We start from the raw sequence: 57841 nt of genomic DNA on the forward strand, positions 1-57841 counted from the left end.
CAGTGCAACATAACAGTGCAGTGCAACAGTAAACTCTCTGGTATAATTCGGTAGTATGTAGCTCTATGTGTGTAGCAGTATGCTAGGTTAGCTGATAAGTAGTTTTAGTTTAGTTTCAAAGTTTGTAGTAAAACAATCATAACTGTGTAATTTTAATTATGCTACCTCATCTGTCATCATGATGCCGGTGAATCATTTCAGTCGCTTTGTACGTTACGTCATTGTTTTGGCCGATGCTCGCTCGCTCATGTCCCTAAAGAGTGTGTGCACGAGTGCGAGCACGAGCAACAGGTAGCTGGCTGCAGTTCACTTAACGGCCACAGGTGTCATTAATAACAAGGGTTTCTGAATCTTACATACTGCACCTTTAAATCTCCTGGAAATTTTTTTTTTTTTTTTTCATTTGTTTTTCAGATGTGCTCCAGTTCATACAGTGTAAAGACACACTAGGCTACTAATATAAACTTATTCTGTGCATTGTGTACTTTGTGTCAAATCACATTCATTTTATCCATCAACAGTGCATGGTCACTTTAATTGAGCACCAGTGGCGTAGTAAAAATAGACTCGGAGCTGAAACCCCCGCTGCACTGCAGCTCACGCTATGCTCAAGCTACATTTATCTCACCTTCCAAATGATTTTTATAAAATCGATGTGCTAAACATCCGAGCCCTCTCTGCGCAAAACTCAGTGGTGAGATTAACAACACTCAACACATGCAACAACAGCATCGGTGGTCATCAAGCTATCCATGGTCCAGTTTCGGACTGGAGCGCACATGTTTAAGCTTGTCTGGGCATAGTTCAGCTACACTCTTTTCCAAAACAAGAACCAGCAACTTTTAGGTGAGCGCATTTTATCTCATCTTATTCAAATGTATTTATGCAAATTGTTTATCTGCTGGGTGCAGTCAAAACTACAGACTTAAAGCTGTTACAGGAGTAATTCAAAAAAGATAAATCGACGATGAAAACCGAAGCTTCAAAGAAAATACACAAAAAAAGATTGCATTTTATTCTCAATTCTTTTCTGTAGTTCTCGTAAAAAGATTATGTGAAGTGTCACTGAACTTGCCTATGTATAAATCCTGACAGTGTTTAGTGTTCACAATCCTGAACATCATCAAATCAATCTGTTCCTTGTTTCTTTTGATTATTTATTATCTGCACAATTATAAAGCTCTTGTGTGCAAATTCATGAGGTATTAAATTAATAGTGAAAAATGGGAAAAAGGATGTGTCTCATATCTTCTGTGTGCAATGTGTGATTTAGATCAAAATTTAGATGCATGTTTAGTCTTGAGGGCTAATCACATGGATGTGACTATTTTGGGTCACCGTCGTAGCGCCACCACCTGGCTGCAGGATTTGTGGCCCTTACAACAGACTTTAAAATAGCCCCCTTATATTTACCCAAATTGCTTAAATTTTTTAGAATAATGTCAAATGCATGTGTCCACCTTGCATTGTTTTCCAAAAGCCACCAGGTGGAAATGGACCGGTTGTGCTTGGGCCCATAATCGCTGCTTGCAGCTATATTTATTTTTGCAATTCTGTTCGGTGACGCTAGTAGAACAGAAATTACAAGCTTCAGCTTTAAATACAATTTAAGCTGTCCCAACATCATCTACCGACATCATCTGTGGCACAGTCAATAATTTCGACTTGTCCCACACTTAAAAAAAAAAGGAAAGATAGCAAAAGTTTGAAATTTTGTTAAATTGTTCTGTTAAGACACATTCACAATTCTTTTGAAAGCCAAACTACCAAAATGGCTTACTTAGGTAGAATCACAGTGTGACATCTTTTTTCCTGGAAAAACATAAGTTGCTTAACCAGTCCCACTGCATAGTTTCAACTCATCTGGGTGGTTAATAGTAGTTTCATTAAATTATATAGTATACAAAAATGGGTAAACAGTTTGCACATTTTCTGATGTTCATCTTTGCTTTACAGCAGGGATGGGCAACTGGCAGCCGCGGGCCGTATATGGCCCTCTGTATCATTGAATACAGCCTGTCTGACAAGACTGAAGATTGATTTTATTTATTTGAAACAGAGATTACACAAATACACCATTGATCAAGTGATCAAAGAGGCGTACAGTATGAGAGATACATATATCAGAGCTGCTTTCCTCATAGATGTAAAGGGTAAATAAAATACAAGGGTAAAAGGCATCAAAAGTTTTTATGTAATCCATGACAGTGTGGGAATCACCAAAGACATCTAATGCTGTTTCGCTCATGCTTTTGAAAAACAAAAAAAGTTGTTATAAGAGGGAGAAACTTTTTCGAAATGCGTGAATGAGATGCCTGACTGATTGCTGAAAAGTCTTGCGAATAGAGAGAATGTTCTCTGACGCACGGGACTGTTCGGTCCGTGCGTGTATGTTGTGGTGCTGAAATGTTTTGTATTAATGCACTGAAATGTTATGTTCTTGTATCCAGTATTGTTATTGATGATAATATTTAGATTGTAACTAATACCTATAAGCTGTTTTATGAGGTGGGATTGAAAATGTTGTCTGTTCATTTGTGTGTTTGTCTGTTGCAAATGTAGACAATGCAAATGAGATACATTTTCTTGAAAATGTAAGTCTGAAGTATATTGCTTGTCAATTGAACATGAATTTGTACTTGTAAACGGCATGTTTTAGTAAAAACACAAGTTAGAAAATAATTATATTAGTTTTTATAAATATTGTTATATAAAAATGTTAATATAGGTAATAAAATCTTTAAAAGAACACTGCATTAGTTGTGCATAGATTACCCACAATAATGAGGAAATTGAGTAAGGTGGTGAAATCATTGTTAGAGTGCGAATTTGTAATCCAGCCCCTTTGGTAGAATGGAGATAAAAAAAAATGTTAGCTCTCACCCCCTTCAAAGTTGCCCATCCCTGCTCTACAGGAACTAAACGGCAGATGGAAAAAAATCTGATTTACGATTTTTCTTGCACTAATATGTATTGACACTACTATTGTCATACTGATTTTGGCAGATATGAGCAGGCATCCTCCTCACAAACATATGGCTACTTACCATAATACACAGAAATTCACAGAGGTATTAAATTCAATAACACCAATCAAAGACTCAAAGCACTTTATGATGTCTGCGTTTATTGACCATCGAGTGCGTGGTGTCATTAGATTCATCAGCATAATCAACAGGGACAGTTTTCAGCCACTTTACTGTGCCTACTGCAGCATTGAACATGACTGTGAAACTGTTGAGGCCAAAGTCCAGATACACAATGGCCACTTTGGTTTCCTCTTTCATGTCTCAGATGTGATTTGTGAGTACACACTTGCAAAGTGCAACATATCTCAACTAATGGTTCAACTAAAATTGAATGCAGGATCTGCCTATCAAAAATCGAGTGAGAAGAGAGTCTTTCAAGTTCAACATCACGGGTTGCATCTCCACCCTTTTTGGCAACTAGAACAATGTACTGCAATTTGCTCAAACTGTAGAAATATACAAGCTTTTGGGCATACAGCAAGTGGTAATCTGTAACACTAGTTGTGGACCAGACCTGGAAAAACTTTTAAAGCAATATGAGAGAGAGGCAATACTGGAGATTGTTTCATGGCCTATCGACCAATTTCTTAACCCATCCTCAGGCTGGAACTTCAATGAACACAAGGGTGATCTCCACTATTTCGGACAGCTGACAACACTCAATAAGTGCATTTACAGGCATATGTATATCAATCCAAGTATGTTCTACTGAATGACATTGATGAGATCATAATGCCTTACAAGCATGTCAATTTACCTTTTCTTATGGAGGACGTCCAGTCTGCACACCCCACTGTAGGTGTGTTCCTTATTGAGAAACACATGTTCCCTCAGTTTGAGGACAGTGGAAAGTACAAATGGCCAGAATGGAATGGTGTTTCTGGCATCAATATCATGGAGCACATTTACAGAAAACCTTATAGAAAGAATGTTTTAAATCCCACAAAGATGATAGTTGACCCAAGGAAGGTGGAGCAAACTTCAGTGCATTCCTCTTTGAAATACTTGAGGTTTTTACTGTGTACCGTTTCATGTGTGTAGAATTGTACATGTAAGAGACCCACTGCAGAGGCATCACACAAAAGAGGAACTGATTATGGACACAAGAGTGTGGGACTTGATAGAGAATGTTGACAAGACTTTGAAACTTTCAGGTTTACTGTGGTTTCCCAGATGACATGGTTTTATTATAATGTAATTATGCAAATGTGAACGATATTGACATCTGAATTTGACTTGAAATAAAAAATTATGCCTTTTGAGAAATATCATCTTAGCCAAGATAGGGACAAAACTGATATGTTGTTTTTTAACAAGGTAAAGTGAGAACCAGTCAAGTAAGTCAAAGAGAAGGGGTAAAAAAGAACATGGTGCTAGCAATGCCAAGGTCATTGATTCAATTCCCAGGGAACGCACAGCCTGAGATACTTTGAAATGCATACACTGAAAGCTTTCAAAGGTGCTTTGGATAAAAGGGTATGCCACATATTGCATGTTGCATAACAGCAGTCACAAGTATTTATATTGCAGTGCTTGTATCTCAAATTAAATGATTTATGAACACACCAACTGTCTCTCAGTATGGAGTAGATCAATAGTGTGTGGACATGGCACAGGTTAACAAATAAAGGAGCACAACTGGTGACTAAACTAAGCGATGACTGCAGAGCCTTGATCCACATCCAGTGTCATCAGATTACATGCCTTTATCTTTGGCAATTTTCATTAATCTCTATGTAGCGGAGCATTAACATTTCTTAAACCCTGTTTTACCAAAGTCATAATTAGTTACTATACCATAAGCCTACGCAGTCATTTTGTCAGATTACATGGAACCAAATGCACTGCATGGAACCAAATTTTGGCAAGCCTCCTATCCAACCATTTATTTTAAGAAAATAAACATTTGTGAACAAATTTGGCTACTACGTCCACATTTATTTATGCAGTACAAATGACTGATGTATGTCAATAACCTGTAACACTTTTACCTCATCTCGTTCAAACCCCCCTTTTTCTTCCCATTTAGACACCATTTTCATTCAAATCTCAGCCACAAGCCATTCATCATTCTGTATTTTTCAACAGCAAGCATCCCTATAATGCATGGCTGGTGGAGTCTTACAGTGAGATTCATTGACAAAAATGAGATACAAGTGCTCAGGCTATATGAATGTGCATTGTATTTTGTTAGATTTGATAAGATGTATAGGTTAGGCTGAATTAAACACACATACACATTTTTAAATGTTAGTGGATGAATGCCGTCACAGCCATGTAACTACATGTCATTTTGATAACGAGACTTGTCCTGTGTGGCTTCAGTGCTATTTTCTAGTCAAATGAAATTTGCTTTTGTGCTTTGTTCTGGTCCTTTCCAATTAGTGCTAACACAGCTGCAAATGTTATAAATAGTTTTTAAAAAACACAGTGAAAATATTGAAACATGGCAGTGGCTATTCAGACAGCATTGAGTTTCCTAGAATGCTATTATACTACAGTAAACAGGTCTAATTAAAGCAATGATTATAGCTTTCAACACTGAAGGCTCTTGAAGGGGAAGTTCATCCAAAAAATAAAACATCTGTCATTATCTCTTGTTGTTCCAAACTGGCATGACTGTCTTTCTTCTATGGAACACAAAAGTGTTATGCAGAAAGTTAGCCTCAGTCCCCATTCACTTTCATTGCATCTTTTTCCATTCTATGAAAGTACATTTTTGGATAAACCATACCTTTAATTATAAATCTTGACAGAAAGCTTGATCAATAGCCAGGGTATTCACATACATATTTATGCATTTGGCAGATGCATTTATCCAAAGCGACTTCTACCTTATCTCCAGAAGTTATGGTTATTCGTTTGAATTATGTTTGGCATTTACAATTTATATAAATATGACCATATATACTGCTATATTTTTAATGTTCAAGAAAGCAATCCATGGTTGCCAATCAAGTCTATGATAGCGTAAAAGTCACAGATGTAACTAGGATTGCCAAGATTTTGCCAAGAAAAAATAAGATTCGAGAGTTTTGTTGTCTGACATCACTTGACATTATGCCTTCAATGGACCCTTTTCACAGACTGTGATGACACGTTTCCGCATTATTTAGCAGAATAATCAAGCAAAACATTTTTATTTTTGCTATTTTTAAATTATTCTTATTAAAATTATTAGTGTAAATTGATAACATTGTACTTTGTATTACAGTATATAACACTGGAATTATTATTATTATTTTTTTTTTTAACTAGCTACCACAATTGCGAAGAGGTTTGTAATACACGTGCTGAGAGGGTTACAATGAATTTGAGTGGGTTACCCTATATTTTTTTTTTTTTTTTTTTTTTTATGATTTAATTTCTTAAATTCAGCCCAAATACGGTTCCTTACCTGCTAATATGGTTGGCAACCCTAAATGCCAAACTGACCAAAATTCAACCAACATGCAGGGCATCTTTTTCAAATTAAATATTAATTTTAAAAATGTCCCAGAATTACAATTTGTTGTGACTCATTAAATATATATATATATATATATATATATATAATATATTATGTGCATTAACACGCGTGGACCTCATTATTTGACATACAAATCACAATAATGGTGACAAACAAAGACAACATATTAAGTATGAGTTCTGAATAATCACAAAATGACAAATAACTGCCAGTTACAACAAATACAATAACAGCAACTTATATAAAATCTGCAAATTGTAAAGCTATGAGCAGTACACAGACATTTGCATAATTTATTCCCACTGCCATGGGTGCCTGCAGGATTTCATCTGAAGGTACGCACAGAAATCTGCCTTGTACAACCTTATATCTAGGGGAGCCCGGGGGCATGCTCCCCAGAATTGTTTTGCAAAAATACCAAAGCATTCAATTCTGGTGACTTTGAGAAAGCATTTTTTTTTAGTAGCATTCATGTAACTATTGGCTAAAGCATTTCTTCCAGTAACCATTCAGAACAGACGTGTTCTTGTGCTAAAAAAGCAAAAAGTTACCTCTCAAAAAGACAGCCTCTTCTCTCAGTTGATTGTAGGTAAATTTCCACTGTATTCAGCACTGTTTGTTCTCTGTATTCGTAAATATCCCGATGTTGTTTTAGGTGCGAGAAACCGCTCCAGATGATTCCATGAGAGAGTGCTCTGAACGAATTGTACTGAATCACGAATCGATTATATATATATATATATATATATATATATATATATATATATATATATATATATATATATATATATATAAATTTTTTTTTTTTTTTTTTTTTTTTACACTTGCGAGTAATTGACATGAAATTTTAAGCATTGTCATCAGTGTCCTGCTGTGTTACACTTTCATCATCTAACTATTTTAAATAACATTTTATGATCTTGTATAGCTATATATACACATATATTCTATATTATTATACTTGTTGTTTCCACAACCTCATATTAACTAAGACAATAGTTTATTTGCACTTCTAGAAAAAAGTTGAAAGGTGATTGAGATCTTAAAAACTTTGAAGAAATGCTAACTTGTCACAGCACCTAAAATACACACTTTCCATTGTACTTTCATGTACATTTTAACCTAACATCTGTATGTTGGGAAAAAAGTTGGACATGTTATCTAGTCTAAGCTATAAAATACTTATTATAGTCCTTTCTCTAAAAAATCCACTCATCACATTTACAGTGGTTTTATATGTTTTAAAGTTATGAGAATGTTTTCACTGGTGGGGCCCGTTGTCATGACTAGCAGTCAATAGAAATGTCTTTTCTTTTTCCTTTCTTTTTTCAACACAAAAATGTTAAATTGAGACGAAAAATGAAATCAATAAGCCAGTGTGTTATGGTGTGGTGTGTTGCGGGCCGGGTTTGGTGGGCCGCTCTGGCCCAGAAAGTCCAAGGCCACTTTTTAGTCCCAGTCCACCCCTGACTACCAATAAGCCTTTAGATCAATGCTAGGTTTAAGATCAGTGAGAGACAAAATTCAGTCAAGTGTGTCCAAACTTTTGACTGGTATACAATATGGAAGTACATGGATACAATGGACTACTATTTTATATAATTTGCACAATTTCACCTATAATTTCCAATATTAACCAATGATCCGGGTAGATGAATACATTTATCATTGTGAATGTTTCCTTGGATGTGTATAAAGAATGAATGCATAATATGCAGCGCTGCTGGAAATAGTTTTAAGTTTACAAACTAAACAGGGTTAAGTTTAATATAAGTTCAATATTTGTTAATTATTCACTTACGGTGCAAAAGCGACCCTCTGAAAAGTCCTCACACTGTGCTAAAACATCAATGGCATCCAAGTGTTCAATCCAACTGCCTTACATGTTCTGTCTTAAACACTTATGTTAAAAAATATATATTAACACATTCTAAAGATTGTAAATTGTATGTATAACTTACAGTGTTGGGTAACGTTACTTTTAAAGTAACTCATTAGAATATTGCGTTACGCCTTAAAAAATTAAATTAAATTAATTAAAATAAATTATTTTTATGCAAAGTAAAGCAATACTTTACTTTTACATTACATTTTTCTCACAGTCACTTTCTCTTCTGCTATGCTATGCATTTCATACAAATAAGCCATGTATTGCATACAAGAGACATTACAGATCATGCTAGCTACTGTACAACACTCATGTCAAAACAACATAGTAAACAGATATTTAGAAAGTAGGTCTTCACGTCATATTTATAATAAAGAATCAATAACATGAATATGAATGATTTGTTTTCCATCAACATGGCAGTCAACATGAATAATGAAGAATAACCACTGTCTTACCTAAAGCAGCAAAGTCCAACACTTGAACCTGCATCATACATGTCATCATATGCGGTGCCCATCGACAATGCCAGAGTCAACTTGAGATGTTCTTCAGCAGTCAGAATAAAATTTAGTGGGGAATGCCAGTATAACATGTTCAAGGAATAAGTCTGATGAATAAATGAATATTTTTCACTTAAGTCATCTCAGTGCACGCTTATTTGAGTTGATCCACGGTGCGTACAGACGCCACAACTTCAAAGGTGCATGTTGATACAACGTGAATGGTATCGTTATTAATGCTACCGAAATGTCATAAAAACGGTTTGTTTCATGTATCAAACTACTTGTTTGTTATAAAACAAAAATGTAGAATCTTTTTAGAAACCGAGACATTTTCTCTGCGTACACAATCGATGTAGAACGTTGCCCGGCGCCACTGATCCAGAGTCTTTTCTCATCCCATTCTCCCAGTTATGAGGAGCTGTATTATGGAGTAGTTCGGCTGCATATGTCAGTGAATTGAGTGAGTATTTCACCCTGTGTATCATGTCGTGGCCAATGGAAGACTAGTCTTATAATCCCTCTGCGCGTTTACTGATTTTTTAATGCAGTGTGTATTAACACATGAATCAACCGTGTTTCACTCAACTGAATGTTGACGTCATATTACTCTAAAACGCGAGTTGACTGACAGGCGATATCTGTATCTAAAAGGTAATTGGCTCTTTTACCTGCAAGGCAGGACTTCCTTTCTACATCCATTGACTGTTGGGTGCTAGAGCTTCTTGGTTGGGCTTTCCAATTTCTTCCATTCATTTAAATATAAGTGACTCGTCTCTCTGCTATACAGGTGCATCTCAATAAATTAGAATGTTGTGGAAAAGTTCATTTATTTCAGTAATTCAACTCAAATTGTGAAACTCGTGTATTAAATAAATTCAATGCACACAGACTGAAGTAGTTTAAGTCTTTGGTTCTTTTAATTGTGATGATTTTGGCTCACATTTAACAAAAACCCACCAATTCACTATCTCAAAAAATTAGAATACATCATAAGACCAATAAAAAAAAATTTTTTTAGTGAATTGTTGGCCTTCTGGAAAGTATGTTCATTTACTGTATATGTACTCAATACTTGGTAGGGGCTCCTTTTGCTTTAATTACTGCCTCAATTCGGCGTGGCATGGAGGTGATCAGTTTGTGGCACTGCTGTGGTGGTATGGAAGCCCAGGTTTCTTTGACAGTGGCCTTCAGCTCATCTGCATTTTTTGGTCTCTTGTTTCTCATTTTCCTGTTGACAATACCCCATAGATTCTCTATGGGGTTCAGGTCTGGTGAGTTTGCTTGCCAGTCAAGCACACCAACACCATGGTCATTTAACCAACTTTTGGTGCTTTTGGCAGTGTGGGCAGGTGCCAAATCCTGCTGGAAAATGAAATCAGCATCTTTAAAAAGCTGGTCAGCAGAAGGAAGCATGAAGTGCTCCAAAATTTCTTGGTAAACGGGTGCAGTGACTTTGGTTTTCAAAAAACACAATGGACCAACACCAGCAGATGACATTGCACCCCAAATCATCACAGGCTGTGGAAACTTAACACTGGACTTCAAGCAACTTGGGCTATGAGCTTCTCCACCCTTCCTCCAGACTCTAGGACCTTGGTTTCCAAATGAAATACAAAACTTGCTCTCATCTGAAAAGAGGATTTTGGACCACTGGGCAACAGTCCAGTTCTTCTCCTTAGCCCAGGTAAGATGCCTCTGATGTTGTCTGTGGTTCAGGAGTGGCTTAACAAGAGGAATACGACAACTGTAGCCAAATTCCTTGACACGTCTGTGTGTGGTGGCTCTTGATGCCTTGACCCCAGCCTCAGTCCATTCCTTGTGAAGTTCACCCAAATTCATGAATCGATTTTGCTTGACAATCCTCATAAGGCTGCGGTTCTCTCGGTTGGTTGTGCATCTTTTTCTTCCACACTTTTTCCTTCCACTCAACTTTCTGTTAACTTGCTTGGATACAGCACTCTGTGAACAGCCAGCTTCTTTGGCAATGAATGTTTGTGGCTTACCCTCCTTGTGAAGGGTGTCAATGATTGTCTTCTGGACAACTGTCAGATCAGCAGTCTTCCCCATGATTGTGTAGCCTAGTGAACCAAACTGAGAGACCATTTTGAAGGCTCAGGAAACCTTTGCAGGTGTTTTGAGTTGATTATTTGATTGGCATGTCACCATATTCTAATTTTTTGAGATAGTGAATTGGTGGGTTTTTGTTAAATGTGAGCCAAAGTCATCACAATTAAAAGAACCAAAGACTTAAACTACTTCAGTCTGTGTGCATTGAATTTATTTAATACACGAGTTTCACAATTTGAGTTGAATTACTGAAATAAATGAACTTTTCCACGACATTCTAATTATTGAGATGCACCTGTATAGTCTCTGGCCTCATATTCTATAGCACTGCAATGCCCATTATGCACTATGTGTCCTCCCCGTAGGAGAAACCGAATGTCAAACGAATAACAATAACTTCTGGAGATAAGTTAGAAGTCAGCATTAGTTTCAGCCCACATAATATCAGATATTACACTTATTCTGCGGTGTCTGATGAATGCATTTAATAAAATGAGATACTTGCTCCAATCTTGCAAATAAAACTGTTCCCAAAGCAGGGAGAGGTCATTCAGCTGCTCCATCATGACGAGGGAGCTCCCTCATGATAATGCGCATTACATAGTGAATGGAAATGCGCAACAATTCGTATTTTCTTTAGTCTAATTTTTAGAAATGTGCTTAAAAAAATTTGAAACATTTTGGATGGAATCCCTGCAGATATAATAATGATAAAAATTATTAAAAAAAATACATTAAAAACAATCTTATTGGTCACATATAATTACTATGCATGCAACTTTTCTAAACTCAGTAATTGAAATAGATACATACATTTAAAAATGCACTTGTTACACTGGACCATTTAAAATGAACTAGTGAATTTAAAAATGTGCTTAAAAACCTTAAAAGAATCTTAAAGGAAATCGTGACCATTTACAAGACCTGTACATGCTGATTATAGCCTACAGCTTAAATTCTAACCTAAAATCTTGATGTGCAGCCTATCATTCATTTTACCCAAAGAATTTACTGCATTAGTCTTTCTAAAGAACAGCATGGCAACATGGCTTAAAGTTTGTGTGTAAAATCAGAATGTTAGTGTGTATTGACTAACTGAAACTTTTGTCATGAGCCTATTTGTTTATATATTTTACAATTTTTACTCAAATTTGGTGAATCTTTGGTTGTCTTTAAAAAAAAAAAAAAATGCATGGCCACAAATATTAAAACAGCTAATTATGTTTTATATGTGTACAGGGGACATTTAAGTTATTATACAGTTGCCCCCCTACAAGCACACCCAGACCCACACTCGCCCCCCAGAAAAAAATTGTCTAGAACCGCCCCTGCTCCCTAGCATGCTCTACAGCCAATCATCGTATCTCAATTTGTCAGGCTGAAGAGCTGCAGGTCTTGCAAAATTGACAAGGATTCATGCCATACTTCACACTGCATCTTAGAGTAGCGACTGTAGGCAAAACTTTCTATTATGAACTAAGCCATCCACCCAAAGATCTTACACATTCTCGCTTGCCTTAAAAAGATTGGGGGACCAACACCAAGCTTTGATTCATAGTCCAAATATAAGTGGGAAGGGTAAACAGTAACAAAAATTGATCAGCTTTCTAATTAAAATCGACCTCTTACCCTTATCCACCTCCCACTTCCTGGAGCACACAATGTTTGTTTTCTTGACATTTGAGGCTAGGACTGAGCAAGCCTATTGGCTGTTCAGGATTTCAATAATTGCTGGGCTTCTGTTAGACTCACTGTTTAAAACAAAAGTTTCTTTAAACTGGAGAATGATAGATGATAATTTGTTTAAGTGAAGTGCATGATAGTAGTCACCACCAATGAGGAACCAAAGAAATCAAATTGGATCTGTGCATTTCAGAAATGTCCAGGTAATCAGTACTACTTTGTAGTATTTACTTAAGAGTTCACAGCTCACTGCTGAATATAGTAGTCCCTTTGTGGTGTTGTTCAGTTTCTTAATTTTCAAATGACACAGTTTTTGTGAGATGACCGTGCAAATGGGACCTATCTGCCACTTGCATTGTTTTCATATCAGGGTCCTGTGAGGCCTTGCATATTAAAACATGTTACACATTTGAAATACTCTTAGCTTTTCTATGCACAACATCAATATCTCATTCTGTTCGCATGAATAGTCATGACAGTTGTGTGCATAATGTTTGTTTGTTTTTTTGGTATCAGAGTAGTCCAGACACTCGATGGGAGCGATGTCTCAATTTGAATGCATTGAATAAATTATATTTAGACATATAAAGAGCCTTTCAGCAATAAAGAGAGTGCTTTGGGTCCATATGAATAAACAAATGTCATGGACCAATATAAATAATTCTACACCTCCATAGTCCAATCAATGGCTTGATTATGAGTACATCGTATAAAGGAAAACAAAGGAATTACAGTTTATTGAGTAGAAGGTTTGTGATTAGCTGTAACTACAGGACTATCTGATTCTGAACAGTAGTTGTAATATATGAGGAGCTCTCTGTGTCAGACAAGAATCTTATTACTGAAAGTGGAAACAATTTTTCAAAAAATATACACATTGTAAAATGATTCCCAAATTAAAAGCGGTTCCCAGTACTTGACCGAACAAACATACATCATGCCATTGACATACACTGATGTACTAAAAACTCCTCCATTGCAAACCAACAAAAGTAGAGCTCCCCCTTCATCAATGAGTCTGACTTTTGTGACACACTTAAGTTTAAAAATAGCTGGCAGACTTGCACAATCCATCTGAAACTCCTCAGGGCACAAGAATCAGCCCTTCCTCAAACAGCCTGGTAATAGGGTTGCCACCCGTCCCGTATTTAAAGATAAAATGATGCGTCCCGTATTGAATCCCGGGAGGCGATTTGTACCGTATTTAAGCTGGTCAGATGGCGCCACGGTGAAATCGTTCCAGATCGCCGATTTAACATTGATAGAACTTGGTGGGTAAGGGACCGTCTGAAACGTCCACACATTGTGCTAAAACGTGCTAATACTGTGGAAGTTTTCAGACGGTAAGGGACCGTCTGAAAAGTCCACAAATGGTGGTAAAACTGGAGTTTTTTTCTATATAAACAAGTACATGTATGTATGTATGTATGTATGTATGTATGTATAAACCATCCAAAATGTATACATAAATAAGATAAAGAAGACAAATAATAGAAACAATGAAAATAAATGTATTTTTAACATATAAATGATGTCATGGGTCAGGAAAGTTCTCATTTTAGCATATAAGAAAGGATATACAATTTTTTATTAATAACGCATATTAACTCAATGCATAAAGATACTTTTAAGTGTCCCTTATTTTAAAACTTAAAAAGTGGCAACACTAGTTTCTATAGATCTTAAAATATGAACCCAAGAATGCAAATAAATGTTGTTGTTTTTTTTATTAATGTAGGCCAAGCATGGGCGTTGACACTTAGCATGCTGTTATCTCACCATGGATCCACGTGTTGATGGCTTGCTCCACACTGTGGCCACAGTAAGAAACAGCTTCTCGATTAAACTGGTTGGAAGTGCAGAGTATGTTTGTCCTCAGGGGTCCAAAATTAACATTCGATGAGCGTCGAACGAGAGGAAACATCGCCAGTTGGCTGGTAACTTCATTAGGAACTGCAGCATCACTTGGTTAAAGTCTGTTGTGAGAATAATACAATGATCCCCCCTCACTGACGTAAGAGACAAACGCTATTCCAATGTCACGTGTGTTTTAACTTTTTCCTCAGTGGAAAATGTACCATCAGAAGTTTATCTAGCATGCCTATGGGGCTTTTTTTTTTTTTTATCTCTCCAGAACTCCATGTGGCGACACTTGTGGAATGTTCCTCTCAGCGATGGACCAAGACAAAAATATATAAGGAGCAAAAATCACAATGTATGCTCACAGTTAAGGTCATAGATATGAAGCTAAATAATAATAACAATGAAATAAGTTGTCATATGGACTGATTTTTTTTTTTTATCTACTATTATTTTTATTATTATAATTATTACTTATTTAGTAGAATAATGTATATGTTTTGGGCTCTGGTTGTCCTGTTACATCATTATCTACATTTGCATATTAGTAATTATAATGGTGAAATCTACATTTTCTCCATATGTGATTGATTGGTAATGACCTTAGATGGCTATATGACCTCCATGATATGGACTGTCACTTTGTAACATGGGCTGTAGTGTGTAGTTCCCCCAAAATTAAAATTATGCCATATTTACTCGCCCACATGTCATTCAAAACCTGCATGGCTTTCTTTCCTCTGCTGAACAAAAAGTTAGGCTACATATTTTGAAAAATCTTCAGGGAGGTATTTTTCATACAATGAGATTTCCAGACCCTTTCAGATCAATTCCATACAAAACACTTGCATTTTAAAACTACGATTTTAAAAAACATTCTAAAGAGAAAGGGTTAACGAAAGTAAGAGAAAGCCATTGCATATTCATTTGTTAGACTTTATTGAATATGTACACATATTTTAGCATAGTCATTTTACACCATTATTAAGCTACATCAAAGATCACATCAAAGTTGCATCTCGTTGTGTCATACTACACACTTTTTTAACAATATTTTCATTTTTATAGGATTTAAGACTATAATTCCATATATTTATGATTAATTTTATATCTTCCTTTCTTTATACAATTGGCAGGCAATAACAGATGACAAAATTCACTGATATTAAAACAGTCAGAACAGGATAAACCTATTAAGCAATTATGACACATTTTAATACATTTTCTTTAAAAGGAGACAGTTCCTTGCTCTATGAAAAGAAAGTAACAATGTAAACATGAAAATTAATAAAAACCAATGTCCAAATACACAACTAATTATGAAGTAAAAACCTCAGGCATGGGTTCCTTAAGTACTGCAACATTCAAATGAATTATTGAAAAACATTTAATTTGCCTCCAGACTTGATTGCATCAGTGATAAAGTTATTTATTAAGCATTCATTAAAGCCATCATTTAACACACAGACCTATCCCAGTTTGTAAAAACATGAACCACATTAGAGCACTGAAAGTTTGCCTGAGCCACAATAATATAATGTTGGATCATCTAGATTACAACATACAGTGGGTAAACCAATCAAAGCACTTATGATCATAACAATGAACACACTGAAGATGACTTTTAACTGCAAATGTATCATAAAATATGTCAAATAAAGAACACAGACCTTTCTGGTAGGCTTAGTTTACAACAAAGATATTGCACAACCTAAATCACATATGAACAAAGTAAAATCCTGTCACAGACAAACCCACAATATGTCAGCAATGATCACCCAATGATCAAATTAATTGCAGGACATTTGCATCAGTTGTTGAGTTAAGATCTGTGCAACACTTCTATTTGGTTTTGACAGTTTACGGTACAACATTACATTATACAGATATATATACACGTTAACGCACCATTTGTCACGAAAGAATCACTGTGAATACACAACAGACTGGTGAGCGGGAAGCGGATGGGTTTCGGATTGGGATACTTTGAATGGCTAAATATATTGCCAGTGTTGGGACTGTTTTATCCTCACTTGTGGAAGACACTGCCACACTACTGGTCCAGTTTTATAATCCTGCGGTTTGGTGAGGCGTTGTAGGAGCAATTAGTTTAAGGATCCACATTGTGTAACTGGACACACTTGGACATACTAGAAGCAGTTTAATCTAAAAACCAACGTGTGACAGGCATCACTTTAAAATAAGAAATTTTAAACTGTGACAACTGCTGATGGTATCCTTGGCTTTGTATTTTGGCTTTGCATTTTCATAAGGCCAATGTGTGATGAACAAACAGCTCCAAACACCCACATGTTCTCCTGTGCTCATCAACATTCAGGCATACCAAATAGCTGTGAAAAGCTTAAAATGCCTTCCCCAATGCATGTAAAACATTCTTGATAATACAAACCTTCCTGAGCTTTCACTCATCTCATATGTTCTCAAGTGTTACAGTACTGGTGTGCAAACATGTTCATGCAGCAAACAAATACATTACACAAAACCAGCTAACATTTATCTCCCTTTATTGGCCTTCACAACAGCAGATCAGTAACTCTCTACAGTATGGATTGGAAAACCTGATCTGATCAATGACAGTAGGTCATTTTGTCTTTCTCTCCAGGACATCCCTGAGACATATGCGATTGCTCGAAAACCAATATCTGAAAACCTTATGCCTCTCTGGCAAAGGCATATTAAACATATTTAAGGGCGTACGATTGTGAGTCATTTGTTTGTTCAGGAAAAGGGACATTAGGGAAGCAGTGACAGCTTGCTCACAGAAAAAAAGAAACAACATTTTCACTACGACTAACTTTTCTAATTGCAACAGTTACTAAAGCAAGACCACCCACATTGTGCGACTACATTCTCTTAAGTAACATGCAGTTTGAACAGTATCGCAAGTGGATACAGCCACAGGGTTAGTTTGACGATGGAAGCTTGTGCAAATTTAAACAACATCACAATGGGTCATCATTGTAGAATCCAAACTGAGCTCAAACATAAACAATAAATCATTTGGTTATATTACAATGTGGTGCATTTATAAAACCGTTAGATGGTGCTCCTTATTGTAACAGAACATGCTTCAAACAATTAGCAGACATATCGTATATCTGAGAAAAGTGTGAGGGTGTATGACTCTACAATAAGTGTCCACCAAAACTTTGAAGCTATCATTTCAAAAAGAATCTAGGATAATCAGTGAAGTTCATAATAGGAGCTTGGAATGAATCCACAAATAGGCAAGTATTAGCATGTGTGTTAAGTGTGTGCAGGTTCAGTAATTGTGTAGGTAGTGTAAAAGGTTGAGTGGGAGTGTTTGTGTGTATGTGTGTGTGTTATTGTGTTTTCACACCTCCCTCCTTTCAACTGGACACAAAAAACACAGGGAATGTTTTTAATGGTTGCAAATGTAATTGTGTTATATTATATTGTGTTATATCTCACTCAATATTGCAATCTTTAAGCAGTGTAGGCAGTGTTTTATCGATGTCGCATTGCAAATTGATGTGCACAAATCTGACATGTACACATACAGTATGCACACCACAATGTGCAATATAATTGGTCCTTTTTGCACAGAGTGTATATGACACAAGTTGTCTCTATGCTTTTCATAAAGACTGAGTAAGAGTCTAAACATAAACATGATGACATCTGTTTCAACATCTACTGCATGTACTGTGTGTGTGTGTGTGCGTATGTGTGTGTGTGTGTGTGTGTGTGTGTGTGTGTGTGTGTGTGTGTGGTTTTATTCCACGGAGAAGAGGCTTGCAAAGGATTTCCGAAGGTTGCGGATGGTCTCGGCCTTGGCTTCGTCCTGGCTAGGACTTTGGTGCTGGGCGGCCGGCGTTTCTGGAATGTTGAATGTATTGGTAAGAGACTGGGATTTGCTACAAAGAGAAGAATTGGCAATAGAGGAGAGGAAGAGGCTATTAAGGTCATGCAGCAAACCCATGGAGATGGCTTTATAAAGGTATGGCAGAAAAAAATAAATGAGAGAGAGAGAAAGAATGAAATTCATGTGCTTTCTTTTATGTAATTCATTTAAGCAACCATGACTCAAGTGCAATGATTACATCAGCCTTAATAGGAAATGGCATCTCTGGATGTAGAGACATGCAGTTTATTCTGCATCATTGTTCATTTTAGGCCACTATTCCTAAATAGAGAACCAGGTGCACAGGCACATTGCATTAATACAGACAGAATCTGTACATACAGGCAAGTACTGTTCTTTTGTATGGAAGAAACTGCATTATACTAGATTAATCACTGTAGAACTGTATTGAGGAATAGTGAGAATATAAGATGATCACATTCATACTTGCTCATAACTACTTGACAGTGAAAACAGACAAGAGTGCACATTTCCATTAAGAAAAATGCAATTTCCACAATCAAGTGCATGAATGGTTTGGATGTAAGACTGCAGGGAAGCCTTCTTTGGAATGCAAAATACCAGATCATCATCTAGTGTGGATACTTCTGTATCTCCTTTGTTTTAAATATGTTTCTGCCTATATGTGTATAAGCCACATTCATAATTATTGTCACCATTATTGTCAAACATTGTCATTGTTATTATCAAAATCTATATTTTTGGTAAATGCTTCTGAATGAATTCTACTGGAAATCAGCCAAATCAATATATACAGGATATTAGGGATAGCTCACCCAAAAATTAATATTCTCTCATTATTAGCTCACCCTCATGCCAGATGTGTATGACTTTCTTTCTACTTTAGAACACAAATTAAGATTTCTACAAGAATATTTCAGCTCTGTACGTCCATACAATGCAAGTGAATGGTGCCAAAATTGTAACGCTCCAAAAATCACATAAAGGCAGCATAAAAGTAATCCATATGACTCCAGTGATCACTGTTTAAAGAATCCATATCTTCAGAAGTGATATAATAGGTGTGGGTGAGAAGATGTTCAATATTTAAGTCAATTTTTGCTAGAAATTCTTCTCCCTGCCCAGTAGGGGGCAATTTGCATGTAGAGCGTGAATCACCAAAAACACAAGAAGAAGAATGTGAAAGTGAAAGTTAAAGTGGAGACTGACTGAGCAGGGAGGAGAATTTATGGTAAAAATGGACTTAAATATTGATCTATTACTCACTCACACCTATCATATAGCTTCTTGAGACATTAATTTAATCAGTGGAGAAATATAGATTACTTTTATGCTGACTTGTGTGATTATTAGAGCTTCAAAATTGTGGCACCCATTCATTTGCATTGTATGGTCCAAAAGAGCTGAGAAATTCTTCTAAAAACCTTCACATGTGTTCTGCTGAAGAAAGAAAGTCACACACATCTCGGGTTGCATAAGGGTGAGAGAATTTTCATTTTTGGGTGAACTAATCCTTTAAGTCCTTGAAGGGTTAGTTCACCCAAATTCTTTTATCATTTATTCACCCTCATGTATTTCCAAACCAAAATTAGATGTTAGAGAGAATGTTAGGAATTGAAAGCCTCATTGACAACCTTCACTTTGATTGAATGGAAAAAAAGATGCAATGAAAGTTAGATTAAGGATGAGGCTAATATTCTGCCTAACATCTCCTATTTTGTTCCATGGAAGAGAGAAAGTTTGGAACAACATTTATGAAGATAAGTAAATGACGGCATCATTTTCATTTTTGGGTGAACTAACTCTTATATCTAACATTATTTTTCGTTCAAAAATGACAGAAGAAAAGAAAAGAGTATTACTTGAGTTGTGGGGATCCACTCAGAGCTGGGTGATCAGGACTTGGTTTCTGCGGAGGTTGGGGTTTCTGCTGCAAAGGAGGCCGTGCACCTCCTGGTCCTCCCTGGCCCTGTGAAGTAGGCCGTGGTTGTTGAGTAGTGGGGGGACGTGGACCACCCTGCTGTTGTTGGGTTGGTTGTGCGGCATCCTGGGTTGGCTGTGGCCCACCTTGGGTTGGCTGCCTGGTTGGATGGCCTTGTCTTTGCTGCTGGGGCCTCTGCTGGCCCTGAACAGCTGGTTTGGGACCCTGGCCAGCAGTTGGAGGCCTCTGTGGCTGCTGTTGGGGGCCGCCTTGCTGGGGCCTCTGTGCCTGAGGAGAACCACCTGGGCCACGCTGGGGGGTACCCTGCGCAATAGCAGGCCTCTGCTGACTTGTGGCCGCTTGACTGGCTTGTCGCTGTGGGGCTTGATTGGGTGGCTTGGTTTGATGAGCAGGGGGGTTCTGGGCATTAGGACTGGTCACAGACTGGGGCTGGACAGGGGGTTGGCCCTGGGGAGAGGGACGCTGCTGTGGCGGGGCTCCTTGACGAGCAGGAGGAGTGCTAGCAGGTGGTTGTTGTGGACCTCCTAAAAACAAGTGAGTAGAATGAAATTTGTACAGAGCTCATCTCCCTGAGTGAATTTAACAGAGGTCTGAATGTAACCACAAACTATTGAAATAAAAAGTTGATTGATATTTTTCATTGATATTTAGGAAAATATAACTTCTTGATATACCAAAACTAGGAATAGTTCACCCAGAAATGAATTTCTTACCATCATTTTGTTTCAAAAATGTACGACTTTCTTTCTTCCATGGAACACAAAGGAAATACTTTGCAAAATGTCTGAGCTGCTGTTTTCCATACCATGAAGGAGATTTTTGCTGCAAAGCTCCAAAATTAAACAAAGCACCATAAAACTATCATAAAAGAAACTCATATGGTTTTTGTGCTACATTCCAAGTCTCTGAAGCCATGCGATAGTTTCTGTGACCAAAATTTCAGTCATTCTTCGCTGAAAATGTTGCAACATGTGAGAATCAATGCCATTTGTCATTATTAATGTTAAACCTTCAAACGGCATATTTGAATATATACACAACCGCAAATTATATTTGAGAGCTATGGCGGAGGGAAAGATTATCAGTGTTTACATTTTTGTCTCACTTCTTTCTCACGCAAAGCTATCATATGGCTTTAGAAGACTTGGAATAAAGAGAACAAGTTGTATGGTTAACTTTTATGCTTTTGGAGCTAAAGGCAGTAAAAATCACTGTCCACTTTCATTTTATGGAAACAGTAGCTTGAACATTCTTGTATAATCTCCTTTTATATTTAACAAAAAAACAAAAAACAAAAAAAAAAAGGAAAAAAAAGAAAATCAAACAGGTTTGGAATGACATGAGAGAAATTTCATTTTTGGGTGAACTTATTCTTTAAGGTTGGTTTCAGTATTGCGGTATTTTAATCCTTACCCTGTGTTGGAGGGCGCTGTTGAGCCTGTGAAATTTTAGACTGAGGAGAGATGGGTTGGGGTGAAACAGCTGGCCCCTAGTATTACAGAACAGAAATAGAACAAGTTTATCAGACATAACCATTCAAAGTACACAACAGAAACAGAACACTGGCCCCCCACATGTATTTGGCGCTGACAAATCCGATAAATCACTTTTAGTAACAAAATTTGGCTCCATCTCAAACAAGATGTACAAACTGATCTGAACTAAAAACAGCTAAACATCACACTACAACATCCTTACTGATGCTGAAAAAAAAAAAAAAAAAAGGTGCAGTCGTTAGTCTTTAGGCAATCAGTTTTGCGCAACTTGGGAAGAAATTAAAACAAGCGGTTTGAGCAGTGATGAGGGATGGTGCTTTAGATCCCAAGCCTATAAATTAAAGACACTTTTCACCAGAATCTCTTTTCCTTCTCCCAACTGTGTGGGCATGAATCATTAAAATCACAGGTTTGGGAATAATGGAGAATAGCAGTCTGTGAGCTGCACTCAAAAAGATGATCTCAGAGTCATGCTGTGACTAAAGCTTTTGCATCTCTATTTTTGCAGCTGTACATGTACATTGATGGTTAAAATTGACTGGTGGGAGAAAACTACACCATTTAAATTTATATTTCAGCAGAATTGCACTGCTTTATGCTGCATAAACAAAATCAAAGTTTTCTGTATGCATGTTTTTAAGGTCAAATTTGCTAACAAGCAGGAAAAAAAGAGCAATGAGTCCATATTTTGTGTCTGAACAGGCTGGTTCAAAAAAAAAAAAAAAGGCTCATTCACTGAGTAAAAAAATGTCTTAAAGGGTTAGTTCACCCAAAAATTAAAATTCTTTCATCATTTACTCACCCTCACGCCATCCCAGATGTGTATGACTTTCTTTCTTCAGCAGAACACAAATAACGATTTTTAGGAGAATTTCTCAGCTCTGTAGATCCTCACAATATAAGTGAAAAGGTGCCAAGATTTTGAAGCTCCAAAATCCACATAAGGGCAAAATAAAAGTACTCTAGACAACTCTGGTGGTTAAATACATATATTCACAAGTGATATGATAGGTGTGGGTGAGAAACAGATCAATATTTAAGTCATTTTTTACTATAAATTCTCCTCCCTGCTCAGTCAATTTCCACTTTACTTTCACTTTTCCCTTCTTCTGTTTTTTAGTGATTCACATCCTTCTTGCATATCACCCCTAATGGGCAGGGAGGAGAATTTATGACAAAAGATTACTTTAATATTGATCTGTTTCTCACCCACACCTGTCATATTGTTTCTGAACACATGGATTTAACCCATGGATTAATTATGTGCTACTTTTATGTGGATTGTGGAGTTTCAAAATGTTGGCACCCATTCACTTACATTGTCACTTACTTCAGAGCTGAGATCTTCTTCTAAAAATCATAATTTGTGTTCTGCAGAAGAAAGAAAGTCATGTACATCTGGGATGGCATGTGAGTAAATCATAAGGGAATTTTCATTTTTGGTTGAACTAACCATTTAATCAGTATTTTTGTCTTTTTTATTTTTTTGTCCAAGTCTCTAAACATCCTTAAAACATGATAAAATTTCTTGAGAAGCAAAGAAATGTTTTCTAAGCATTTGTATTAACCAGAGGACGGACTGGAGTTGGAGCTGAAGTACGTGGCACAGTCTGGTTCATTTTGTTCACAACGAGATCAGCAATCAGGGCCCGGTCCTCATCCTGCTGGTCTCCAATGAGAGGCATTGAGCAGCCCACCACCTGATAGACATGCCCAGGGCACAAATGATATTCAGAAAAAGATTTTGAAGGCTTCCTGCTTTTTCAGAGTTTGGTTGAGTTGCTTCTGACATCTTACCTCTATGATGTAATCTTGACCACCTTTACCATGTAATGCTTCTACAGCACATATATCAAGACCTCCGAAAACCTCCGAGCATACATCCACCCACATGCGATACCTGCAAGGAAAAAGTGCTAATGATGACCTTGCTCTTTCCACAAAAAGCATCCACCCCCACCAACACAAGAATGCACACAGCAAACACAGAAATAAGGTTTTATACAGCATAAACAAGGCACTAATATCTTTGACTGTTCTGCAAGACTGAAACCATTTTTATTTTTATTTTTTTACAGTAAACTTAACCCTTACTTGTTTAAAAATAAATGTGTTTCTAGAAGAATGCAAGATAATTGTACAATGTAGACTTTTCCTGTGGCAAAAACTACTTTGTTTTTAAGATACAGATTTACATGGATATAATAAAACATTATTATATAGTATAATAATCTAAAAAGGTTAACAAGTAATGTTATGGTACGGGAGTTGTTAAGTATGCCACGTGTCATGCCAGAAATAACTTCCTGTAAGTCTTGTTCACCTGTCAGACATGGCCACCTGTTCTAACATGGCTGACCCTGTGTTGGTCTTCCAGTTGCCAGATATAGATGTCCTCCTAAAAAATAACAAAAAAGAAGGTATCACAATCAAATCCATTGACATTGCTGAATGCATTGTTTCCACTGGATGGAAATTTTTGACATTTGACATTAGAACAAAACTAAAATTTCATACATGTAGGCTTTGTAATTGTCACCAATCTTCTGGATTCGTATGTCATACTTGGCATCAATAAAAGGCTCAGATGTGGCATAAGTCTTCGTCAAAGCCACAACGCTTGCAATATCTTGGAAATCGTATTGATTGTCCACTTTGACCTGTACAGAGAATCTTAACTGATACATCTGTAATCCCACAAAGTAACAAACAAGCAGTATAATCAAATTGATCGTTTGGACTTTCTTATTACAATTAATTTAAGAACACTTTCAATTCAATAAATGAACATTTTATCATGTGTTTTGAAAAAAGAGTTCAGTCCTACCTTTCCCATACCAGAATGAGCATGACCCATCTTCACTACCACAGGAAAGCCGGGTGTAGTGATCTAATTACAAGAGATAAATATTTAGTTAAAACTGAAATACTACTCGCGGAGGCAACCACTCTCTGCTTCACGTCAAGTGGTTGTTTGCCTCCACGTTGTGCATTAAAATAATTTAACGCACACCTAGCCATGGATTATCCTTTACTTAATGCATTAAAGGAATAGTTCACCCAAAAATGAAAATTCTCTCATCATTTACTCGCCCTCATGCCATCCTAGAAATGTATGACTTTCTTTCTTCAGCAGAAAACAAAGATTTTTAGAAGAATATCTCAACTCTGTAGGTCCAAATAATGCAAGTGAATGGTGACCAAAACTTTGAAGCTCCAAGAAGCACATAAAGGCAGCATAAAAGTAATCCATTAGACTTCAATTGTTTAATCCATGCCTTCTAAAGCGATCCAATCGGTTTTGGGTTAGAACAGACCAAAAAATAACTTATTTTTTATTGTACTTCTTGGCATTGCAGTCTCTAGGCACAATCATGATTTCAAGCTTGATTATACTTCCTAGTACTTGACGTATGCACAGAGTGCTAGATGGCGTTAGGAAGTGTAATCGAGCTTGAAATTATGATCGCCAAGGAGACTGTTTATGTCAAGATTTATAGTGAAAAAGGAGTTATATATTGGTAAGTTCTTATCCAAAACCGATTGGATCACTTCAGAAGGCATGGATTAAACCACTGGAGTCTTATAGATTACTTTGATGCTGCCTTTGTGGTTTGTTTTTGGAGCTTCAAAGTTTAGGTCACCATTCACTTGCATTTTATGGACCTCCAGAGTTGAGATATTCTTCTAAAAATCATAATTTGTGTTCTGCAGAGGAAAGAAAGTAATACACATCTGGGATGGCATGAGGGTGAGTATGATGAAAGAATTTTCATTTTTGGGTGAACTATTCCTTTAAGTAATGTATTAATTCATCAAAATACTATTGTTCATGTTAGGTCGGAGTGCACTGACTAATGTTAATGTATAAAAAATTGTTTAAGTTATAATCTGTTACTATACAGTATGTAGAAATTAACAATAACCTAGATAAATAAATGCTTTAAAAGTATTATTCATTTTTAATTCATGGTAAAGGTGCTGTAAGCTATTTTTTTATGAAATGGTATGCAGAAAATGTTCCTTCTCCCTGACAGATATCACTGAAATAAGTGTCCTGAGATATTGCGGACCACAGACACATTCTTTGAAGAGCAAATCAGAAGGTTTTGATGTACTTTCTGAAAACTATGCCCCATTATAATAAACACTGTATGCTCCAATTTCAAAATGTAGCACACATACCGTAATTTACATTCCATTTTATGGCTGTTTGCCAGAAAGAATAAAAAATATAGGTATTTTAAAGGTATTTATGACTGCCAAATTTTTAAATACATCACTTATCTATGATAAACACTACATGAATCTGAATCCAAAAAAATAAAAGGGTGACATGATTACTGAAATGAAAAGATGAAAAAGTTATTTTCAATGCACTGATCATAATTTTAAATCGTAACGTATGAAACAATTACGTTAAAATCAAGTTATGTTTAGGGTCTAAAATGCCCTTCATGCTGACAAAGCGAGTTATTGTTGCACATAAAACATGTTCAAAACAATGCAAGGAATGCAAAAAAACTTTAAAAAAGCAGGGTCACTTGGCATCTCATGTCCTGCACAATAGAGGAGGTAGAGCAAGGGTGGGAAAAGTTGTTTGGTACAGGGGCCACATCAGGCTTTAAAGGAATAATTCACCTAAAAATGAAAATTCTCTCATCATTTACTCACCATGCTATCCTGGAGTGTGTGACTTTATTTCTTCAGCAGAACACAAATTAAGATTTTTAGAAGAATATCTCAGCTCTTTTGGTCCATACAATGTAAGTGAATGGGTGCCAAAAAGTCAGCATAAAAGTAGCCTAATCCATGTGACTCCAGTGGTTAAATCTAATATCAATATTTAAGTAAATTTTTACTATAAATTCTCCTCCCTGCTCAGCCAAATATTTCCCTTTCACATTCTTCTTCTTTTGTTTTTGGTGATTCACATTCTTCATGCATATCGCCACTTACTGGTCAGAGAGAAGAATTTCTAGCAAAAACTGAACTTGATAGATCTGTTCTCACCCACATCTATCATATCACTTCTGAAGTCATGGATTGAACCACTGGAGTTGTATTTTTACAACTTTTACGTGCTTTTTGGAGCGTCATGCAAACGCATAATGAATGACACCCATTCACTTGCATTGTATGGACCTACAGAGCTTAAATATTCTTCTAAAAATCTTAATTTGTGTTCTGCTGACGAAAGAAAGTCATACACATCTGGAATGGCATGAGGGTGAGTAAATGATGAGAGAATTTTCATTTTTGGGTGAACTATCCTCTTTAAGTAGCAAATTATACTCCTTTTGAGATACAATGTTCCACGTTGATTTAGTTCTTGAATCTTTTAAGCCCAGCAATAGTTGTGTTCTCATTCTAATGCATGATGCACAATTAGAATATTCTGGTGGAATATTCTGAAGCAGTGGTCATTGGGAGAGCCGGGACTTTTCCCAGTGGGCCGGCTGCGAAATGGGGCCGCATGGGCCGTCGCGTTATGCAGAACGTGCCACAAAATGGCGCCGCAATATGCGGAAGGGGCCAGCGATATGCAGAAAAGGACATTTGATGGGAGTCACACTCTCAGCCAGTCACATTGATGGATAAAAATAAAATCAGGACAGGGAAGTAGCGAAAATAGCACAGCACAAGTACAGTTACAGCACTTAAAATGTACTCAAGTAAAAGTATACCTTTTTAAAACTACAATAGTACAATTTCTGGGGAAAACTACTTCATTACAGTAACGTGAGTATTTATTAATTTGTTACTTTACTCCCATGCTCATATGGAATCCATTGTTTCTGAAAAAAATTTTAATTGCAGCGAAAAATGAAATATCAAATATTTCTGTTATTCAAACATGCTCACCTTTACCTGTGGTGCTACTGATAGCGTGTTGTACGAGGAACTTCTGAGATGTGGGATCTGGTCCCATGGACACCAAGAAGTGTGTGTGTGTTATTCCTGAATGTTAGGTTTAGGGTTGGGGCTTGGGTTAGGGGGTATAAAATATGCATTCTTGTTTGACTGTATTACATCATTTACAAATAAAAACATAAATTGCTTTGGCACCACTCTGTGGACATTTCACCCAGAAAACAGAGCTCACATGTACTCATACATTAAACAACACTTCAAGCTTCTGTCATTCTGAATTATGGTAAGCAAAGACCGATTTCAGTAGTAGAACTTTCAACCAAACTGTTCTTATTTCAGATATAACACACAGTATTAAAAGGATAAGTTATATTCTTATATAACATAATTATTTAGTAGAATATTCCATCAACAGGTTGATTTCATTTAAACTCCTCTTTATTAATAGGAGAATGTGCTAAATTTGCAGTCTTAGTGTTGCTTGATCTGATGGCATCTTCTGTATAATGCAGCAGTAGGTGAAATGACAGAGCAAAATCTCTCTGCACAAGCACAAAATGAGCACTCACAGAATTACGTCTGAGACCACAGTGCTTTATCTTTGAAAAAGGCCAGGCTGACCGAGGCAAACACATTCTGGCAGAGTGGTGTGTCTGGGATCATTTATGCGTGAGGAAAACCAAGCCGATGACTGCAGTAGAGAAGTAGGAGGAAGAGGTGGCACTGCAGCATGCCTCCCACTCCTATTAAAACCTAACTAAGAAAGACTACATAATAAAATATTTTTGATGTATCACACAATTATGCTAGTCTGAAGATAATTCAAGCATTTCTGAGACTGAACTTGTTTAGTTAGATGGCAAACGATATTGCCAGTCTAGACAGGCCTGTAACTGTGCTAAGTTGAGTGGGGCAATGCTGAACTGGGACACTTAATATGCATGAGCCCTTTATATTTTACTGTTTACTGCATCCACTGCATCCAGACTGTCCCTGCCACAATGGAAGCTTTGTTTTGGGTCCTTCGGGACTGTCTGAGGCCCTGTAGTTCAGGTTTTACTGGAGAAGGGAGGGAGAGGGACAGATGGTTAAACACTCACCATCTCCTTGTGGTTGGGGTAATAAACCTGGTCGATCAGTGGGAACTCCTCTGGACCCAACTGCTTGCACAATCTGGATAACTGAGCAAACTGTGGCCCACACACAGACATACATATACATTGAAACAAATAATGTGCATAAATATTCATGAACATTTTATATGTAAAGTTTTGATAATACACTGTCTCTTATTGGAAACACAATGAATCTATTTAAATTTGCATCTGAAAATGTATTTATCATTTTCACACTGCTAAGGGGGATACAACAGATTCAAAATGCATTAATACATCGCTTATTGGATGTCTGAAAACATCCTTAAAGGGACAGTTCACCCAAATATGAAAATCCTGTCATCATTTACTTGCCCTCATGTTGTTCAAACCTTATGGCTTTCTTTCTTCAGTGGAACACAAAAAACTATGTAAGGCACAATGACAGCCTCAGTCATCTTTTACTTTCATTAGAAAAAAGATGCAATGAAAGTGAATGGTGACTGAGAATGTCAGTCACTAACCCTCTGCCTAACAACTCCTTTTGTGTTTCAAGGAAGAAAGAAAGTCAAATGGGTTTGGAACAATATGACGGTGAGTAAATAACAGAATTGTAATTTTTGGGCAAACTATTGTTTAAATATATGAGTAGTGCTCACCACCCATGGTTTGTCACAGAAGTTGTAGACAGAGTGAAGAGAATTGACACTGGGCAGGCCAGCATACTGTAGTCCAATCACAATGTTCCTGTGGTCGCCATTCTTAGCCATGCTGTAAGCATGCTGTCGTACCAGTACAAAATCTGGTTTGAAACACCTAAAAGACCACGGAAATACAGTTTAACCACAATCTGCTGATGATTATTAGCCACATCTTAATATTTATTAATATCACTTATGTTATTTTCTTTATTAACAAGTGTACATTCAAATATTCAAATTCAAATATTTGAGACTGTAATTAGCTTTGCTTACTTTAAAGAAATAGCTCACCCAAAAATGAAAATTCTCTCATCATTTACTCACCCGCATGCCATCCCAGATGTGTATGACTTTCTTTCTTCTGCAGAACACAACTGAAGATTTTTAGGAGAATATTTCAGCTCTGCAGGTCCATACAATGCAAGTGAATGGTCAACAGAATTATGAAGCTCCAAAAAGCACATAAAGGTAGCATAAAAGCAATGCATACAATCCATGTCTTCAGAAGCTATATGATAGGTGAGGGTGAGAAACAGATCAATACTTAAGACCTTTTTTACTATAAATCTCCACCTTTGACCAGCCCTAACCAGTAGGTGGCGATATGCACGAAGAATGTCAATCGCCAAAAAACAAAAGAAGAATGTGGAACTGAAAGTGGAGATTTATAGTAAAAAAGGATTTAAATATTGGTTTGTTTCTCACCCACACCTATCATATCGCTTCTGAAGACATGGATTTAACTACTGGAGTCGTGTGGATTACTTTTATGCTGCCTTTATTTGCTTTTTGGAGCTTCATAATTCTGGTTACCATTCACTTGCATTGTATGGACCTACAGAGCTGAGATATTCTTAAAAAATATATATATATTTTTTTTTCTTTGTGTTCTACAGAAGAAAGAAAGTCATACACATCTGGGACGTCATGAGAAATGATGAGAGAATTTCCATTTTTGGGCGAACTATTCCTTTAATCATCTTGATTAATGCTCTAAATATCAAAATATTCTGTAAATATATAACCTAAAACAACACTATGGTTATTCTTCTCTGTAAGAAAAAAATTCTTTATCTATTTTTTTGCAAACTGGATTAACCTACATATTAAACCCAACAAATTATGTCTGAGAATATCATAATCTTTGAAAAAGGCAAGATTGAGTGAGGAAAACACATTCTGATAGAATTCTATTCAAAACAGATGTGAAACCTACTTTGTTATTTTGTTGCCATTGCGGATGGCCTCAATGTCCACACTATAGCTTCCTGTTGCGTGAGCCACCAGATTAACCTCAGAGAAATCAGCCTTGAAAATCAATGGAAATCACCAGTTCCAATGAATGGATCAATACATGTGATCAGTAAAGTGACATTATCAAAGCAAATAGACCAAAACAGCAGCTGAGCCCTGTAATGAGCCCTGTAAAAATAACAGTTTATGTTTATTTATTATTTTTAGGAATTACATTTGGCTTAAAGCTTCTATCCAAGTTGCCTTATCCATGTCACTATGACTAATTATTTTAAAGGATATTATTCATCAACAGAACCGATTAGTTTTCTTTTATATTAGATCCTGCATTACATTACGGCAAGGGATTGTTTTGATTTATTCTCCTGCCGAATTTAACCCGTTACAAACCATAAACAAATGCCACTGATAAAATTACAAAGGCCTGATATTCAAATTTGCTATCAGGCGGACACACAGTGTCTTCCCAGCTAAAAGATGGGATAATATGTTTTGAAAACATCTATTCTAATTCATTTCACAAGCACCTAGTGGAGGTGTACTGCTGTGTTACTATGGAGAAATTAAAGGAACACTTGAAGGGAAATATTTCCCACCTGTTCTACTTTGATGTCAAATTCACCATGAACCTTCTTGCCTTTGAACACTTTTGCCCTAAAGAAAGAAAGAACAGTTGGCAGTTTTCTGTGACATAATTAACGAAAACAATTTTATCTATGCAACAAACTAGCATATGAAACAGTGAAATGTTAGAAAATTATGCACTCAACTATTTAGCAGTAATGGATTCTTTGTGTATAGGCTTACAAGTGAGAACTGAGTCTACTCTTAAAAGGTGAGCACCTTTTACCCTTGAATGGTCTTACAGGACAATTTGACCCATTTTAACTTTTAACACTGATTTACATCAACTTAACTAATTTTTTTAATTGCATGTATTTATAAACAAAGCTATGTGTGTGTGTGTGTGTGTGTGTGTGTGTGTGTGTGTGGTTCAAGCAAAACTTGAACCCAGACAAACCAACAAACACACACACACACGTTAGTGCAGCTACACTATATTGCCAAAAGTATTTGCTCATCTGCCTTTAGACGCATATGAACTTAAGTGACATCCCATTCTTAATCCATAGGGTTTAATATGACGTTGGCCCACCCTTTGCAGCTATAACAGCTTCAACTCTTCTGGGAAGGCTTTCCACAAGGTTTAGGAGTGTGTTTATGGGAATTTTTGACCATTCTTCCAGAAGCGCATTTGTGAGGTCAGACACTGATGTTGGACGAGAAGGCCTGGCTCGCAGTCTTCGCTCTAATTCATCCCAAAGGTGCTCTATCGGGTTGAGGTCAGGACTCTGTGTAGGCCAGTCAAGTTCTTCCACACCAGACTCGCTCATCCATGTCTTTATGGACCTTGCTTTGTGCACTGGTGCGCAGTCATGTTGGAACAGGAAGGGGCCATCCCCAAACTGTTCCCACAAAGTTGGGAGCATGGAATTGTCCAAAATCTCTTGGTATGCTGAAGCATTCAGAGTTCCTTTCACTGGAACTAAGGGGCCAAGCCCAGCTCCTGAAAAACAACCCCACACCATAATCCCCCTCCACCAAACTTCACAGTTGGCACAATGCAGTCAGACAAGTACCGTTCTCCTGGCAACCGCCAAACCCGGACTCGTCCATCAGATTGCCAGTTGGAGAAGCGTGATTCGTCACTCCAGAGAACGCGTTTCCACCGCTCTAGAGTCCAGTGGCGGTGTGCTTTACACCACTGCATCCGACGCTTTGTATTGCACTTGGTGATGTATGGCTTGGATGCAGCTGCTCGGCCATGGAAACCCATTCCATGAAGCTCTCTACGCACTGTTCTTGAGCTAATCTGAAGGCCACATGAACTTTGGAGGTCTGTAGCGATTGACTCTGCAGAAAGTTGGCGACCTCTGCGCACTATGCGCCTCAGCATCCGCTGACCCCGCTCTGTCATTTTACGTGGTCTACCACTTCGTGGCTGAGTTGCTGTCATTCCCAATCGCTTCCACTTTGTTATAATACCACTGAGAGTTGACTGTGGAATATTTAGTAGCGAGGAAATTTCACGACTGGACTTGTTGCACAGGTGGCATCCTATCACAGTACCACGCTGGAATTCACTGAGCTCCTGAGAGCGGCCCATCCTTTCACAAATGTTTGTAGAAGCAGTCTGCATGCCTAGGTGCTTCATTTTATACACCTGTGGCCATGGAAGTGATTGGAACACCTGAATTCAATTATTTGGATGGGTGAGCGAATACTTTTGGCAATATAGTGTATCATTATGAGGACTCTCCATAGACATAATAATTTTTATACGGTACAAACTATAGATTCTATCTCCTACCCCTACCCCTAAACCTAACCCTCACAAAAAACTTTCTGCATTTTTACATTTTCAATAAAACGTTGTTTAGTATGTTTTTTAAGTGATTTGATTTATGAGGACACTAGAAATGTCCTCATAAACCACCTTTATAGCATAATACACTTGTAATTACCAGTTTGTAACCTAAGAAAAAGTCCTCGTAAACCACTTAAACCTGCCCACATACACAGACAAACATACACACACACAAAAAAACACATATACACACACACAGACAAACACACAAACATACACACACACAAAAAAACACATATACACACACACAGACAAACACACAAACATACGCACACACACACACACACACACAAACAAACACATATACACACACCCAGACCTTACCCACACACACACCCATACACAAATACATATCCACACACACTCACACACAAACATACATGCTGTACATACATATATTCTAATGTAAATTTAGAGTATTTCTTTTATATAAAATTTGTCAATTTTACATGTGTTAATTAGTGAAAGGTTAATTATTGATGATAAAACTGATGTTTGTGAGAAAATTTGCAAATTGTGACTGTTGAACTGTGATTTAACTAGCCGGGTCACTTTGATCCAGTGAGATCAACAGTGGGACTTGATCGTTTAGACCATTCAATGGTAAATATCATGTTTTGTATCTTAATTTAATTATAATAATAATACTGTTATAATCTGCTTCTGCTGTGTCCACAGAAGAGCATCTTACAGTAAATGCATATGAGATGAAAGCTCTTTTTGAAGTTAGATGTTGGTTGTAACATATTTGGTAAATGTGTCACTACTCCTCTTGAGAATTACCGAGAGCAGGTCTGATAGTAGCCATGCAATCACTGTATATGAATGAACACTGTTGCCTGTGGGACTCAGTAACACCGCGCCTTTTCATCTGGACTAAACAGCTGGGGGGCCCTGATGTGATTTTGTTTGCTGTGCGGTCTCAACGTATCTAAACTGATTCAAAACCAGAATGAAATGTGAAATGCGCACAGACACGCGCGGGGAAACCCACAAATGCATACACACGCGCGCGTGACAGAGCAGGAGACTGAGACTGAGAAAGGCCCATAGACACATGAGTCACGACATTTGGATGGTTACTCCTTTTGGCCACTATTAGTATGAGCTGCACTTCAGGTGTGAGTCTGTAAGCCTTAACATTAAATCCTCAACAACGTACCACCTTTGAAACGCTCCTTTTATTAAAATGAGCTTTATCTGTTTAAAAAAATAAAATAAAATAAAATAATAATAATAAAAACTCAAGATACGCTTTCTATAGAATCAGTGACCAGCATGCATACAAATGCTTTCCAGTGCAGATCTTACCAGTCTGTCTGCTGGTCATCAATGACCAGAAGAATCTTGGCACTGCTCGAGCCGACTCTCTCGGTGGCCTCGTTAAAGGTGGCGGCAGCGGCGGCGGTGGTCTGTTTGACGGCGTTGGAAAGGGAGGAAAAGAAACCGGCGCCCGTAGACTGGCTGGGGGGTTGACGCCTCTCTTGAGATCCCGGCGACACCACCGGGGCAGGGCTTTGCTGCGGCGGATCGGGCCGCTGTAGATCGGCCATGTAGCCGTTGGGCAAGTTGGACATAAAATTACTGTCCGACAGTCGACGTCGCAGATAATTCATGGTGAATATGGAGAAGGATGCGACGAATAAGAGAAACGATAAATTATCCTCCTATGCGTGGGAAAAATCCAATACGAATGAGAATTTGATCAGCTATATGATGTCTAAGATGCAAGTTTAAAATCAGTCGCCAAAGAGACGCGAAAAATGAGTCGATATACGCAATTCTCCAGAGTGCACCTCAATGCAGGTTGCGTTTCGCTTTGAAACTATTAATTCGTCTTTATGCACAGCCGCACTGCAACCGTTGAAATATGCCTGTATATATTATTAAATAGGCTACTACGATTATGTTAGATACAAATCACGGTTGAATAGTTTCTTACTGATAGCGATTGATTAATTGAGAACGTTGTTTTAAAATGCATGAATCGCGCAATCGACTCTTTCCGTGGATGTTGATGATTTTTCTTTGATCCTACTGCATTGGCGTGGAGAAAAACAATCCAAAGGGAGAGGCACTTTGTAAAAAAAGTGTGCTCGGCGAAGGTAGTAGCCTAATAGTCATAAGTGGCACTCGGTGAGGCAAAATCTCCTCCCGGTGTCCTCCAGCCAGATTCTCTGTGATCCGGTCCGGGATCTTGGAGGTGGAGGTGCGGCTGCTGGGGCTTCAGGAAAATGCAGTGATTGCATCACTCGTGCCATCCAATCCTGGTAATCCGCCCAATGTTTTCCTTTGACCCGCGTCATTTTGCCTGACCCATCATTGGTTTCCCCCGTTGCGCACCTTATTTAAGCGCGGGGAAAGGTCCGAGTCGCGGTTGTTGAGATGATAGTGATGAATGGCAACGAAACACGGCCTTGGCTTGATCTTGTGTTCATTGTAAGGAAGAGACATCGATTAAAAACATCAACAGGGGGTGGTGTAACATGGTGATTAAGACCTGCAGGGGACGATCCTTAGGGGACTGTATCACCATGGTGCCCTTGAGAAAAACCGTGGGACTGCCCTTAGAATAAGTTTACTTTGTACACTAGTCCCTCTGGATAAAAGCTTGAGCTAAATGAAAAACTTAGTGATTAACTGTAAGCCTATGTTTGTCTTTTCAGAATGTATGGCCTTAGGCCTATGTTTTGAAATTTAGGTAAAACGATTATAGTGTTTGTTTATGGTACCAACTTATAAGCCTAACTGAAGAGACTCAATGAAAACTTTTGAAAGTAGTCAATATAAATATAGAAATTATCATTTTAAGGCACTACTACTTGTGTCATTTTAAAGCATAATTTTACATGATTAGGGTACAACCAACTGTGGTAAAAGGCACAACTGAATTTATTTTCTCCTAAAACACTAAATAGCATCAAAAACTACCACAGTACTTTCCTAAACACCTGAAATGCTCATGATCCATGATAATACTGCGTACATATAAGTATTTTGATCAACCAAAAGATACCCCAGGTGTTGGGTAAAAGGCTCCCTTGTCACCTTTTTTTAATTTATTTTTTTATGAATTTTATGCCAAACAACCTTCTGTTATTTATTTTTTATTTTTTTATTTAAATTATATTGCTCCATAAATATTCAATAAAAATACATTTATTTCTTGAATCTTGATACACTTTGTGACCACAAAAAGCAAATGTTCCTTAAGGTGTGCCTTTAGCCCTGTTGTACCCTGCTTACCTAGAATTTACATAAGGTCTGCTCTCCTACTCTCCAGTACTGGACAGCTACCGCAGAACTCCTCCTGTGTTTTCAGCACCATGGACAGTGAAACCGCTGCTTGTTTTGTATTGTTGTAACTTGGAAGTCAGCAGGAAATGGCTGGGCAGACTTTTGAATAGAGAAACAATGTTTTTAGACTCTGCCCAATGTAACACAATATATTAACAACATGTTTACAGTTTTTGTGTTCATATGACTCACAAAATTGTGAATATCAGTGTTCTATGATTTTGTATCAGTATCACTCTTGAATGATTCAGCAAGTTTGTTGAGATTACTTTAACAAATTGGTAACTTTGATTGCAACGTACATATTTGAGTTACTAACATAATTATCTGTAGTTTAGCTTTCATAAAATGCAAAAATTATCTGAATGTATTACTGTGCGCCATTTGAATGCTAATTTTTAAATCCCTAAAAATCCACCAATTAAAATTTAGTTGCCCCATCTTGATTTCATTAAGAATGTCAGAACTGAACTCATTTGGATATTTCAACAGCATGCAGTGCTTTAAATTTTAGACACAAAACCTCTGGACTTGTTAGAATAAATTAATGTATTTAGGATTTTACTGTGAAATCACAGGCTGCGCTGAAAAAAGTACCACCTACAATTGGTATTTCTAGGGCATACAGTATTTCTATTTGGTCTAACACACAAAAATTACTTTTGTTGGTGTTACCCTAATTAGCATTCCCTTTGTCTGTGCCAATGGACCTATTTTCTTTAAATTAATTTTCTTCCAGCATATGTTTTTGTGTGAGAATAGTATTCAGTTTTGTGCATTGTATTACATGTTGATACTAAGATAAGCATTTTGATTGACTTGTAAGTTTGATCATAAATTGCATCCCATACTTTATATGGTTATTTTGTATGTTATAGAATGGAAATAACAAATATATATATATATAACATTTTATAATATGTTATTGTTTTATACCTCCAATATATGGATATTGGTGTTTATGTTTTATTTTGATACTTAATGTTGGTGTTACTTGGTGTTACAATATCTAAAAATCAACTAAAGTCAGTTTTATTTTCATTACATGAACGTAAATATGTTGGTTCTCCTTAACATTCCACCACATCTGGAAATGGAAATTGTGTTTAAACCACTCAAAATATAGTTATGTTTTAAAATAATACGTTAATACCACTTACTTAATAGTATCTCAATAGTACTTCAGAGACTAACCAAAAATGCTGGAGATTGTGGAATATGTTTAGACCGTAAGCTTTGTTACTTTTCCAGACACTTAAAGGTGCAATATGTAACATTTTTCATGTAATATTTGCCCTTTTTTTTTGCCAATGTGTGAATGTCTTGTAACACAACTTAAAAAAATGAGCCCTTCCTGGACTTCCTAGGTTGCCTATTAAAGCCTGTAGACTGATTTTCATTGGAAGGGAGTGGGTCGCTTTTGCCGGGAAAATCCAAAGGATGTGACGTTTATGCATGCTCCCGAGAGCCTTGTAGTAGCATCTCTTCCGCTATTCAACAGCGACAACAAACTGCAACACTAGGTAACGTTATCTTGGAGATGGAATCCAACAAACGTCCGGTTCCCAGCACAACACCGACTCCTACACAAACTCAGAGTAAGCCAAAAAAAAAACAACAACAAAAAAAACATTTATCTACTGAATCCCATCTGGCTAAGCAGAAACGTGATCGTGGTTGAACGAAAACTAGAGTAAACATCGGCAGAGCATTTGATTCCTGGAGGGACCTTCATTCGATTTTGGGGATCAAAACCAACCCTGAATTGGTGTTCTTCTTATTGGACAGGTAAGATTACATAACTTCAAAGCATGTGAAATATATTGCTATAAGGATTGATCTGTGTAATTTTAGCTAATTTGATCTTGCCTGCTAAACGCTGATGAATTGCAAGCTACCTTGCTTTGTAACTTTCAAATATGAAGCCAGGTATGCTGATTCACAGTAACCGACATAAACCATGTTAATCTGTAATTATTCAGCAAGGTAAACTACAATAATACATGAAATGAATGCTAGACAATGTTCAAGATAATGCAAAAAGACTAATTCATTAGTGTAATGTAACTTGGTTATACAGAAAATATATACATTCTATTATTATAAAACAATAGCACATCGATATATCAAAATGACAGTTGTGATGGAATCACATCAATACTGAATTGTGTCAACATATTTATAATGTATAGTCTATTTTATAAACAGCTACTGTCATCATCCACCAAATTTAGCTAACAGCTATTGATAAAGCTGGCTAGCTAGCTAACGCCGACATAGACTATTGTATAAATGCAGTCAATATATCATGCAAAGAAAAGTGATTACTTCAAACTACAGTCTCGCATAGTCAGACCTATATCCACACTATGTTTTAGCCCTGTTCCAGCACTGGAGAGTCAAATATAATATACAGTCTCAAAGTTTGCAGTAAAACAATCATAACTGTGTAATTTTAATTATGCTACCTCATCTGTCAGCATGATGTCAGTGAATCACGTTCAGTCTCTTTGTACGTTACGTCATTGTTTTGGTCAATGCTCGAGTCCCTGTGGAGTGTGTGTGCGAGCATGAGCAACAGGTAGCTGGCTGCAGTTCACTTAATGGCCACAGGTATCATAAATAACAAGGGTTTCTGAATCTTACATACTGCACCTTTAAGCAAAGACAGATATATGCATAACCTTTGATTTATTTATGACCATGTCTGTACAGTATGACAGTATGAAAGTATGAGTCTTTGTTAAACAGTCATGTGGAATAGATAGATAAACAGATAAGCCCTATCAGCAAACAAAGTATCATTAACATTCTTTATAGTTGAGTGGTGATTTACAGCCCCATTAGCACACAATGGAGGCGCGGGCAGCAATAGACAGTTCCAGGCACACAATGCATTATACTGTATAACCCCCAGGCCTTTCCCCCTTCCCCTCTGATATAGCTCTATGTCTGCAATGGTGGGAACAATTGTTCATTGTCTTTCTTTTATAATTCCTTCACACTAATTGCACACTCTAATGCAAACCTAAATGAATTATAGGGAAATAAGATGAACCTCTTAAAATATCTCAAATGTTTATTTTAAGATTTCACTCTTCCCTCTTAAAATCATGCTTATTAATATTATCTTAGTCTACCTTGCATTTTACATTGCAAGTCTAATATATCCACAACCAATTAAACTTCGTTTACAGCTTCAGATCAAGCCTTCATTGCAAACTTTATCACTTATTTTTAACAGATTAACTGTCATGCCTATTTTCTTAATTTTTCTGTAATGTGCATATGTAATGATGAGCCAGTGCAGCTGAATTCTAAACACAGGTTGTTGCTGAGGAAAAACAATCATACTGGTGTTATCAGTGTTTCCGATAGACTATTCTTCTAAATTACTGTTGATTAATGTTACTCAAAGCCTATTGTGCTTGGTTTCAGCACTTTTTATATGTATGCGGTGAATTAATTTTATATGTTGCTTTTTGCAGACCAGTTTCTCAATGCTGTGCTGGCTGTTTTAGTAGCAGAGCAATGACACATATGCACACACAAACAAGCAAGAACACTCTGCAGTGGTATTAAATCATATTACATTATCTGCCTCCTTGTTAGTTGATTCATAAAGAGCACCACTGGGAAACTACTCATACCAGAACCAGTTGCTCAAGCTCATCAATACAGTGCACAGTAGACATGAATTGAATTGAAGTGAATTGTCACTTCTAGTGTTGACCACAGTTCTGAGCCATTCCATTTACAAAGCAGGCTTACCTGCCTTTTTAAAGCTCTTCCATTAGTGAATAAGCAAAAGCATTCATAAACGCACAAATGGTTCAGACATTCAGTTGATGCCATTCAAAACAACAGAAGCCATTTACGCTTACTATACTGTACACTTTTCACACATATAACAGCCATTAAATTGCAAACCGTCGACTGTTCATTAAAGAGATGCTTATTCTGCAGTAGTTCAGTTGGTTTACATGCATATTAAAATGTAAAATAGGTTGAATTAAAAATAAATTTGAAAGATAAATCAGGGTTGGCAAGTCTGCTGCCCTAACGCACTTTTAGCATTGAGTGCACACTCTAAGCCATAGCCTTTTTGTCACATTGAGTTTGTTAACATCACTAACATGTTGTATACTGTATATGTTTCATGAAGCTGGAACAAGACACTTCAGTACTTTATGAAAAAATTGGTAAAGCAGGAACATGTGGACATTGTGGAAAGCTTGATCAAAAACCTTTTTGATTAAAGATAACAAGAACTTTATGTAGTAATATAGACTAGATAAAGTCTATAGACCCATATAGAATACAGGGTGCCAGCATATGAGCTCAGCATAACCCTTGCAAAAAAAAAAAAAAAAAAAAAAATATATATATATATATATATATATATATATATATATATATATATATATATATATATATATATATATATATATTTATCTATAAATATATTTACAGACATATTTAATTTATATTACCATTCCTTAAATACATGATGAAAGTGTTGTAATCATGCTACATTTTGAAAATGCAGATTACAGCCTTGCAGCTCTGCATATCATAATAGTACAACAATGATATACAGTTGAAATCAGAAGTTTACATACACCTTAGCCAAATACATTTAAACTCAGTTTTTTCACAATTCCTGACATTTAATTGTAGAAAACATTCCCTGTCTTTGGTCAGTTATGATCACTACTTTATTTTAAGAATGTGAAATGTCAGAATAATAGTAGAGAGAATTATTTATTTAAGCTTTCATTTCTTTCATCACATTCCCAGTGGGTCAGAAGTTTACATACACTTTGTTAGTATTTGATAGCATTGCCTTTAACTTGTTTAACTTGGGTCAAACATTTTGGAAAGACTTCCACAAGCATCTCAAAATAAATTACTGGAATTTTGGCCCATTCCTCCAGACAGAACTGGTGTAAATGAGTTAGGTTTGTAGGCCTCCTTGCTCGCACAAGCTTTTTCAGTTCTGCCCATAAATTTTCATTCGGATTGAGGTCAGGGCTTTGTGATAGTTACTCTCAAAATACCTTGACTTTGTTGTCCTTAAGCCATTTTGCCACAACTTTGGAGGTATGTTTGGGGTCATTGTCCATTTAGAAGACCCATTTGTGACCGAGCTTAAACTTCATGGTTGATGTCTTGAGATGTTGCTTCAATATATCCACATAATTTTCCTTCCTCATGATGCCATCTATTTTGTGAAGTGCAGCAGTCCCTCCAGCAGCACAGCACCCCCACAACATGATGCTGTCATCCCCATGCTTCACGGTTGGGATGGTGTTCTCCGACTTGCAATCCTCACCCTTTTTCCTCCAAACATAATGATGGTTATTATGGCCAAAAAAAAAAAATGCATCAGACCAGAGGACATTTCTCCAAAAAGTAAGATCTTTGTCCCCATGTGCACTTGCAGACTGTAGTCTGGCTTTTTTATGGCAGTTTTGAAGCAGTGGCTTCTTCCTTGCTGAGCAGCCTTTCAGGTTATTTTGATATAGGACTCGTTTTACAGTGAATATAGATAGTTGTCTACCTGTTTCCTCCAGCATCTTCACAAGGTCCTTTGCTGTTGTTCTGGGATTGAACTGCACTTTTCGCACCAAACTACGTTCATCCCTAGGAGACAGAATGCGTCTCTTTCCTGAGCGGCATGATGGCTGCGTGGTACCATGGTGTTTATACTTGCGTACTGTTGTTTGTACAGATGAACGTGGTACCTTCAGGTGTTTGAGAATTGCTCCCAAGGATGAACCAGACATGTGGAGGTCCACAATTTTTTTTCTGAGGTCTTGATTTCTTTTGGTTTTCCCATGATGTCAAGCAAAGAGGCTCTTAGTTTGAAGGTAGGCCTTAAAATACATCCATAGGTACACCTCCAATTTAGTACACCGCCTATCAGAAGCTAATTGGCTAATTGTCTAAAGGCTTGACATCATTTTCTGGAATTTTCCATGCTGCATAAAGGCACAGTTAACTTAGTGTATGTAAACTTCTGACTCACTGTAAATGTGATTTAGTCAATTAAAATTGAAACAATCTGTCTGTAAACAATTGTTGGAAAAACTGCTCGTGTCATGCACAAAGTAGTTGTCCTAAACAAAATGTCAAAACTATAGTATGCTAATATTAAATCTGTGGAGTGGTTAAAAATGAGTTTTAATGACTTCAACCTAAGTGTATGTAAACTTCTGACTTCAACTGTATATAATGTATGGTCTAGAGTACACTATATATTCACTATTGTCAAATTTAGTAAGTTTTGTTTGATGTGAGATTGTATCTTTGCAAGTGTAAGAAAATTATATTGTACTCATCTCAAGCAGCTAAGTCATCAATTCAACACAAATTGCTTCAGGTCACATTGCTGTTAATTTTTCACTAAAAAGACACCCAGGGGTGGACTGGGACTACAAAGTGGCCCTGGAATTTCTGGCCCAGAGCACCATTATTGTGATTTGTATGTCAAATAATGAGGTCCACGCGAGGTACGGAGTTTGTCCGCACATGCGGAAATACGCTACAATGTGTAAGTAATTTCAGAAAGTTATATGATTTCTTCCAAATGAAAGCCATTCTATTATTTTAATTTAATAATAGAGTCTTTTGTATATTCACTCTGTAATGGGCTCCGCACAGGCATGTTGGTGCCCAGGGTGGCCACCTATATAGCCTGTAGGACGGGCCAGTACTTGCACAGCAATGGGCCAGCCCAAATTACCCAGCAACCCACCGGGAAAACGCCCGGTGCTCCCGATGACCAGTCCGCCCCATTTCAACTCAAAAGTTCCTCTAGAAAAGCAAAAAAGTACTGAATATTATTGTGAGTGTTACTTATTTCTGGAGAAGAAAGAATGGATTCAGAGCCTTTGGGGAATTACATCGCCCTGGTGAAAAATTAAGTGCTCAGATGACAGCTATTCTTGTGGACTGCCTCAAGAGGCCCCTGTTTCCCGATATGTTTCTCCACCATTGACCAATAACACTAGAGAGGTTGTGCTGCTGATGTGTTTACACTTCATTCAGTTAGCATAGTGGCCCAAATCTACTGCCAAAATTAAATTTTTGGCCTAATCTTGCTCACAATACATTCAGAAACACACACAGCCTTGCATAGAACTGCTCAGCAAAACCCTTCCTTATGAAGCTGGAAAGTTTCAGTTTATGAATGAATGATTGTGTGAAATATTTCTCATGACACTACTACTCTATAGTGGTGCATAAACACTGTGTGTGGCACCCTGGGAAATGCTGCTATAAAATAGATGACAATCCAGTAATGATAGGTAGTAAGTACAGTAAATATATACTGGAGATTATCACTGTGAATTTGTTGTTACTGTGAGGGGCAATCATTCAGACAGCCACTGAGAATGTTACAAAAAAACTAGATTTGAGTAAAGAGTTTTTAGAAAGACTCAATTACTTAATTGTCTAGACGGTGTCCTTTTGGAATGCAAATGACCTGAATCTATAGTTCCATATTTCACAGAAGCTATGTAAATTCATAGTAAATTCATAAAGGGTTCAAAAAAATTTATTAAGCTGTCATCATTCAATCACCACCATCTAGTTCCAAACTTGTATGACTCTATTTCTTCTGTGGAACCCAAAAGGAGATGTTAGGCAGAATATTAGGAACTGAGAGCATCGGTCACCATTCACTTACATTGCATAGAAAAAAGATGCAATGAAAGTGAATGGGGACTGAGGCTTACATCCTACCTAACATCTCCTTTTGTGTTCCACAAAGGAAAGAAAGTCATACATCTTTAGAACAATATGAAAGTAAGTGAACATTGATAATTTTTGGGATAACTATCCCTAGTACGTGTCAACGTTTTTATTTACATTTATTTGTAACAGTTATGTTAAGAGAGTATCCTTTGCTGTGTCAAGTGGCCCTCACACATACCACTGTAATGGTTTCCTTTTAATGCAAATGAGGTCAACTGAGTGTGTCCAGAGGTAGTGCATTTCAGTACATATGTAAGCGTTTGCAGTTTTAGCATGCTCAGGCAGGATTGCACAGTACAAAGCTCTCTTCAGCACTCTGTCGTCTTTGTCTTTCAGCCAAACAAGAAGTATAAAATAAAACGTGGAAAGAAAAGACTGCATAAAGGTTGGGAACCCATAACATGACTGCATGTAGGGGCAAGATGGTGGAATGAGTGCAGCTCAGGTGGGCTAAACACTCTGAAAAATGCAGTCGGGTGAGATTTTAGATTAGGGCAGGGGAGGGGCTGTCGACAGGTGCTGACTCCTAGAGAGGAAACAAAAGACAGAGCACGACTTGTTTGTGGATTCAGAGAGGATCCTGAGAAGGAAAAGTGGGATGGTGAAGTTTCATAAGCATATACTGTATATATAAAATTCATCTGTATGTATTTCACTAAACAAGCTATGTCTATATAAACTTAACATTAACCTAATGTGTATTTTCCTTAAAAAGACAAAGGATTCAATTAACTCTAATTTAAATGTTATAATAACTTACTGCACAATTGTCTTCACAGAGAAGGGTCTATTGGAATATATCATCCATTAAAGTATGGTAATATCCACTAAGTTTTGTTTAGCCTTCTTTCTCAAGAAGAGTGATAGCATAACAAGGAAACCATTCATCTCTCTGCACCGTTGCCCTGGCGTGTTGATACTTGGAGAGGAGGGTAGAGCCACCTTACAGCCTGTTTTATTTTGAGCTGTCTGCCAAAATGCATCAAATAGAGAAGCTAGTGTGGTCTGTCTATGTGATGCAAGTCTCTACAATTTTATGAAAGTTCTCACCATTTATCTAGTACATACCATAAATGTTAGTATAGATACTGAAATTGTGATATGCACCAATTGTGATTAGTCTTATTGAGATAATATAATATAATATAATATGTTATCAATTATTTATTTATCTAATATTTTACTTTCTATTTAATTTAAGCTGTCACTTTAGTCTACGTTGGGGGTGGGAGATAGACAGCAGACAATTCACAGCTTTTCATGTGACTCCTCCCATAAGGCACCTGTGGTGGTAGGTTGTTTCAAGCAGACAAAGAGCGCGGAGAGGGAGGGGTTGGCCTCCGAACAGCCAATAACAAGTCAGGGAGAGATTTTCAAGGAAAGCGCAAGACACTTGAGCTCAGTGACAATACAAAGCTCCCCGAGGAACGGTCCTGGCACTCAAAACTCAAGTTGTTGCTGGAACAGCGCAGAAGAATTGGAATCATGGCGGTCACAAACTTCCACTACATTACCCGGATGAGCAGTGGCTTTAAAGTGTACATCTTAGAGGGTAATTATCTATTTTTTTTCTGAATACCAGCAGTTTAAACTATACAATTAAGGTTATAATTGCTTTATGTGTTATCTGTGTTCTATAGCATTGTTTATTATAGACAGGGTTGGGAGGGTTAGTTTTGAAATGTATTCCACTACAGATTACAGATTACATGCTGTAAAATGTAGTTTGTAATGTATTTCGTTAGATTACTCAAGGTCAGTAACGTATTCTAAATACTTTGGATTACTTCTTCAGCACTGGTAGATTTTTTCACTTGTTTTAACTATAAAAACTCTGCCAGTACAGTAAGACAAAATACACATGTTAAAAATACATTCTCTGAAAAACCTAAATATCTTATGCAGTGTTGTTTCTAAAACAAGATAAATCAAATTGATCTTGTTTTAAGGATTTTTAGATATTTACAGGAAAACAATACAAAAAGTATTATCAAGAATACGATTTTTGCCCTAATATCAAAGGTCTTACTAGAAAAAAAGAAATTATGATCCAATGTGAATTTTCTTGATAAAAAAATTATGATAATGTCTGGTAACATGTGCATGTAAAATGGCTAGAAATAGCATTTTAGCTTAGCGTAAAGCTGACAATTTACACAAGGTTTATTTCTATTTCTTCTGCTCCAAACTTACTTCAAACTTACTTCACTGTCTGCTCGTATGAATGTAACACATCATAAGAAAGTGTTTCACCGCTGTTCAAATGCACTTTGGATTGCATCATTTATATGTATAAATGTTTTCCATCTGAAAGGACTAAATATTAAATGAAACAAATGACAATAAAATGCAAAGTAATCTCTTCAGTAGTCAAAATACATTTTGAATGTTACTCTATTCTAATTACCAATAATTTAAATTGTAACTATAGTGGAATACAGTTACTTACACTACCGGTCAAAAGTTTTGAAACACTTGACTGAAATGTTTCTCATGATCTTAAAAATCTTTTGATCTGAAGACGTATGCTTAAATGTTTGAAATTAGTTTTGTAGACAAAAATATAATTGTGCCACCATATTAATTTATTTCATTATAAAACTAAAATGTAATATAAAAAAAATAAAGTTTTTGAAATTGATAACTTGGACCAAATTATAAAGAAAAGCAGCCAATAAGTGCCCAACATAGATGGGAACTCCTTCAATACTGTTTAAAAAGCATCCCAGGATGATACCTCAAGAAGTTGGTTGAGAAAATGTCTTGAGTACATGTCTGCAAATTCTAGACAAAGGGTGACTACTTTGAAGATGCTAAAATATAACACAGTTTTGATTTATTTTGGATTTTTGAACATAATTCCCAAAGTTCCATTGATGTTATTCCATAGTTTTGATGACTTTACTATTATTCTAAATGTGAAAAAAAAAAACAATTATAATAAAGAATAAGTGTTTCAAAACTTTTGACCGGTAGTGTATATTTTGTATTTTAAATACGTATTCCCATTACATGTATTCCGTTACTCCCCAACCCTGTGTATAGAATTATTTATTATTATTAGGTGTAATGCACTGTACAACTGAACAAAATGTACAGTAGGCTACAATTAGAATTCAATATCCTGAAATGTTTATTTACTTAGATGTGTGTTCACTGGTGATGTTTAATTCATTCATTTATTCATGTAGCCAATTTATGTAAAATTATGCAGAATTATTAAAAAAAAAAATGTGCTTTGAACACACACAAAAACACACAAAAAGTGTGATAAGTGATCAGTTGAGTAATGTTCTGGTATTTTGAAGCTTAAAGATTTATGAAGGAAAGTTAAGATTAAGAGGGTTGCAATTTGTTAGACTGCAAATGAAAGAGAAAATAACAGAAGGGATGTGGGTCTGTCTTTGTCTTAAAACTCTTTGGAAAAATATCCCTCCCTGAGGCGCTAAAAATCAGTCATCAGTCAAGGTTTAAGGTGTGGTTTACACCCAGTCCCCCAACCTCTGTCATGCAGATTCAATCTGCCCTGTCACAGTCCAGTGCATACTTGTACATATACACATATGTAAGTGAGGGAGGGTTCTGCCAACAGTGCCCCCTCATCATCTAAGCCATTTGAGCATCTAAGAAACTAATCTACTTGATATCTGATAGCATTCATGATCAGGGAGAATGCCTCAGTGATTTTAATCCCTTATCAAATCGACATGGTCCCTGGCTGGTCTCTTATGTGTTTTAATTGATATCCATTCCCCATGACCTTGTTTTGGGTCTTTATCTCTTCCTAAAACATTTAGCAAGTTAACAGTCAATAATTGATGTAGTAATTGTTCAGGTATTATAGTTCAATTTTCCATTCTGATGAAATTGTGATAATGGCTCAAAAGTGTGATAAATCTACATCTGAGCCCTTTGACAGATAAGATCAGGGGGATATTATGAAACCTTTACTCTCTCAAGAATCAGAATTAAGGGCCAAGTACAGGTTTAAATGGTAAAGTTCAGGGCAATGTTATCATATCCTGTCTTCTCACATTACAATGGGAAGGTTTACTCATTCTGATTCAAAATGAGACCCCAAAACGCGTAAAAAAAAAAAAGTAGTAAAGTTGTCAAACCAAAAAATGAGAGTGATTCTCATATTATGCATTATTAAATTTGAGTCTTCGTTGTATACAAAAATTATTCTGAACACACATATCTTAAGTCTGATATATATATATATAAGCCACAACATTAAAACCACCTGTCTAATATGGTGTAGGTCCCCCTCTTGCCACCAAAATAGTGCCAACCCGCATCTCATAATAGCATTCTGAGATGATATTCTTCTCACCACAATTGTACAGAGTGGTTATCTGAGTTACCATAGACTTTGTCAGTTCAAACCAGTCTGGCCATTCTCTGTTGACCTCTCTCATCAACAAGGCATTTCTGTCCACAGAACTGCTGCTCACTAGATGTTTTTTTGTTTTTGGCACCATTCTGAGTAAATTCTAGAGACTGTTGTGTGTGAAAATCCCAGGAGATCAGCAGTTACAGAAATACTCAAACCAGCCCATCTGAACATTAACTGAAGTTCCTGATCCTGTATCTGCATGATTTTATGCACTGCACTGCTGCCACATGATTGGCTGATTAAATATTCACATGGATGATTGTTGGTGCCAGACAGGCTGGTTTGAGAAATATTATATTATTATTGAGAAATATTATTATTAAGATCTAGTTTTTGTAACTGCTGATCTCCTGGGATTTTCACACACAACAGTCTCTAGAATTTACTCAGAATGGTGCCAAAAACAAAAAAACATCTAGTGAGCGGCAGTTCTGTGGATGGAAATGTCTTGTTGATGAGAGAGGTCAACAGAGAATGGCCAGATTGGTTGGAACTGACAAAGTCTACAGTAACTCAGATAACCGCTCTGTACAATTGTGGTGTAGGGGAGCCTACACAATACTAGGCAGGTGGTTTTAATCTTGTGGCTGATTGGTGTATATATACATGTGTGTGTGTGTGTGTGTGTGTGTGTGTGTGTGTGTGTGTGTGTGTGTGGTTTCACTTTCCCTCATGAAATTACTAAAATTCAGAATAACTGATCATTTTGAGCCTAGAAATAGAAATACAAATGTGCTCTTAGCTTTAATTTTTTTGATTTTTTAAGACCCGATATTGTCAACCGACAACCATCTTTTTCCACTGAGCATGTAGCATATAGCAGTTTGTATACTGTAATTTTGATGACAAGACCTTTGCATAACACTGTTAACGATATTAGCATATGAATCGTGATGTGTATTTCAGTTTGAATTAGTCTGTTACTATCGTTATGTTGGGTAAACATGTTGTGAGTCGCATGCCTTAAAAACCTGCAAAACCTGTTTTGCCCCCCAAAGCGGGATGAACAACAAGCCAATAATATCCTCATTTGTTCAACGATGTCTCCGAGTTTTTTTTTTTTTTTTTTTTTTTTTTTTTTTGGCTTGTATGTTTTCCAGAATTTGAATGACATTTACCGTTAGCAGTGAATCAGCTGGGTAGTTCTACAGTAATACCCACAGAGCCAGTTGATCTTGCTCTGCCACTTAATGGAGTTTACATTTAACGGTGGCCCAACAACGTTTTTTCCCACAATTAAGATACACAAGAAGTGATGAAATTCAAGGAGTTAAGAGTCATTTGTTTACTTTTTTGCCACACCTTTTCACATGTATGGGAATCAGTGACTGGCACTGACCGTGTGAGCACCCTGCAGAAATGACATTTGTAATTTCTGATGTCACATGGCCTTCTGTTGCTTTTCTTTACAGGTCAGCCCAATCTAAGGAGTGAAGACAGATTTCGCCATATGACCAGTGACAGGGTGCGAATGCTCCCCGCCAACCCAGTAAAGCGCAAACACAGTTCAGACAGAGGATGGACACTTGAAGAGAGGTATATTCATTACCATCAATCTCAAACCAATGAAAGTCTCCTGTTTTTTATAGCCTAACAGTAGCTCACCATGGACCAACATGTAACCCATTCCCAAATTACTTTCGCAACCTATGGACTGAAGATGTTTTAGTATAGTAATTTATTTGTATGTTTTTTAGAAGAGAGAGGGCCCATAGTAAGAGTTTGGCCAACAGTGCTCGGAGATCATCTGGTTTCAGTATTCCTGAAAGCCCCACATCCACATGGAGCCCCACAGCCAGTCCCACTCACCTGATCCCCAGCACAGTGTATTCCACCCCAGTCATGGATGAGCCTCTGGCCCTAATCAAGAAACCCCGCCCAGAACCAGAGAAGACTGATGGCCAAACCAAAGCCACAACAGTCAGACAAATACAGGTAATTATTATTACTGTAACATGAACCTTCAGTTTTTACATGGTTAAATTCTTACATCATATGTTTTTACATGTTTTGAGATTTAAATAAATATACAGTATATAAAAAACTAATATTATATGTGTATAACATATATTATCGAAATAATATATAAATACATAATTATTCATATATATTCATAATTTAATAATACAAATTTTGTAAACATAATAGATTGATTTTTAGCTTAAATTATTAAAAATATTTATAATTATATAATTAAAATGAAAAGATATATAATTATTTATAATTGATATATAATTTTCATGTTAATAAGATTTGTATATATATATACATATATAATGACATAATATGAATGTATATATACATTATATATTCTTATCATATTATGTCTTATTATTTTTATAATATATTATATAAATATTTATACTATTATATTTAATAATATATACTTTTTGTCAATAAGATGGATCTTTTTTATAGTATTATATAATATATTAATATTACATAATTTATTTTATTAAATATATTTACTGTATATATAGTACTATATTTTAATAAATATTTCATATATTATATTAACAATATAAATCTTATTAACACAAAATATTTATATTATATTTTATTATATAAATAAACACATATATTTTCTAAATATTGAAATGGGTATGTACCTACTGTATATTAATATCTTTATCAGCAGCAACATTAACATTTCCATTGAATAATATTGTACCAAATTCTGCCAAATTGTACCAAATTTAAGTACTGTGGGGACCAGACATTAGCTAAACAGTACTCTGGCTGCAGAAACCTGAAGCCCCTGTCCATCACAAACCTATCTAACTACAAACAAAGCCACTAGCTAGTCCATAATTAAAAGACCAATTTGTGCCTGTTCCCTCCTCTCATCGCCTCTTTCAGCAGTACATGCTGACTGAACACGTTCAGTGTATTATACTATCAACCTCTTCAAGTCTATCATGAGACCACTGTAGTCTGTACTTCACCACTATGAGACACAACAGAATGCAGAAAGGCACTTATGTGTTCCTGAGAGAGTGGCTCTTTAGAGTGCAGACAGGCCTCTGCCTGTCTCAGATATGCAATCCAGCCGGATTCAGGGAGAAAATGTGAGCAATGGGTGGAGGAATTTTGTCAACAAGTCTCAACACACCGGTGCTGTTGTTGACCTGCTAGTGGCATCAGGGCTGAGGGAGCAACAGTCTAGAAGCCCCATGAACATACTGTTAGGAATTTGGGATACAATCCAGTATATGAGATTTCTTATTTTAGTTTCCTAATTTTCCATCGGTGTCATTCATTAAAGGGATAGTTCCACCTAAAATCATTCATTCACCCTCAAGTTGTTCCAAACTCATATGGCGTTATATGACATATGATGTTCGGGAGAATGTTAGCCTCAGTCACCATGCACTTTCATTGCGTGTTTTTCCACACAATTAAAGTGAATGGTGACTGAGGCTAAAATTCTGTGAAGTATTCTTATCAATTATAGATCTGCAATTTAATTATCCAGAAATAAAAAGTATGCATATGTGGATATGCTGACCTTTGCTGTCTTTTTCAGATACGACCCTCTGTCATCACATGTGTCTCCTCTGCAACAAGGTCCACAAAAAAAGCCGAAGATTGCTGCAAAAATTCTAATAGTAAGTTAAATAAGCTGTAGACCAAGCAACAGAGATTGTCACTTCTCCTTGAAAGGAACATTTCATTGTTCAGTCATAACTGACATACCCTCATATTGTTCCAAACTTTTCTGACTTTCTTTCTTCTGTGGAACACAAAAGGAAATGTTGAGCAGAATGTTAGGGACTAAGAGCCTCAGTCATCATTGGCTTTTATTACATGGGAAAAAAGAGCAGCATCAACAACTTTCAAAATTTCCCCTTTTGTGTTCCATGGAAGAAAGATAGTCATACAGATTTGAGTGAACTAACCCTTTAATGTTAATTAATGTTAGATAATATATGTACATGCAGACATATTTTGCTCCAAAATCAAAATGTATTGTTTATCAAGTTACACATATCATCATCTAACTCTGTCTCCATTGTGTTTCAGAAGTTGATACCCAGCACAGTTATGACCACGTCGAAGAGCATTTCCAGAGGAGTCTTGGGATGAACTACCACAGAGCCACCTCCATCAGCGTGTCTGTTGATGACCATTTTTCCAAGGCGCTGGGTGATAAATGGCTCCAGCTCAAAGCTTCATCCTCCTCCTGCAACTCCTCTTCGTCCTCTTTGTCTTCCTCATCCCCACCCAGCAGTCCAACCTTCATCCACTCGCCCAGCTACAGTCAGAGTCCCAAAAGGGCCCACAAAGATTCAGTCAGCCCTACTACAACCACACCCTGGTCTGACAAATGAAGAAGAGAGAGAATATGTACTGTAGATATGACATGATGTATGTAGAACCTTTGTGTAGGCCCATGCTTTTCTGCTGTAAAAAGCCAAAGGATGAGTGTGATTCTGTGAAAAAGGAGGCGGGTCGGTGAATTGATGTGATGTTGCAATCATCATTAACACTCCATGAGCAGATTGTGAGCCAGGACTATTAAATCTCCCTTTAAGTTTAAATGTGTTTTAACGGGATTTCACGTGGAGATATTTAATGTCCACTTCCAGAGAATCAGATCATTTCATGGTAGCTAAGCATTGTTAGAGTTGGCTTTGTTTTTTTTTTGGTTTTTTTTTTGTAATTGGTTTTGTTGGTTGAGCTAATTGCCTTACACTATGGGTGCCACTGTTTTTTATTTGTTGACTGTGATTGCACTGATTATTGTTAGTAACATTTCATTTTTCTGTAATCTTTGCTTTGATACCACATGCATATTTATACCAAGATCTTGTAACCCAAATGCAGCACTGAAAAAATACTAGGTCAGAAATTTTAATTAATTGCAAAAATGCTTGAAACAAGAGGTGGGTAACTGTTTGGCATCTCTATTTGGGCTATAGCTGTTCATTTCAAATTCTGTTTAGATTTTATGCTGTATTATAGCAGGCTATTGTACATATTTGTAATAAACAAGTTGTTTGCAGAATTTGTTGTTTTGTGAATAAGCACAGAGCCAACAAATAAAGTAGTCCGACTGGCATTCAGTCATCAATAGGTCTTTAACGGGTCTTGTTTAGAGCATGCTGGCCTTACTTTTCTTTCAATCTTTCAAACATGACTGTTCATGCTAAATGCTCACAGATACTTGGTTTTACCAACTGTAGAAATCAATGGAGTGTGACAATGTACGTTTATGCTGAATTATGGTTATGGGAGTGTATAAAATTAGTCAAAACATTATAAAAATACTTACTGGTACTTTAGATTCTCTCTTGACAAAGAAGCTCTGTTCACCAGTGCCTCTACAAAATCTTATTTTACCAACAGATAAATCACATATATATTTAGCCTCCTTATATTGAGTAGGCAACAACTGGAAAACAACTTACAAAAAAAAACAAAAAACAAAAAAAAACAAAATCAACTGCCAGTGAGATCAGGTGCAAAACTTGTCAATCACAAGATCAGGTTCATGAGGCTGAGAAACTGGTTTAAATGAAGATTTGCTGGCACAAAGTTACAATAAAAAACTATTGAACATAGAGTTCAAAAGGAGTCTTTTTGTTGCCAATAGCCCTGCCTTCTATTACTCTGTTGCAAGCTTGAATAGCCTCATCCAAGGGACAGTCTAGTGTTTCTCAGAGAACAAAATGACTCATGCTCAGTGGCTCAGATCTTGAGGTGCAGGTAACATGATGTCCTTGTGGAATGTGGACACTTCGAGGCAGCTTTAAGTCACATGAAATGTTAGGATAGATTACATAATTGTCTAGTAGAGTAGATCCACAGAGAACATCACCAGCGACATTGACAGTACTGTTAAAATTATGATAATACTGTTTCATATCTTGGCATAATTTTATGCCACCTTAATGCAAACAAATGGGATATTTAGACATTTAATCCCAGAACTTGATAATAGAAACTGTATTTTGCTTAGAGGTTGATCTTTCACTGTGAGACTTACTGGAGTTCTGAATTATGTTTTAAGCTTTGTCTCAGATGTTCAGCTTTGTCTAAGATGTGTCTCCTACCATTCTTTGAGAAATAGAACCCTGTTTGGGGAAGCTGCTTTGAAGCTACAGCTTTACAAGCGACAAGCTACTCATAACGTAAAGTAGTTAAACTACAGTCACTACAAGTACATTAAAGCACTTTAAAGGAGAAAATATATTTATATATATATATATATATATATAAAAACATTTTTCAGCTCTGATTGCTGAATTAAATAGTATCACCTGATAGTTATACATTTAATTAGGGTAATATTAAACAAAATAGGCATATTAAATTAAACTGATAGTTTTACAGTGCATCCGGAAAGTATTCACAGCGCTTCACTTTTTCCACATTTTGTTATGTTACAGCCTTATTCCAAAAAGGATTAAATTCATTATTTTCCTCAAAATTCTACAAACAATACCCCATAATGACAACGTGAAAGAAGTTTGTTTGAAATCTTTGCAAATTTATTAAAAATAAAATCGAAAAAAAAATCACATGTACATAAGTATTCACAGCCTTTGCTCAGTACTTTGTTGAAGCACCTTTGGCACCAATTACAGCCTCAAGTCTTTTTGAGTATGATGCTACAAGCTTGGCACACCTATTTTTGGGCAGTTTCTCCCATTCTTCTTTGCAGGACCTCTCAAGCTCCATCAGGTTGGATGGGGAGCGTCGGTGCACAGCCATTTCCAGATCTCTCCAGAGATCTTCAGTCAGGTTCAATTGGTGTGTATGTGTTGTGTTTTTCTCTGTAAAGGTTTTTTCTTTGAATCAATAAAAATGTTAATAAAAAAAAAGAAGAAAAAAAAGGGATAGTTCAGCCAAAAATGAAAATACTCTTATTTACTCACCCTCATGCCATCCCAGATGTGTATGACTTTCTTTCTTCTGTTGAACACAAAAGAATATTTTTAGAAGAATATCTCAGCTCTGTAAGTTCATACAGTGCAAATGAATGATGGCCAGAACTCTGAAGCTCCAAAAAGCACATAAAAGGCAGCATAAAATTAATCCATTCAACTCCATTGGTTCAGTCCATGTCTTCAGAAGCGATATGATAGGTGTGGGTGAGAAACAGATCAATATTTAAGTCCTTTTTTACTATCACTCTACTTTCAAACAGCACTCCTATGCATGTTCATGAGAGTTCTTCTTCTGGTTTATGTCGATTCACATTCTTTGTGCATATCGCCACCTACTGGGCAACTGCAAATATGATTTAATTATTCCTTTCCTTTGCTTTGTCCCTCCCTTTTTTTCTTTCTCCTCCTTGCCGAGTAGGTGGTGATATGTACGAAGAATGCATTTCGCTAAAAAACAGAAGCAGAAGAACTCGGTTCTCTCGTGAATACACATAGAAGGGCTGGTGAAAGTGTAGCTTTATAGTGAAAAAACAGGACTTGAATATTGATCTGTTTCTCAACCACACCTATTATATTGCTTTTGAAGATATAGCTTTAACCACTAGAGTCATAAGGATGACTTTTATGCTGCCTTTATGTGCTTTTTGGAGCTTCTTTTTGAGTTTGTGATTATTCTTTCCTATGGGCAATGAGCAATGTGCCTTGAGTCATAAATTTGCTTTTGAATGAGAATGAATTGTCTGTTGTTGTTTTCCTTGAGAGGAATGTATTACCATTCTTAATTTTTATTTATTTGTTGTCTTTTATTTAACCAGGAAATAAAACTCACTGAGATTAAGAATCTCTTTTACAGAAATGTCCTGGCCAAGACAGGTAGCCACAGATGTTTACAGTCTTAAATAACATATAACAATACAAATACAAATACAAATACAAAATGCATTCTCAAAAAAGTTCAAAATAATATTTAAAAACATTTTCAATTTGATACATCTTTCTCAAATTCTCAAATAAGAGATTTAAAAGTACACATTGACACCATAATTTTTTAGAGTGTTCAAATCACAGGGGGCAGCATACCAAAAATATTTTTCCCTAATTCTGTTCAAATGAATGGAACCAAAAGGGTATAAAAATTCTGAGAGTGTATGGAATACATCACAGCAATTTTCTGTTGGGTAAGAGACCAGAGATATGATGGCAATAAGCCCAAAATAGATTTATAGACTAACAGATACCAACGCTTAAGTCTACGTGTGGACATTGAGTGCTAAGTGACCCTATTATTCAGCTCACAATATAATAATGTAAAAGCTCATATTTTTCACTATATTAAGCATTGCCATGCTCTTTCTGTGGTTTAAGGTCTAAACATGCATTTTCGCTGTCAAATTGACTCTGTTATCATGCAAGTCAACTCAGCTGTAATTGAGCCCCTTCCCTCAGGCTACACATACTGAGGCTTGTTCATGGGGTGTATTTATAATTCCAAGTCAAAGGGAGGAGGGTGGGGGACTGAGTGGGCTCCTACAAAGGCAGAATTATCATCCCTCAACAATAATCACGTGTTGAATCAGTGTTTAAAGTGGATTCAAAGTTTTCATTGGGTTTAAGTGTTTGAATTAGACGTGTTGAACGGAGAAGCAGATTTCTAAAAGGCCGCGCCCTCCTTTCCATGTCAAAGTGAGCATGTGTTGAAACATATCCCTTCTGACATCAGTCATTGTTGTAGATTTTATTTTCATTTCAGGTCTAGGGTGGTACCTCAAAGGAAGTGGACCAAATGATAAATTTTTGCTGCCTAATTCACATTTGCCAAGAACACAATGCAATGCCAAAAATATATATATATATATATTTTGTGGACAATTATATACTGTGATCCCAAAATGTATTTGCACACTTAAAAATGTATGAACGTAATTTAATTAGATAATAAAATATCAAACCAAGTGACATTTCTCAAAAAAAGTTTTTTCTGGTTTTTTACCTTCCCCTGTGGCTCGACCGGAAGCGTATTGCCTCAGCAGCGTGGGAGACCTGGTTTCGGATCCCACATTAAAACTTGGAAATAATCACATTCGCGTAATCAGTGACGGGCGTGATTCTGAGGTTGCATTGTTCCCTCTAACATTACATTTTTACTCCACAGTTTGGAGTTTGGGTTGGGGAGACACAGTTAATAAAATGTGCATTCCTCTTCAGTGTAATACAGCCTGTCCAGCTGAAAATAACTCACTTCACAACTCACTTTTGGCGCCCTTCCATGGACATTACACCCAGAAAATATGCCCATTTGCCCAACAACACTTACCGCTTTGGCCGCTAG

The 57841-nt window shown here is 36.7% G+C and overlaps 2 protein-coding genes and 1 pseudogene across 4 annotated transcripts; 2 read left to right on the forward strand and 1 right to left on the reverse strand.

Annotated features, from left to right (window-relative positions):
* Positions 1–3035: 3035 nt before the first annotated feature.
* Positions 3036–4380, forward strand: LOC127424605 (glycosyltransferase family 92 protein F13G3.3-like; annotated as a pseudogene).
* Positions 4381–15424: 11044 nt separating this feature from the next.
* Positions 15425–35397, reverse strand: LOC127424371 (synapsin-1-like). 3 transcript variants are annotated; one of them, XM_051669500.1, is made up of 13 exons: positions 34471–35397; positions 31328–31385; positions 30694–30785; positions 29436–29592; positions 28783–28872; positions 24636–24698; positions 24326–24468; positions 24132–24206; positions 23606–23708; positions 23377–23508; positions 21726–21801; positions 20233–20836; positions 15425–18401 (listed from the first exon to the last, which is right to left on the reverse strand). In XM_051669500.1, exons 1-13 carry the CDS (start codon positions 34773–34775, stop codon positions 18260–18262), a joined length of 2040 nt encoding a protein of 679 aa, XP_051525460.1. In that variant the 5' UTR covers positions 34776–35397; the 3' UTR covers positions 15425–18259. The 3 variants fall into 3 exon arrangements, with proteins under 3 accessions (XP_051525460.1, XP_051525461.1, XP_051525463.1); XM_051669501.1 differs by having other exon boundaries at positions 23389–23508; positions 34471–35396; XM_051669503.1 differs by having other exon boundaries at positions 15425–18363; positions 34471–35396.
* Positions 35398–45605: 10208 nt separating this feature from the next.
* LOC127424387 (transcription cofactor vestigial-like protein 4) lies at positions 45606–53693 on the forward strand. Its single transcript, XM_051669546.1, has 5 exons — positions 45606–45772; positions 50032–50155; positions 50317–50554; positions 52146–52227; positions 52643–53693. The coding sequence occupies exons 1-5, from the start codon at positions 45706–45708 to the stop codon at positions 52948–52950; spliced, it is 819 nt and encodes a 272-aa protein (XP_051525506.1). The 5' UTR covers positions 45606–45705; the 3' UTR covers positions 52951–53693.
* Positions 53694–57841: the final 4148 nt, after the last annotated feature.

The sequence above is a fragment of the Myxocyprinus asiaticus genome, chromosome 33 (assembly GCF_019703515.2).
Source record: "Myxocyprinus asiaticus isolate MX2 ecotype Aquarium Trade chromosome 33, UBuf_Myxa_2, whole genome shotgun sequence".
Lineage (NCBI taxonomy): Eukaryota > Metazoa > Chordata > Actinopteri > Cypriniformes > Catostomidae > Myxocyprinus > Myxocyprinus asiaticus.

Excerpts from the sequence above, each read along its gene's own strand:
- LOC127424371 (XM_051669500.1), bottom strand. The coding sequence starts at position 34,775 with ATGAATTATCTGCGACGTCGACTGTCGGACAGTAATTTTATGTCCAAC. Across the intron at positions 28,873-29,435 it reads TCTGTGACAAACCATGGGTG|TTTGCTCAGTTATCCAGATT; the intron begins GTGAGCACTACT and ends TGTGGGCCACAG. Across the intron at positions 20,837-21,725 it reads ACAGCGCCCTCCAACACAGG|GAGGTCCACAACAACCACCT; the intron begins GTAAGGATTAAA and ends ACTTGTTTTTAG.
- LOC127424387 (XM_051669546.1), top strand. The coding sequence starts at position 45,706 with ATGGCGGTCACAAACTTCCACTACATTACCCGGATGAGCAGTGGCTTT. Across the intron at positions 45,773-50,031 it reads TAAAGTGTACATCTTAGAGG|GTCAGCCCAATCTAAGGAGT; the intron begins GTAATTATCTAT and ends TTTTCTTTACAG. Across the intron at positions 50,555-52,145 it reads CAACAGTCAGACAAATACAG|ATACGACCCTCTGTCATCAC; the intron begins GTAATTATTATT and ends TGTCTTTTTCAG.